This window comes from Acomys minous (assembly GCF_964271855.1).
Source record: "Acomys minous genome assembly, chromosome: 20".
Lineage (NCBI taxonomy): Eukaryota > Metazoa > Chordata > Mammalia > Rodentia > Muridae > Acomys > Acomys minous.
In genome coordinates, this window is record NC_140502.1 from 16,314,300 (window position 1) to 16,386,388 (window position 72,089).

The 72,089-nt window shown below is 41.5% G+C and overlaps 2 protein-coding genes across 2 annotated transcripts; both read left to right on the top strand.

Annotated features, from left to right (window-relative positions):
- Positions 1-602: 602 nt before the first annotated feature.
- On the top strand, positions 603-1,497 carry LOC311591110 (cone-rod homeobox protein-like; the record flags this gene model as incomplete). Its single annotated transcript, XM_084770478.1, has 2 exons — positions 603-689; positions 742-1,497. 2 exons carry the CDS (start codon positions 603-605, stop codon positions 1,390-1,392), a joined length of 738 nt encoding a protein of 245 aa, XP_084626604.1. The 3' UTR covers positions 1,393-1,497.
- Positions 1,498-12,963: 11,466 nt separating this feature from the next.
- On the top strand, positions 12,964-20,255 carry LOC311590717 (oocyte-specific homeobox protein 6-like). Its single transcript, XM_084769979.1, has 3 exons — positions 12,964-13,079; positions 16,725-17,569; positions 18,017-20,255. Exons 1-3 carry the CDS (start codon positions 13,055-13,057, stop codon positions 18,491-18,493), a joined length of 1,347 nt encoding a protein of 448 aa, XP_084626105.1. The 5' UTR covers positions 12,964-13,054; the 3' UTR covers positions 18,494-20,255.
- Positions 20,256-72,089: the final 51,834 nt, after the last annotated feature.

Consider the following 72,089-nt stretch of genomic DNA (forward strand, 5'->3'; position numbering starts at 1 on the left):
GATGTGATTTCATCTACTCTTGTGCATGTACATGGTAGGCAAATGCTCTACCACTGAGGGATATCCCTAGCCCTGGCATTAATTATATCTATACGCATGTACACACATGCATGAAATTAACTGATTAAATATGTGCATGTACAATATATGCACTTATGCATAGATGTATTATTGTATGTATGACATGTGAAGATAACGCATGCATGGACAGGGGCACGTTAATATAATGTGTGCACCTGTGCATGGCTGTATGTATGATGGGTGAGTATAATTCACGTGTTCATAAGCAGGAACATGTAAATATAATATGTTCATATGTTTATGATTGTATGTATGTATGTATGTGACGACAATGCACAATTGCATCTATGTGATCAGGTAGGTGGCTGAACACATGTATGTATGTATGTATGTATGTACATAATTGCAGATATGTGAAAATAACTCATGGTTATATGTATGCACGCGTGGGCATGCATAAAATGCATGCTGATGCATGATGGCTGATATATGCAAGGATGTATGTGTGACTACTTGCATGTGTGATGCATGTGTGATCCGTGCATGTAGGTTCCTGTGTGCATGTGTACATGCATGACTGGATGGGTACACACATCCTGGACAGAGCTGCCCGATCATCAGATGCCGTTTGGCGATGTGTGACTCTTACCATCGTCAGCCTTGGTACGGTGAGGATTCTGAGACAGTTTACTCACCCTCACCTTCCCGGGCTCCCTCTAGGTCTGGTTCAAGAACCGCAGGGCGAAATGCAGACAGCAACGGCAGCAGCAAAAGCAGCAGCAGCAGCAGCCCCCGGGGGCACAGACCAAGGCTCGGCCTGTGAAGAGGAAGGCAGGCGCTTCCCCACGACCTTCGACGGATGTTTGCACTGACCCTTTGGGCATCGCAGATTCCTACAGCCCATCTCTGCCCGGCCCCTCAGGCTCACCTACCACGGCGGTGGCCACCGTGTCCATCTGGAGTCCGGCCTCCGAGTCTCCTCTGCCTGAGGCCCAGCCAGCCGGCCTGGTTGCCTCGGGGCCCTCTCTCACCACGGCCCCTTACGCCATGACCTATGCCCCTGCCTCTACTTTCCGCCCTTCTCCTTCAGCTTATGCGTCTCCAAGCTCCTACTTCAGTGGGCTGGATCCCTACCTTTCTCCCATGGTGCCCCAGTTAGGGGGTCCGGCTCTCAGCCCCCTCTCCGGCCCCTCTGTGGGGCCATCCCTGACCCAGTCTCCCACTTCCTTGTCAGGCCAGGGTTACGGCACCTACAGCCCCGTGGACAGCTTGGAATTCAAGGACCCCACAGGCACCTGGAAATTCACCTACAACCCCATGGACCCTCTGGACTACAAAGATCAGAGTGCCTGGAAGTTTCAGATCTTGTAGAAGAGGGTCCCCAATTCCCCCTTCCAGCTGAATCACCGTCTCCAGGACTCCATCGGCCTTTTCCAGCTTAGATTCCAGGAGATTAGCCCCCCCCCCCAAAAGTAACAGGAAGTTGTAAGCCTGCCAAAGGCTGTGGACATTGCAGCCTCAGGTGCAGGCCACCCTCAGCTCGGTTAGGGAGCTTGGCCCCTTTACCGCCCTATCCCACATCATGAAAGAGGTTCCTTCCTCCCCCGAGATGCCCGCGGCAGTGATCAGTAGATACCATGACTGTGATGCGCATATCTGATGCTTTCCCCGCCCCAGACTTCAGTAAAGGTGCTGAGAGCTTGCTCCAGAAAGAAGAGAAATCTATCTTGCAAGTGACCTGAAGAGTGTTTGGGTCAGAACTCACGGTGCCCCTAAGCCAGGTGTGGGGACTCCATACCTGTCAGTCCCAGCACTGAAGAAGCTGAGGAACTTGAGAGCCAGCCTGGGCTACAAGAGTGAGATTTCGAAACTGATTTGGAAATTTGTGTACAGTTAAAGTTAACAAATGCCAGGTTTACATGGGTAGGTTTAGAGGGTTGTTCATTCATTTTACATGTATATATGATTTATGTATCTGTATGTATATTACCGGCATGAGCCACCAAACTGAGCTGGGAGGCCATGGCTTGTACAGAAAGAAATGCAAAAGAGCCTTGATGTGACTACTGGGAATGACTCGAGAGATGAGTAGAATGTTCTAGAACCCAAGGTGCCCCAGTCACAGGTTCCCATGGTTAGCTTGAGGGGGGCACAAGTGCTGGGGGCTTCCAGGTGTCTGTGGACGTTGAATCTCATCAACAGGATGAAAGTCCTATTGATGGGCCCACCGGGGTAGGGGTCTTTTAGACGTCCCTAGGGTATGTCCAGTATTCTATCCCGTAAGCCAGGAATGGCGGCACATACTTTTGATCTCAACACGAGGGAGGTGGAGGCGGAAGGATTATGAACTCAAGGTCACCCTAGGCTACAATGCAATGTTGAGGCCAGCCTGGGCTACATACATAAAATCCTGTCTCAACAAACTCCCTTCCCCCATACAAATCCCACTTTCCAAGCCCCAAGGCCGATAAGGCAAATGGCCATAGAATGGCAAGTCCAGGGGTTCCCTTTGTTTGATGTTAGCTTCACTGTTCTATCCTTTCCCACTCACTAGCCTCTCAGGTTCCCTCTTCCCTGGCTAAGCAGAGTGAAACTGATTAAAAATGTTGAATTCCACTTAAATCTAGGTGATTTTTTTTTAAAGAGGGGGCAAACTTGGATAGATGGAACGAAATTAAGATTTGCTTTTGTTCTTTCTGTCCGTAGTGTGTTCCTGGATGTTTTCTGTTATGGCGATGATGTTTTTCTTTGTATCTTTTTTTTTTATCATCATCACCATCAGCACCACCATCACCACCACCATCATCTTCATCTTCTCCTTTTCCTCCTTTGCCTTCTTCTTCTTCCTTCTTTGTTTGTTTGTTTTTTTTTTGTTTTTTGTTTTTTGTTTTGTTTTTTGTGAGACAGAGTTTCTTCTCTGTGTGTAGCCTTGGCTGTCCTGGAACTTGATCTGTAGACCAGGCTGGCCTCGAACTCACAGAGATACACCTGCCTCTGCCTCCCTAGTGCTGGGCTTAAAAGGCATGTGCCACCACCATCCAGCCTTTGTATCGTCTGACACTCAACTAAGAAGGAACACAGGACCAGGGATGGTAGAGGAGGCCCGATCCCAGCACCTGGGAGCTGAGGAGGAAGGACCTGAAGTTTAAGACCTGCCTAGGAAACGTAATCACAGATAGGTTGTAAAGGAGGCTGGTAGTGTGTAGGTCAGTGTACAGCCCCCTGTCTGGAATCCCAGTGAGGGGCTGAGGACATGGTTCAGTGACAGGTGCTTGTCTAGACTGTTGGAGGCCCTAGGTTCAGTCCCTAGTACAGCAAAAAGCATACAAGCAATCCTAACTATAGGCATTGTCACAACCACGCACTAGGTAGACACTCATTATTACAGATGAGGAAACTGCAAGGGATGGAGACTCAGGCCACTCGCCATGTCTCACATCTGGGAGAGGGTAGAACTTGTTTTTATTGCTCCCTCCTTGAGGTGTACAGCCCTGTCCATTAAAAAAACATATTTCTAAGCTGGGTGTGGTGGTGCATGCCTTTAATCTCAGCATTTGGGGGGCAGAGGTGAGGCTGTCAGATCTCTGAGTTTGAGGCCAGCCTGGTCTACAAAGTGAGTTCCAGGATAGCCAGAGCTATATAGAGAAACCTTGTCTTGAAAAAAAAAAGGTGTGGGTGTGGGTGTGGGTGTGGATGTGGGTGTGTATTTTACCGGCATGCATTTCCATATACCATGCTCAGGGAGCATCCTTGGGGAACAGAAAAGGGCATCCATTCCCTGGTACTAGAGTTACAGAGGATTGTAAGTGGCCTTGTTGATACTGGGAATCAAACCTGGGTCCTCTGGAACAGCAGGCAGTTCTCTTAACCACTGAGCCACACCCTACATTCCTTTATGAAGGCAGGGTCTCGCTGTATAGGCTTGGCTGGCCTCAAACCCATAGCAATCTGCCTCCCACCTGCCGAGATGACAGATATGTGCTCAGGGTCCTCTGTTTTTTCCCCTGTCCTCTCCCTTCCATTCTTTCCATTTCTGCCCTCACTCCTGTGGCTGTCTGTCCCTCTTCTTGTCTCCCCCTTCCACCTCACGAAGTCTGTTTCCTGTGTCCCTGGACAGGACTAATTTAGCAAATGCTCCAATCCTTTTAGGGCAACAGTCCAGCCTCAGCAGAAAGGCAGGGGACTTATGGAGGATTAGGCTCAGCCTCAGGACATGATGGGGAGGGGACTCTGTGGGGACAACCATTTTTTTTTAAAGACTGGATGACATCTGTTCTTCCAACCAGTCCCACAGGAACACAGCTGTTTTTGTGTGCACCATCACGATACAAACACGGGCTTACTGCTTATTTATTTATTTACTAATTATTTGTGTGCACACGTGTTTGTGTGTGCACGCTCCTGTACTTTTTTAAAAAAAAGATTTGTTTATTTTATTTATTGCATAATAAGTGCTTTATTTGCAGAAGAGGGTACCAGATTACATTATAGATGGATGTGAGCCACCATGTGGTTGCTGGGAATTGAACTCAGGACCTCTGGAAGAGCAGGCGACGCTCTTAACCACTGAGCCATCTCTCCAGCCCTGTGCTCCTGTATTTGTACATGGAGAGATTGGAGGAAGACATGGTGGGGGGAGGGAGGTTTCTTGTTTCATTCTGCCCCTCCCCCCACCTTAATTGTCTCTTAGATTTGTTTATTCTATTTAATGTGCTTGAGTGTTTTGCCTGCATGGAAAACACTCATGCCTGTATGTGCACCATGTATGACTAATGCCCTCAGAGGCCAAACTGGCCCCAGGAATAATTTAAATCAAATTTTGTTTATTTCTCTGTGTGTGGGTGCACGTGGATGTGCACACAGTGAGTGTGAAGGTCAGAGTAACAACGTTAGCTTAGGAGGTTGGTTCTTTCCTTCTGCCATGAAGGGAATGGTTGGCTGTTAGGCTTGGTGGAAGGCATTTTTACCTGCTAAGCTTATCTCCCCAGCCTACGAATCATGAATCACGTCTCAGAAGTTCCAATAATATCTAGACCAGAGAAGCCAGCCAGCGACCTGGAAAATATGGCTCGGACTAAGTTTGCAGAACCTATAGGTCACAACAAAGGTCATACTACCCTGAATGCAACCTATTTTTATACTGATTTTGGAAGCTCAGCAGTAAGTAATTAATAGTTGGGAAGGGGGAACTCGCAGATCTGACCAGCTTGGTTCTACAGAGGGGCATGGATGAGACTTTCATTTCCTGAGAGCGTCTTGCTCAGAGCAAAGCCATTTTAACTAATCTTTAAAAAAAGGATTTATTTATTTTGCCTGACATGGTGGGCACATCTTTAATCCCAGCACTTGGGAGGCAGGTGGATCTCTCTGAGTACATGCGAAGTCTCAGGACAGTCAGAACTTTAGAGTGAGACTTTATAAAAATATAAGACATGAGAGGCAGGCAGAGGCGGTGCACAACTTTAGTCCCAGCACTTGGGAGGCAGAGGCAGGCAGATCTCTGTCAACTAGAAGGTAGCCTGGTCTACAGGAAAGCAAATTCCACTCAAAGAAACATTGTCTCAACAAGCAACTCCCTCCCCAACAAAAAAGACATTAAGACATAATCCCAGCACTGGTGGCACATTCCTTTAATTCCAGAATTTGGGAGGAAGAGGCGGTGAACCTCTATGAATTTGAGGCCAGCCTGGTCTACAGAGTGAGTTCCAGGACAGCCAAGTGAACCCAGGGAAACCCTGTTGAGAATAACCAAAAAGGGAACAACAACAACAACAAAAATTAAGAGATGCTAATATTATTCTATTTTCTTGCATTCGATGTCATTGTTGGGGTTTGAACTCAGCTTGTCCCACAAAGCTGGGCATGTGCTTTCCCACCAAGCCACGTGCCAGGGGAGCTTTCTTTCTTTAAAAAAAATTTAATTTATTCACTTTGTATCCTAATCACAGCCCCTTCCCTCCTCTCCTCCTATTTATTCTCACCCTCTGTCCTTCCCTCTTCCCTGTGCCCGCATCCCCATCCAAGCATGTCAAGGTACGTCAGGACTGTGCACATCCTTTACCGTAGTGGCCTAGCAAGGGAGCCTTGCCAGAAGGAAGCGATTGAAAAGGAAAAGCATGCAAGGAAGTCCTTGTCAGAGACAGGCCCCACTCCCCTTACTTGGGGGTCCTACATGATGACCAGGCTACTCCTCTGGTACATGTATACATATGTGTAGAGAGCCTAGGTCCAGTCCATGCATGGTCCTTGGTTGGTCCTTCAGTCTCCACAAGCACGCCTGGGCCCAGGTTAGTTGGATCTGTTGGTCTTCTTGTGGTGCTCCCATTCCTTTGGGGGTTCTTCTATCCTTCCTCCCACTGTTCAACAAGGCTCTCTGCACTTCCCCCCGGTGTTTGGCTGTGAGTCTCAGCATCTGTTTCAATCCGTTGTTGGGTGGAGCCCCTCAGAGGACAGCTGTGTTAGGTTCCAGGGGAGCTTTGTTAACCTCGGATTAGATTTCGTATTGAATCTTCGTCCTCTGTGATGTCAATGACCTTTCCCTAGGACTTGGTATAAAGAATGTAGTTCTCTATTGCCACAGGTTTCCAGTCACAATCAAGAAGTCAAAGCTTGGCTGGGCCCAGCAATTGGGAGGCAGAGGCAGGTGGATCTCTGTGAGTTCGAGGCCAGCCTGGTCTACAAAGTGAGTCCAGGACAGCCAGGGCTACACAGAGAAACCCTGTTTTGAAAAACAAACAAGCAAGCAAGCAAACAAACAAAAAGAAGTTGAAGCTTCTTTTCTCCTGAATTTCTTCATTTTTCAATCGCTTCCTTCTGGCAAGGTTCCCTTGCTAGGCCACTACAGTAAAGGACGTTCACAGTCCTGACATAACTTGACATGCTTGGATGGGGATGCGGGCACAGGGAAGAGGGAAGGACAGAGGGTGAGAATAAATAGGAGGAGAGGAGGGAAGGGGCTGTGATTGGGATATAAAGTGAATAAATTAATTTTTTTTTAAAGAAAGAAAGCTCCCCTGGCACGTGGCTTGGTGGGAAAGTACATGCCCAGCTTTGTGGGACAAGCTGAGTTCATCTTAGAGTGATTAAACTCCTTAGAAGTGAACTGAAGGGTTTCAGGTATAAATTAAGGTAGTCCAGTCTCTCACAATGCGTCATCAATAGCTGTCAACCAAACACCCATTTATTGCAGGGACAATCTGTGGACATAAACCAGGCCACCATCATGAGAGAGTTTTGAGATCTCTGTGTAGGAGCTTCGGAAAACATCTGGGTAGAGACAGACCATGGGGACTCCAGTGAGCTTGGGGAGCAGAGCGAGACTCTGGATGGCCCAGGTAGAGGGAGATGGAAGTCTGAGATGCTCTCATCTTTCAAGAAGGGTACCTAGCAATGAGAAGGAATCAAGAGTTCCCTGGGCAGCAGGCTGAGTAGAGGTCCATTTACTGAGATGCTCACCAACCATTGGAGAGCGAATTTATTCCAGGCTGGAGCCTCAAGAGGACAGTATCAAGGCTTTACTAGTTTCTCAGATCTCAGGCAAACCAGCACTGAGTCTATCTGCTCAATAAAGAAAGATGTACTCCATAGGGCCAGGATTCCATAGGGTGGGGCTGCAGACTGAGGACTGAGTGGGACGGCAGGGTGGGAGGGTCTGCTTGATATCAGGGTGTCTGTCTTAGTTAGGGTTACTATTGAGTTGAGGAAACACATGACCAAAGCAATTTGGGGAAGGAAGGGTTTATTTGGCTTATGTTTTGATATCACTGTTCATCATCGGAGGAAGTCAGGGCAGGAACCAGAACGCAGGAGCTAATGCAGAGGCCATGGAGGGGTGCTGCTTCCTGGCTTGCTCCTCATGGCTTTCTCAGCCTGCTTTCTTATAGTACCTAGGAGCATTGGCCAAGGATGACACCATTTACAAAGGGCTGGGCCCTCCCCATTAATCTTCCCTCTGCCCCCAGACAGGGTTTCTCTGTGTAGCCTTGGCTGTCCTGGACTCGCTTTGTAGACCAGGCTGGCCTTGAACTCACAGTGATTCACCTGCCTCTGCCTCCCGAGTGCTGGGATTAAAGGTGTGCACCACCACGCCTGGCACTCTCCATTAATATTTAATTAAGAAAATGCCTTTTAGGCTTGTCTGCAGCCCCCCTTATGGAGGCATTTTCTTTTTCTTTTTCTTTTTCTTTTTCTTTCTCTCTCTCTCTCTCTCTCTCTCTCTCTCTCTCTCTCTCTCTCTCTTTGGAGAAAGTGTCTCTCTGTATATCCTGGGCTGTGCTGGACTCGCTTTGCAGACCAAGTTGGCCTCAAACTCATGGTGATCCTCCTGCCTCTGCCTCCTGAGTGCTGGAATTAAAGGCGTGCACCGCCACACCCAGCTGGAGGCATTTTCTTAATTGAAATTCTCTCTTCTCAGATGACTTTAGCTTGTGTCAAGTTGAAATAAAAATTATTCAAGCACAATTGACCCCTTGTTAACTTGACATGCAAACACATCACTGTTAAGCCACAACTTTCCTTTTCCAAGATTTCACACTGAAAACATAAAGTACTTTAAAAAAGACATTTATCTGAGAGTAAAGGGCTGGCAAAAGATTTTCCAAGCAAACAGACACGAGAAGCAATCTGGAGTAGCCATTCTAATATCTAATAAAGTAGATTTTCTTCTTCTTCTACTCCTCCCTCTCCCCCTCCTCCTCCCCCTCCCCTCCCCCTCATCCTTTGGTTTTTTGAGACAGGGTCTCTCTGTGTTAGCCATGGATGACCTGGAGTAGCTCTGTACACCAGGCTGGCCTCAAACTCACAGTGATCTGCCCTCCTCTGTCTCCTAAGAGCTGGGATTAAAGATGTGTGCCACCAGGCATGTCTACAGAATTTCAATAAAAATTAATCAAAAAATATGGGGAAATGACACTTCGTTGCCATCAAAGGAAGAATCCACCAAGCGGACATCACAATCCTGAATATCTATGACCAAAATACAAGGCACATACATTCGTTAAAGAAACACTTTTAGGAGCTGGAGAGATGGTTCAGTGGTTAAGAGTACTGACTGCTCTTCCAAAGGTCATGAGTTCAATTCCCAGCAACCACATGGTGGCTCACAACCATCTATAATGAGATCTGGTGCGCACTGTATACATAATAAATAAATAAACCTTTAAAAAAAAAGAAACACTTTTAATGCTTAAAAAAACACATTGATCCTAAGACATTAATAGTGGGAGACCCCAACACCCCACTCTCAGCATTGAGGCAGAAACTAAATAGAGGAATAATGAAGCTAACAGAGGTCATGAATCAAATGGATCTAACAGACATACACAGAACTTTTAACCCAAACACAAAAGAGTACACCTTCTTCTCAGCACCAAAGGGAACCATCTCTAAAACTGACCGTATAATCGGTCACAAAGCAAGCCTCTAAGGTCTAAAGCTGAACTTCAGCAATAGGATTAACAAAAAGACTACAAACATATGAAAACTGAACAACATTCTATTCAAAGACAACTGGGTCAGGGATGAACTAAAGATATTAAAGACTTCCTAGATTTCAGTGAAAATGAAGGTACATCATATCCAATCATTTGGGACGAAGTGAAAGCAGTGTTAGGAGGAAAGTACAGAGCACAAAGCACCTTCATAAACAAATTGGAGACATCCCATGCAAGCAACTTAAAGGAACACATGAAAACACTAGAAAAAAAAACATGCAGACACACCCAAAAGGAGTAGATGGCTAGAATTCATCAAACTCAGGGCTGAGATCAATAAGTTAGAAGTGAAATAATTCACATAATCGAGGAAACCAAGAACTTTTCTTTGAGAAAGTCAACAAGGTAGACAAACCCTTAGCCAAACTAACTAAAAGACAAAGGGAGAGCATCGAAATCGACAAAATCAGAAATGAGAAGGGAGACATAGCAATGGATATTGAGGAAATAGAAAGAATCATTGGGTCTTACTTCAAAAGCCTATATGCTTCAACATTTAAAAATCTAAATCATATGGACAATTTTATTGATAAATTCCACACACCAAACTTGAATCAAGATCAGGCAAACACAATACATAGTACTATATCCCCCAAGAAATAAAAGCAGTCATCAAAAGTCTCCCAACCAAAAGAGAGCCCAGGGCCAGATGGATTCAGCGCAGAATTCTACCAGACCTTCAAAGAAGAACTAATACCAATATTCCTGAAACTATTCCACAAAATAGGAACAGAAGGAGCACTGCCGAACTCACTCCATGAAGCCACAGTCACCTTAATACCTAAGCCACACAAAGATACAACAAAGAAAAGGAATTTCAGACCAATTTCCCTTATGAACAGAGATGCAAAAATACTCAATAAATTCTGGCAAACCGAATCCAAGATCACATCAAAAATCTCATCCATCATGACCAAGTAGGCTTCATCCCAGACATGCAGGGTGGTTCAATATACGGAAATCCATCTATGTAATCAATAATATGAACAAACTGAGGGGGGCAAAAACCCGCATGATCATCTCCTTAGGTGCTAAAAAATTGGGACAAGACCCTTCTTCAGCTAGCCTCCCGAAGGCTGAGGGAAACTCTCCATCTAGGCTAGAGAAAACACTGGGACCAGATTCTCAGCCCAGCCTTCACAAGAAAAAACAAAACAAAAACAGAACACATTAAGCATGATTTAACTCTTGCCCCGTCAGTCTTGTAGCTGCTTTACAATCAAGGCTTGCATACAACTCCTGATCCGCAGTTTTCAAACTCCCAGGGAATACATGTTTTGTGTGCCAACATGGTATGTAAAGGAAATCAATATGCCTAAGGTCTATAAGGTTTAAAAAAAATGTCAATCTACTGTAAAGACTCCTAAAATAAGGCAGCACATGTAACAGTTAGTACGTGGTGCATGCAGGTAATACATATATTAAGTTGTATTTTGTGAGGTTCTATGTTACAATAAATTTAAAAAGTAAAATTCACCAGGTGTGGTGGGGCATGCCTTTAATCCCAGCACTTGGGAGGCAGAGGCAAGCGGATCTCTGTGAGTTCAAGGCCAGCCTGGTCTACAAATCGAGTCCAGGACAGCCAAGGCTACACAGAGAAACTGTGTCTCACAAAACAAAACAAAAAGTAAAAATCTAGACATGGTGGCTCATATTTTAACCTGGTTTGTAGGGGAATCCCACAAACATCTGCAAATCACAGGACAGTGTGAGCTACACCTTGATACTCTGCCTCAGCAAACAAACCCAAAGGGGAGGTGTTAGTGTATCCATCTGAGGTAATAATTCTCTTGGAGGCTATTTGCCTCCATCTGCTAACCTAGTCCTAGTCCTGTAACCTTCTAGCCCCCCATAGACTATAATCTGGGCCTAGAATGCTTTCAGCCTCTGACTTACTGCTGAATACGATCACACTTTCTAGTTCTTTCTAAACTCAAGACAGACTGCTTCAAATCAGCTGTTCTTGCTTAAAACAACTCTCCTGTCTCCTCAATCTGACTTTCCTCTCATCCTCTGACTGAATTGCTCTTCTCAGCCTCACACTAACCCTAAACAAATGTCTCCAGCACATTCTTTGGTTCATTGTGTCTTCATCTATGTATATCTTGCTGACTTTGGAACCTGTCTCTGTAAAACTGCCTGTAAAACTGAGCTCCCCTGCACGTCCTTTCAACCAGCTGAGTCTCCTTCTGGAAGTCTTGGAGAAATCAGCGACCAAGGAGATACTTAAACATAATAAATTGGCAAGCTAATTGCCAACATGAAACTAAATGGAGAGGAAATTAAGTCAATTCCACTAAAATCAGGGCCAAGCTAAGGCTGTCCACTATGTCTGTCTCTCTTCAATATAATACTTGAAGTCTTAGCCAGAGCAATAAGACAACTAAAGTAGATCAAGGCGGGGAAACAAATTGGAAGGGAAGAAGTCAAATTGCAAACAACTCCTAATCCTCATTTTTCAAACTCCCAGGGAATACAAGTCCGATGTACCAAAGGAATCCAATGTGCCTAAGGTCTACGGTGCTTCCAAAAAAAATCTGTCAATCTCCTGGAAAGATCCCTGAAATGGGGGAAGTTTGCAATCTATGAGGTTTCCTGAACAAGTAAGAGGATAGATGAAGCTGCCCTATTCACTCAGGTGGAAGTAATTAAACTCCCAGGAAAGAAACTTCAGGGAGCTTGGGTTGGAGGAAAAGCAGGGCATTCTTGCAACAAAACAAAACAGAACACCAAAAACCCAAACAAACAAACAAACAAAAAAAAAAACAAAAAAAACAAAACCAAAACAAAAAACCAAAAACCCACCAGCAGCTGTCTGTGGACTCCCATTCAGTATAGGGCCAATGTGTGAACAAACAATCCATGGTCAGGCCTATGTCTATATAAGGGTTTAAGGGCAACTGTGGGACTCTAAGAGCTCCAGTTATCCAGCGAGCAAGATTTAGGATCTAGATGCTCCATGTAGAAATAGCATGATAGTGGTGGTATCATGGCTGAAGAGTAGTTGCCAAAATTATCTAAGGCTGAGGAGATAAATCCCCATCAAGAAGTGAGGAACAAAGTGAATTTCGTGTCCTTTATCTCGGTCTAAAAGAGGCAGAAGCAGGTGGGTCTCTGTGAGGTGATGGCCAGACTGGTCTGGGTAGTGAGACTCTGTCTCAATTTCATAAAGAGATAAAAAAGGAGGAGTATCAGCCATGTCAATATAGAGCAGTGAATCTGGGCAGTGTGCTGCATGAAGGCTCATTTCTTGAGGTGGTCATCAACCAGTGGAGTCCACATTTCTTCTGAGTTGAACCCTTAAGGGTGCAGGAGAATGAAGAGATTTTGGCCAAGAAAGAGTTAATTCTTGTGGTCCCAAGCAAACCAGCCAGCCCCATAAGGTGGGGCTGCACACTGAGTGAGGCCTCAGGGTGGGGTGTCAGGTGGGCAAGAGGGGATTAAGGGTGTGTTGGTGGGAGGGTCCTGGATGGAGAACCTATTTAAGGCCCGATTCCTGGAGTAGAGCATAGAGCTTAGAGCTTCAGGACACATCTGGGAAGATGGAGGAGCCCATTGATATGGAGGGTGAGTTTGCCTGTAAGGATTCATGAGGACCGTGGGGAGGATGGTACTGTTTTCAAGTTCTACCTGCCGTGAATATTATATATTATATAAAATAATATTTTACAGTGTAAATTTGCACCCATGTGATGACCACCTATGTTGAAATTTTGTTGGTTTGTTTGCTTACTTTTTAGAGCTTGGGTCTTTTTCTTTTCTTTCTTTTTTTTTTTTAAGACAAGGTCTCACTGTTTAGCATTGGCTGTCCTTGAACTTATAGCGACTTCCCTGCATCTGTGCTGAGATTAAAGGCATAGGGGATCACCTCTTGGCTTGTTTATTGTTTTGAGGAAAAAAAATCTTTGTGCTATCCAGCTGTACTGGAAAGTTCTAGCTTAGAACTCTCAGAGGTCTTTCTGTCTTAGCAATTTGTTTCCTAGGATTAAAGATAGACTCTGTGCCATGTGATTAAAATATTTTTGTAAAATGGAGGTAATTTTTTTTGGGGGGGGAGCATCTTAAAACATGGCTCACCAGAAAAAGACATTTTGAGAGAAGAGATTTTTGTAAGATATCCACTGCCATCCACATGTAGCTCTCAACTATAATATGAGGTGAAATTTAACATTAAATTTTTTTTGAGACATGGTTTCTCTGTGTAGCCTTGGCTGTCTTGTGCTCACTTTGTAGATCAGGATGTCCTGGAACTCACAGAGGTCTGCCTGCCTTTGCCTCCAGAGTGCTTGGACTAATGACATGTGCCATCATGCTCCATTAAAATAAATCTTCTTGGACTGCGTTTGTAACTGAGATATTGGGTGCTGATATAGGGTAGGCATGAAGCCTGAAGATCCAAACAGAGCAGACATTTGCTCTTATTTCCCTCTAGCCATGCTGTCCTCACAAAATTCAATCATTTCTTGTTTTCTCTCCTCTGCTTTCTTTGATCTTTTATATTCTCCGTTCCAAGGTATTTTTTTTAAAAAAACCTGACAGGGTTTCTTTGTGTAGCCGTGGCTGTCCTGGAACTCTCTTTGTAGACCAAACTGGCCTTGAACTCACAGATTAAACTGCTTCTGCCTCTGTAGCAGTGGGATTAAAGGCGTGTACCACCACACCTAGCCCCTGTTTTTGTCAAATGAAAATATTAAGCAGTTTGTACTGTTACCTCAGAGTGACTCTAGCACAGATGCTCTTAATATTGAAGTTACCTTGCTACATTTAGAAATTATCTTGCATTACAGGTCTGTGCTCTGAGGTCTAGTTTTTATTTGACAAAATTAGGTGTATGTGAATATTCTTTTTTTTTAATCTAAAAAGCTAGAGCCTCATGGAGAGAGATTTTTCTGTTGTAGGTTGATTGCTTTGTTCTTTTTTAGGCAGCGTCTCTTGTAGGCCAGCTATGATTTGAAATGCCTTCATGAAGCTGGTGGGCCTTCAAATCCTCATCTCTGAGGTACTACACAGCTACTGTAGTTAGTTTGATTCATTATTTTTATTGTTTATTTATTTATTTAATTTTTTTTGAGACATGGTTTCTCTGTGTAGCCTTGGTTGTCCTGGACTCGCTTTGTAGACCAAGCTGGCCTTGAACTCACAGTGATCCACCTGCCTCTGCCTCCCGAGTGCTGGGATTAAAGGCGTGCGCCACAGTGCCTGACCAATTTACTTAATGTTTACAATGTTTTGCCTGCATGTGTGCCTGCCTACCAGAAGAGGGCAGCAGATCTCATTACCGATGGTTGTGATCCACCAAGTGTTTTTGAGTTGAACTCAGGACCTCTGAGAAGCAGCCAGGGCTCTTAACCTCTTAGCCATCCCCCCAGCGCTGGGTTGTATCCTCAATAGTAATGAATTTTTCCTTTCATGTACTTCACATGTGTTTGATTTGAAAATTTTATTAACTTATTTAATGATCAATTTATAGCCTGATCACAGCCCCTTCCATTTCCCCGTCTCAGCCCCATCCTCACATCCCTCCCGTCCTTCCTCTATGCCCCCACGGTTATCAACACAGGCTGGCCTATCAAATTGCAGAAGGACTCAGTCCATTTTCTGCCACTGGGCATAGACCAGGCAGTCCAGCTAGGGGGAAGGGATCCAAAGGCAAGCAACGGAGTCAGACATCCTCCGGTCCACACATATGGTACAAGCAAGGTATCTGAAAGTACAGCCAATACATACTTTTTAGTTGTCGTTTTGGTCCTTGTGAGCAACCACGGTGACAGTTCAGTTGTCACTGTAGGTCTTCTTGTGGTGTCCTGACTCTTCTTGCTGCTTCAGTCCTTTCTCCCTCCCTTTCACACGACTCCCTGAGCCCCACCTATTTTTTGCCCGTGGGTCTCTGTATCTGTTTCCCTCAGCTGTCCCAGAGGAAGCCTTGCATGCTAGGCTTCTCTCTGTAAGCATAGCATAGTATCATTAATAGCATTAGACTTTGCCTCTCTGTCATGGGGTGGATCTCAAGTTGAGCTGGTCACTGTTTTTCAGTCCCACAATCTCTGTTCAATCTTGACCTTACAGTTCTTTAGATCAAGGACATTTGGATTGAAAGTTTTGTGGGCATATTTTTTTTAAGATAGGGTTTCTCTGTAGCCTTGGCTGTCCTTGACTCACTTTGTAGACCAGGCTGGCCTTGAACTCAGCTATCGGCCTGCCTCTGCCTCCCGAGTGCTGGGATTAAAGATGTGTGCCACCACACCTGGCTTGTGGGCATTTTTTAGGAGAAAAAAAAAGCTGATGTGGGGTAGGTATAGATATTAGGAAGAGCTGGTGATGGAGAAATAATGTGGTTATATACAATATTCATGTTTCTGAATGAATGGTTTCATTTTGAGGAAGGATTTTTTGTTTGTTTGTTTAATCCAGCTGTTCCGGAACATCTCATGTAAAATGTAATGTGTGGAGGTCCTCCGGCCTTTGCAATGGGACTCCTAGGATTATGGGTAGTTCAAATGCTATGTGATTAAAATAATAAACCTTTTTTTTTGCAGAAAACACAGTAGTTGCTTTGGTGTGTTCCCAAACATGGCTCACCAGATAAAGGCATTTGACGAAAAGAGATTTCTTTAAGATATCCCCTGTCATCAACATCAATCTCTATATGATAGTAACTGTACTTTAAGACATTTAAAGACGTCTCCTTGGTCCCAGTGCCTCACTGAGGCTGAAGGTGCCGGCATAGATAAAAGGATGCGGCCTGAATTTCCATCTCCACATAGCAGACTTTTGCCTCTTGTCGTGCATTCCTCACAAAATCACTTTTCCTGCTTTCTCTCCTTTTCACTCGATCCTCAAGGCTAGTGAGAGAAATAGGTTATATTCCTAGTGAAAATTGAAGGAGTCTTAATAATATGAATTTCTCCTCTCTATCCCCTTGTTTTGGTCTTTTTTTTTTTTTAAGAAAAGTGCTTGTCTCAGTGCCGGTTGTGCTTAATGTCGCTCTGGACTCAAGGCTGACTTTAAACTCAGAATTCTCCTCCTGAATTAATGAAGGATTTGGGATGACAGGCCTTTGCTCCTGTTCTGACTCTTATGTAGATTTTAACACTAAGAATCTATGATTGCTTTTCTTATTTGAAAACCTAGATACTCACATATAGAATATATCTGTTGTTTGAATTTTTTTTTAATCTGTAGAGCTACTCTGATCCTTTTCTTTCCTCACAGGTTCTCCAGTACAAGAAAGTCTTCCAGTAGGACCACATTCCAGCAGGCTTCCATATCCACCAATGGATAGAGGTCTGCCATTAAACCCATCCAACCCAAGAAACTTAGGACCTGAAATGATGCAAGGCTTGCATCAAAATTTCCAAATGTCTTCGTATGCCCTCGGGGATACAGTTTTTTATATGCCCCAAGATCCTGCAAGAAACATGGGTATCCAAAGGCCTCAATATCCCCTAGAGGCCATTGGAATTCCAAAACAGTCAAGCTTCCAAAGACATCCAGTTTTAACAAGCAATTTAGATCACCAAGTGTCTCAAAGTTTCCTCAGTCCTAGAGAATCCCCAAAGCAGTCGACTCTTGAAAGGCATCCAGGCTGTACAAGCAAACAAAATCTCCACATGTCTCAATGGGCCCTAGGGGCTGAAGCAACTTCAAAACCACCAAGTCTCCAATGGAACTCAGAACTTGAAAGGTACCAAGGACCCCAAGAGTCTTTTAGACCATCATGGAAACCACTTCCCCGCATGAACCCAGATCCCCAAGTGCATTCAGGTATGCCAACATCAGGAACTAACTCAGTGGACCCAGTTCCCCAGATGACCTCACCATTCTCAGAATGTCCTGATTGTGTCATTTCTGTAGAGTCTGTGAATCGCTCAGATACATACAATGGCCAGGAAGCTCCCCTCCATACCTCAAAGAAGAGGAGGAAAGAGTGTCGTGCTTCATACTCCCCAGAACAAATCCTAAAGCTGGAAACTTTTTTTAATGGCCAAATGTACCCAAGCAAAGAGCAACGCTTGGATCTGGCTGAAGATCTTGGAGTGACAGACTACCAGATCCAGGTATTACTTTCTTCTCTCTCTCTCTCTCTCTCTCTCTCTCTCTCTCTCTCTCTCTCTCTCTCTCTCTCTCTCTCTCTCCCTGCAGCCAGTATAATTCTCAATTATTATGCTCAATAATTAAAGTCCCACATGTTCAAAATTTCTCACATATTCTGCTTGTACAATTCTTGGGGATCTTAGATGTGGACTGGAGATATCTGTTCATCCAGAGCTGGACTTGGCCTTCAGCTTCTGCATGGGTACTACCCTGGAGCCACATATCCCCATGTAGGGTCTCAGGGACCTAGGCATTAATGTTTCTAGTAATGACCCAGAAGATCTAGGTTAAGTTTCCCTAGTTGTTAGTGTCAGGTCCTAGGCATATTTTGGGGCATCTTGCAACTTGACATTCTGACCCAGGCTGGCACACACAGGTCTTCCTATAACTTCTCTTTTTTGTCTTTCCAGATCTGGTTCAAGAATCACCGAGCAAAGTACAAAAAGAAAAATCTCCAGAATATTTCAGAACCACGAGAGAATATGGAAAGCCATAAGGATGTTGGTGGATCAACCAGTTCTCAAGGTGGCTCATCTGTTCTTGACTCAGCTGCTGAAGAGTCCATGTCTTCAGGCACATCTTATGTGGACTCCATTCCCCAACTTTACCCCAGTCTGGAAGAATCTCTCCACAATGAAGAAGCCTCAGAGGGTGCCAGGTGTGGACTCCAAGAAGACCATTGTGCTGGCCAAGCTTCTGCTGCAGCTGCAGGCCCTGGTCATTTTTTAGTAACCGCAGGTGAGAATGACCCAGCAGTAGCTGAAGGCACCTCAGTTGAATCTCCACTTTTTACTGAAGCTGAATTCCAAGAGTCAAGTCCAGAAGATAAACTGCTCTTGGAACAAATCCTTAATGATCTTGGTGCAGGAGATGGCTGGATGAATTGAGGCACATCACACCCTCAATGAACACTTTGATCCTGGAATGGTTGAGGCCCGGTCATCTTTAAAACAAAGAAGTGGTGTGGTAGTGAAAGTCATCACTCTTAAGACTGAGGGTGTAGATGCAAGCTACTCTGTATTAGTTTCATGTCAGTGTTATCCACACACTGAGGCTGTTTCAAAGGCCATTTGTAGTATTCTCCACCTATTGTTGTATTGTATGTTAAATACCTTAAAAGTATTTCAGAAAACATTTTTTTAAATCTTCTGTTCATTCCAGAATGTCTGATAGATTTACTTTACTGTGTGTGTGTGTGTGGTTTGTGTGTTTGTGTTTGTGTTGTATGTTTGTATCCATAGAAACCTACATCTGGGGCCTGGGAGGGCAGAAAATGGTTAAGGAACTTCTGGGATTGTAACCAATGACATTGTTGAGGCAGCATGTGTGTGCTTGCCACTTAAAGCAAGTCCTCTGCAGTAAGAACTGAGCTCTCTGATTCCAAGAATTATCAAAGGTTTTCTATGAGCTGTAGGAATATCTTAGACGAAGGCTGAGATGTTCGTAGTCCTTTCCAAAAGGAGCATAGATAAAAGCAATATAACGGCTTATTATCAGCTTCAATCCTATGACCTACTCTTGCCATTGAGGTCAGGGTGTATGGACTCTTATATTTATGTGTAAGGAGGATGCTCATATTCATAGAGTAAAAAATAATATATGTACTAAATAAATGCTCTGAAGGAGGCCACATAGAAACCAAAGCAGATTTCTTCTGTCAAATTGTTTAGTGTGTCTCTGAACTCATAGCTCTCCAGTATGTATATGTCATAGGACAAAAATGCAGGAATAATTTTTCTTTTTACACCCTGTGAATCCCATACAAGGAACACCAGGAACCAGGCTAGGTAATAACTCCATTATAAAAAAAACTCAACCTGTAGGCTGTCTGCCCTTGTAACTCTTTATCTTGATACATGGCCTCATTAACCTGCCTAATCAGCCCTGCTTTGCATCCTGGCTACTTCAGATTTGAGTGACTGATATTCTAGACTTGTATCCAAGACCTGTCTTTGTCAGCTTTTTAGGAATGTACACATTGTTTCTCTAATAGTTGTATAGGTTCTGCTACACCAGTAGTAAGCAAGTATTTGTCTTTGTGCATATTTTTACCAGCATGAACTGTCCTTAGTTTAAGTGATCTTGGCAATTTTGACTAGGCAAGATAAACAGTGTTTTAACTGAAAATGCCAGATCATTCTGTTTTACCATTAAAGACCCAGGAGCCCAAGCCGGGGTAAAAACCTGCCAGTTCAGAGAGGCAGAGAAGTCACTCAGCTGGTCTTTACTTTCCAGTTCCTATCCCTGAGGTCTAAGGATGGTGTAGCTTTTGGGCTCATTTGTTTGTTTTAGACAATGTGTCTCTATGAATGGCCCTAGAGACCCTCAAGATATTTGGGTAGATCAGATTGGGTTGACCTTCACAAAGATCCTATTGTCTCTCATGTATGCATGGAATAATGGCATGTGTCACCAAACTGAGGGCGTTTAGCAATTTTTAAAACTGTTGCTCAGCCATTTGTGCTTAAACTTTTTAGGATTTCTCTTTAACCAGTTCTTTTAATGTTTATATTAAGCTAAGTGGCTAACTTTTGTACTGACAGTATTTTAAGTGAAAGTATAAATGTAGTTTTACTCCCATTGCATGTCAGTGTTCATCTTTCCTAAAGAAATGAAAAAGAAAACCAATAAAAATACAAATAAAAATGACCTAGCCTATTTCCATATATTTTCTTTGTTTGTATTGACATTTCTGTAGTGTAACAATGGAAAGATATGGCTTCAGATGGGTTGTTGGAGGGGCTGAGTTTGAGCTTAGATCTTTCTGAGCTCCATGTTTCTACATATCTTCTGATGTGAAAGATCTGGCTTTCATGATCTCTGTTGCAAAGTCAGGAGTAATTCTGATGGGTCTGCATTTATGTTACTTGGCCTTTTTCTATTGCGGCTTTTTTTGTTTTTGTTTTTTTGTTTGTTTGTTTTGTTTTGGAGACAGGGTTTCTCTGTGTAGTCTTGGCTGTCCTGGACTCACTTTGTAGACCAGGCTGGCCTCGAACTCACAGCAATCCATCTGCCTCTGCCTCCTGAGTGCTGGGATGAAAGGCGTGTGCCACCGCCTCTCCTCAGCTCCTGAGAGAGAGTCTCTCCTACATCTCTTTAATTCTGTTGAGAAGTTCCAGGCTTGATAGGAGTCCAAATGCTTTCAACCAAAACTAAGGTGTAATATGGAATCTTAGGGTGTTTGGTTTGCTGCCTGACCAGTCACCTAATATACTTTATAACATTGGAGCCTCATCTTCAGCTTTCTGTGTTGAAATCTCCCACTATTAATGTGTGGGGTCCAGTTTGTGATTTAAGCCTTATTAATGTTTCTTTTATGAATGTAGGTGCTCCTGTATTTGAAACATAGTTGTTCATAATTGATATATCATGTTGGTGTATTTTTCCTTTGTTCATAATTGATATTTTTCCATTGAGGAGTATGAAGTGTCCTTCCCAATCTCTTTTGATTAGTTTTGGTTGAAAGTCTATTTTACTAGATACCAGAATTGCTACTCCAGCTTCTTTCTTGGGTCTGTTTGCCTGGAATACCTTTTTCCAGCCCTTAAAGATAATGTTGCTCTTTATTGCTGAGATGTGTTTCTTGTATGCAGCAGGGTTGATGGGTCTTTTTCTTTGCATCCATCCTGTGGGCCTGTGTTGTCCTCCTTGGGTTGGAGTTTTCCTTTTAGTATCTTCTGTAGAGCTGGATTTTAGTTTAGTTACTGTTTTGTACTTGGTTTTTCATAGAATACCTTAATCTCTCCATCTATGGTTAAACTGTTTGTACTTAGTTTTTCATAGAATACCTTAATCTCTCCATCTATGGTGATTGAAAGATTTGTTGGGTAGAGTAATCTGAGTTGTCATCTATGGCCTCTTAGTGTCTGGATGACACTAGTCTAGGCCCTCTGGCTTTCCTTGTCTCTGTTGAGAAGTCAGGTGTAATTCTGATAGGTTTGCCTTATTACCTGACTTGGAATTTTTATCTTGCTGCTTTTTTCCCCTTTATTAATTTATTCTTGTTACATCTCAATGGTTATCCCATCCCTTGTATCCTCCCATTCTTCCCTCTTTCCCATTTTCCCCTTATTCCCCTCCCCTATGACTGTTCCTCAGGGGGATTACCTCCCCCTCTCTATGCTCATAGGGTATCAAGTCTTTTCTTGGTAAACTGCTGTCCTTCCTCTGAGTGCAACCAGGTCTCCTCCTCCAGGGGACATGGTCAAAGGTGAGGCACCAGAGTATGTGAGAAAGTAATATCCCACTCTCCACTCTACTGTGGAGAATGTTCTGTCCATTGGCTAGATCTGGGTAGGGGTTTAAGGTTTACTGCCTGTATTGTCCTTGGCTGGTGCCTTAGTTTGAGCGGGACCCCTGGGCCCAAATCTGCCTATAATAATGTTCTACTTGTAGGTTTCTAGGACCTTCTGGATCCTTCTACTTTGCCATTCTCCCATGCTTCCCTCATCTAGAGTCCCAATAGAATGTCCTCCCCTCTGTCTCAGTTTCCCGGTAAGTGAAAGCTTTCGTGGGACATGCCCCTTGGGCTAATATGCAGATATAGGTGAGTATATACCATTTGAATCTTTCTGCAATTATCTTGCTGCTTTTAATAGTCTTCCTTTGATCTGTACATTGAGAGTTTTGATTGCTGTTTCTCAGGAGGACTTCCTTTTCTGTTCCAATCTATTTGGAGTTCTCTAGGCTTCTTGTATATTTATGGACATTCATTTCTTTAGTTTAAGGAAGCTTTCTTCAATGATTTTGTTGAAAATATTTTCTGGGCTTTGCTGCTGGGGTTCTTCATTTTCTTCTATCCCTAGGATTCTAAGATTTAGTCTTGATGATGTCCCAGATTTCTTGGATATTCTGGGTCAGGATCATTTTATATTTAACATATTCTTTGACTGCTCTATTCATTTCTTCATTCACATCATCTGTCTCTGATTTTCTTTCTTCTGTCTCCCGAATTCTGTTGGTAATGCTTGTGTCTGTAGATCCTGTCCTCCTCTCCAGGTTTTCAATTTCCAGGATTATCTCAGATTGTGTTTTCTTCATAGCTTCTCTCTCCATTTTTAGGCCTTGAGTTCTTTTTTAATTTCCTTCTCCCGTTTGAGTGTTGTTTCTTTAAGCAATTTGATCAATTTTTCATATCTTCTTTGTGTATTCCTGTTGTAGTTTGAAGGAAATGTTTTCCTCTTTTAAGGTCGCCATCATTTTCATAACCTCAGAATTGAAATCCTTGTCCTGCCTGTTGGGTATGATACTATATCCAGGGCTTGTTATAGTGGTGGGGCTGCTGGTTTCCAGTGGTATCAAATGGTCCTTTGATTGCTGCATGTGTTCTTACACTGACCTGATCCTGCCTGATGTCTCTGGCTACAGCATGTGCCCAGTGCCTTCTTGGACTCTCGAACTTTCTGGAATTTGCTAGATGACTTGAGTTCAGACCAAGTAGTATTCTTGAATGTGATGTCTGCTTGGTGCTAGAACACACAGAGGCTGGTATTTTTTCAGACGTGGGTGGGCTCTGCATTCCTGGGAGCTCACGAGCTGTCCGTCAGCCAGGCTTGTGGCACTAGCATGGGTGCCTGCTGGCTGCTTGTACCACTGTCCGTGTCCTCCCCACAGCATTTTCTGTGGCTTTTATGGGTGACCTGAGATCAGATCAACTTGTGTTCCTGACTGTGGTGCATGCTAGGTGCTAGAACCCATAAACATTCACATTTTTGATAGACAAGGCTCATTCTTTGCTGCCAGATTTCAGAGTTCCCCACCAGCCAGATGTGTGATGTTACACTTTGGAGGCTGCACACCCATTTCTGTGTGTACCTCGGACTTGTTTGTGTCTTTGGCAGGTAGCCAGAGGCTGGACCCCACCATGATCCACACAATTTGGACCCTGCTACTTGTGGTTTACCAGTACTGGTGTTTTGTGGTTCTCAATAAGTCTTTAGGTGGCTGAATAGGCACTAGTGTCCTGTTGATCAAACGAGGTGTGTGTTAGGCACCGCCATCTTGTATCTCCCATGATGGATGCTTTAATAGACAGAAACCACACACACTTGTCTACAGACCCCAGATAAAAGACCATGACAGAAAAATATATGGGAGCCATCAATCTCCAATTTTAGCTAGGAATGGTGGCACACATGACTTCGGTGGCTACACAAGTTAGGCAGAGCATGATGACCTCTGTGATATTGAGGTGAGCCACATCTACAAATTGATTTTTAGGGCAGTGAAGGGTTCACTGAGATAACTAGTTTAAGAAAATAGTAATAAAAAGTTCAATTTGGTGAACTAGAACTTTTGTTTTGTTTAGAAAGTATGAGACATTGGGTATAACAATCATACTCCAGTGAAGGCCAAATGGTCATGTTAGCAGGACTGGACTAAATGTCCTCTATTATTTTTAGTGTGTGAATGTGTCCATTATTTATGAAAGAGAAAGATGCTAAAGTTTGGTGAGTGCAGATGGGGTTGAGAGCTGGAGGAAGGGAAAGAATATGACTGTATACTATTTGCATCTACAAATGCAGTTTTAAACCTTTTGAAGAAGGGTCACTCTGTGTAGCTCCAGCTTTTGTGGAAAGTGTTATGTGGATCAGACTAGACTGCAATTCAAAAGAGATGGATCTATCTTTGCCTCCTAGGTCCTTTAATTAAAGATAGATACCCTGTCAAGCTGATGAGATACATTTAATGATTTTTACTCTTAAAGAGCTAGTAATTATTTATATGAGACAAACAAACAGGCTCAAGAGTTAAATTATTCTTTGTTGTTGCCCTAGTCATTTCTTTGACACAGGTTTTGTCTGTGTAATAGCCTTCCCTGTACTGGGATGGTGTTTTTTTCTTTTTTCTTTTTTTAAAAGATTTATTTATTATTTATACAGTGTTCTCCCCGCATGAGCACCTTCCCACCACAAGAAGGCACTGGATCTCACTCCAGATGGTCATGAGCCACCATGTGGTTGCTGGGAATTGAACTCAGGACCTCTGGAAGAGCAGACAGTGCTCTTAACCTCTGAGTCATCTCTCCAGCCTCCCCCCCCCCACATGTTTTTTTTCAACAAGGCTGGTTTTGATTTAATCTCACTGGGATTAAAGGTGTGCTATAACACATGACCAGCTTGAAGGGTCAATTATTAGGCAGAAATAGATTCTTGAAATGGTCCACTGGTCATAACAAAGTGACTCCAGATTCCTCATACTGGGTTCTTACGGTCCTGATCCACACAGACCAGAGGGACAAACATTTGTGCACCAAATATCTTCCCAGATAGATTATGGGTCATGACCTAGTGAGGGAGGCAAAAAAGCCTCTCTCTAAAAGCAGGAGCCTTAGTGAGACTGATAATCCTCACTTATTTGTATAGTTAAGGCCTAGAAGAAAAGCTAAATGTAAGAAATCAAGTCCTTGGGTAGCAATTTTGAGAGCAAAGAAGATTATTTTCTATGGTGAAAATGGAGGAAGACAAAGTGACACAGTGATTCTGGGTTCCCTTTGAGTTTATTTCTTTCAGAATACAAATTTTTTTCCCCAAAGATAAGTTCAGTTTTGTATATCTTCTTTGGGAAAGATCAGAATAAGATAGACTTGGAAGGAAGAAACTGAGAAAGTAGGTGCTAAAATTAAAAGGCCCCAGAACAGAGGTTGGAGGAACCTTTAGAGAATCCAAGTCTGGGACTCACAGTAACACCAAACGGGATGGTTCCAGATGAGGAAAGTCCACAAAGGCTTGAAGAAATGGAGAAAAGCAGCCCATTGAGATGCCTGGTAGGAAACTTTAGGCCAGCATGGTCAGACTAGATTGTGTTTGTATGCTCTCTAGGTTCAATGACTTTGTGAAGGTCTATATGCTAATGTAAAAATGCAAACCCTCTTTGCTGGTACCTCGGGGCAAGGTAATATAGTGGCCGTGTGCTCCATTACCTAGAGGTTGGAGAGCTGATGTGTATGCACCTTGCCATAGGTTCACATTCAGAAATCTAATGTTTCTTTTTAAATTCTGGAGAGCATGAGTCTAACGTCTCCTTTGTTGGAGATGGTGACAGTCTTGGAGATGCCTTTTCAAACTGGGGCGGATGAAGCTCTAGCATGTTTATCTATTGGAGTAGAATAAGTTTGTAGATATTAAGGCATAAAACCTGTAACAGATAAACATAATTTCGTTGCTCAAACAGTTATAAAAAAATCCAACTATAATTTTTAAAAGGCGGTCCTAAATAGGAGGGGAAGTGACCATCTGCAGAAAATACATTAAATAATGATTTATTGGTTTAAGAATTCTTAACAAGGCAAAGAAGACACCTGCGAAGATACACTGTATTTTAGGAAGGACTGCACAATTAAGTCAGTAATTAAAGGTCCTGATTCCAGAATGGAAGACAGCACATGTGTCGCATTGGGGAGAGATAATATGACGTTGTTTCCACAGGAAACTAAAAGCTATGTAATCCATCCAATCTGATGGAAATCAGATTGGACATGGAGAGACCACCTGGATATCTTGGCTGCAGAAAGAAGGAAAGGAATCAAGAAGAACAAACAGGGAAGGTAATGTGATCACCCCTCCACCGGGACAGCTCAGAGAGTAAAATCTGTTGAGGCAACAATATTTTAGATAATACCAAAGTGTGGCGCGTCACCATGGTACCGAGTCAAGGGCGAGGGACTGTGGATTTAACTCTCTCTCTCTCTCTCTCTCTCTCTCTCTCTCTCTCTCTCTCTCTCCTCTCTCTCTCTCTCTCTCTCTCTCTCTCACACACACACACACACACACACACACACGGGCAATAACACAGCAGGTCCTTCATGCTAATATCAAACATCTCATTTAAGCCCTGACCTTACTACTGAAGATTATATAGTTTCTGTTTTTATGGGTCACACCCATCCTTTCTTCATCTTTCATGTTGGATTCCATATCACTTGAGTTTCCCGTAATAGTGGGGTGGGGTAGGTTGGGGTGTGGTGTACAACCATCATTCCATTAATCATATTGATCTTGTGCCCCAGGCTGTGGCCAGAGTGTCTTTATCTGACCTTTTCTTTCTGTTTTTCCCTAGAGATGTTTAAAGAATCAGTGTGAAAAATACATCTATGTTCAGAAGGCAGCTTATAAATTATATCATTATTCACATGGAAGCTGCATTCCAAACCAAAGCTGGTGCTGAAGACTCAATTGCAGATATTCAGGAACTCTGGAAAGAGATCCTTAAAGATCATGGTATAACAGAGGATGTGATGGATCTTATTACATCACAGTCTGAATGAACACATTGACCCTGGACTGGTTGAGGACCAGAAATCTGTAAAACAAAGAAGAGGGGTGGTAGTGAAAGCCATAATTCTCATTTTGGTTGTATAGATGCATTATCATCTGTATTAGTTTCGTGGCAGTGTGATTCACAGAGTGATAGGCTTTCCAAGGCTAGTTAGAGTATTCATCACTTATTGTTGGATTATACATTAAATAAAAGTATAAAACGTCTTTTTATGGTCTTTTCTTTCCAGAATCTGTTAGAGTTGCCTTTCTCTCTCTCTCTCTCTCTCTCTCTCTCTCTCTCTCTCTCTCTCTCTCTCTCTCTCTCTCTCTCTCTCTCTCTCTCTCTCTCTCTGTGTGTGTGTGTGTGTCATGTCTTGTGTTCCTATATGCATAGAAACTTACATCTGGTGCCTGGGAGGTCAGACAATGTTTTAGGAGCCTCTGGGATTATAACTACTGACAGTTGTGAGGCAGAATACATGTGCTTGCAACTTAAGTCTTGTGCTGAATGAATTTAGCTTGATGATTCCAAAGATGACTAATTGCTTTACATCTTCAGTAGAAATATCTAAATAAAAAAGGCTGTGGTGTTCTTAATACTTTGCAAACATGTAACCATTTTGAAAATTATCTTTCACGTTCCAGTAGATATAAGCAATATAATGGCTCACTATCTGCTTCAATTCTATTTCTAGTGGCTACTATGTCCTATTCTTGCCATTGAGGACAGGGTGTACACCTTCTGTATTTATATGAATGTAAAATGTTCATATACATAAAATAAAAGTACTACATGTACTAACTAAATGATCTAAAGCTGGCCCTTTATAAACTACAACAGATTTATTTTGTAAAAGTTTAGTGTGTCCATGAAACTCATAGCTCCCTAGTGTGTACAAGTTATAGTTCAACATACAAGAATATTTTTTCTTTTTACACCCTGTGATTGTAACATGGGTAATAGTGTCATTTCACTGTACTCAGATAAATATGCTTTGGTGACTTGGGGCCTAAATCTGCATTGTGAAATCCATTCAACTTTTATTTAGCTTTTATTTTATTATCTCAAGCAATATATATATTCACGGTATATACAGATTATACTCTGCTTGGTCTTCTTTTTTTGTTCTGACCCTCTCTCCCTCTTTAACTCTATTTTTGTCTCATAGATCTCTTAACAGCTGAGGTCGTCCTGTTGACTACAACCAATTAGGTCTACTCTGGATAGCCTACTTCCTCTCCCTCTCAGTTCCCCTAGTGCCCCCTCTGTATAGGGGAAGTGTTCAAATGGCAGGAAATAGAAGTCATGTCAGGAACAGTCAACCCTGCTTCCCTACATGGAGAATAAGTTGTCCATCTGCTACATCTGTTTTGTTTTGTTTTGTTTTGTTTGTTTCGTTTGTTTTGAGACAGGGATTTGCTGTTATCCCTGGGTGTCTTGGCCTCGCTCTGTAGACCAAGCAAGCCTTGAACTCACAGTGACCCTCCTGCCTCTGCCTCACGAGTGGTGGGATTAAATGCATGTGCAACCACAACTGGCCTCATCTTCTGGATCTGAACAGGAGGTCAAGGTCACTGCTTGCAAACTCCATGGTTGGTGAAACAGTTTGCACAGGTTTTCCAGCAATGATAGTCTCCTGGGGGAAGTCTTGACATCACTATCCTCAACATTCATTTCTCAACAGAGCTCTTCACTCAGAGTATGGCTGTGAATCCCAGGATATGTCCTGCTTCCCCCTGGATAGAGTCTCTCAGAGGACATATGTGTTGGGCTACTATCCATTTATATGTGAGTATATAGCATATGTGTCTTTCTAGGTCTAGGTTACCTCATTCAGGAAGATCTTTTCCAGTTCCATCCATTTAGCAGCCAATTTCAAGATTTGCTTGTTTTTGGTAGCTGAATAATATTCTTTTCTATAAATGCACCACAATTTCTTTATCCATTCTTTGAGGAAGGGACATCTACCTTGTGTGCCAATTCTGCGTATTACAAATAAAGCTGACAGGAACATAGTTGAGGCATGCCCATGAACATGCATGGGGCTTGGGAGGTCAAATAAGAGTAGCAATCAACAGGATTGGGGTTATAGGTGTTTTGAAGGTGACTTTTAATTGCCTTGACGTGAATGCAGGTCCCGTACACAGGTTCCTTGAGTATTCAAATAGAGCTGTAATACTATTAAATCATCTGTGGGAATCATTCACACCCCTCCATAATGCACGGAGGCAATAGAAAAAAAGTGTAACCTTCTTTAGTTAACATTTTATGTGACTGTGCATTCAAGCCACATGGAGTCTCATTTACCAGCTACAACTCTGTTTATAAATGTTCCTGTGACCACCCTACTGTCTTGGCTTACACTGTGTACCTTTGGGGTACTTGTGTGCAGTATGTTTATTTCATTTAATCTCCTATATATAGCAAAGTACTTCACAGCACACTGAGTCTCTTTTTTATCTATCTCAGCCTGTCTGTGTATCTATCTATCATCTTCCCATTAACACACACACACACACACACACACACACACACACACACACACACACACACACATATGTGTTATGGACCTTAGTGATATATCTGCAGCTGGGATGAGTGCAGTGATTGAAGGAACGCTACAGCAGGGAACTTCTGGCAATCTGCCCCTGGCCTTCATTGTAATGGTAGATAACCTTAAGAGTGTAATATTATTCTTTTCAACGGAATGCCTGCATAGAGTGTCATGGAAATTTTCCCTTTTGTTTCATGGTTTACTGCCTTTTCACCACAGTTTAACTGGTACCCAGTTTTGTCTTTGCAGCTGCTGTGCAATCAACTTTTGCCTATAATGCTTCAAAAGAACCTGTAAATCCACTGTACAGACCACTGAAATGGGCCAGCATATGGTACTGTTCATAGGTGGTACATGCATATAATACGTATATTAAGTTTGCATTCGGTGAGGTTTAATATGAATAAATGAAATATAACCAAATCAGCCAATAAATTATCTTAAAAAGTAAAAATCTAGACATGGCGGATTATATTTTAACCTGGATTTTAGTAGGATCCCCAACACCTCTGCAAGTCACAGGACAGTGTGAGCTATACATTGATTCTTTGCCTCAGCAAACAACAAACCCCAGAGGGAAAGTGTTAACGTGTCTTATTGGTCTGAGGTTATTAGACTCCTTCTGCTGACTTAGTCTTAGTCCTAGAGGCTTCTAGTCTCCATACAGTATCACCTAGGCCTAGAATGCTTTCAGCCTCTGAGACTTATTGCTTACTATGATCACATTGTCTCTTTTTTTCTAAACTCTGTCTGGCTGCCTTCAATGAGCTGTTCTTGCTGAAATTCCTCTCCTAGTCTCTCAGCCGGAAATTTCCCTCTTCCTCTTTCTAAATTGCTCTTCTTTGCCTCATAGTAACTTTGGAAATGTATTGTGAATTATGGATCCTTCTCAATCTCTGTTTTGCTTTGTGTTCAGCTATGTATAGCTTCCTCTCACTGAAATCGGTCTCTACAAAACTCTCCTAGTTAAACCTCTTGTGAATTCCATAAACTTACATTTGATGAATTGCCTCTCACCTAGCTGAGACTCCTGAACTGACTGAAAAGAATGGAGTAGAACTCAGACCTCCATGATGCCTGAGAGCTGGGATTAGTGGAGTGTTTCACCATAGCCTGGAGCTAAGCTTTCCTTTACCTGAAACTTGCTTTATTCTGGCTTGGCCTTGAACTCAGACATCTATTTGTCTGTCTCTTGGGGTTAATGTAATTTCTGAATTCTAGCTGACTTAAGAAGAGTTAGACGAAATTTGGATGTGATCTCTTTCCAGTGTAGCCATGTTCTGATTTGAAATTTCTGTATACAGGTGGGGTCACTATCAAAGTGCAGGGTGGGCTCTGTTTTCAGTACTAAATCTACTATGCAGTGGGCCACTCTTATTATTCTCTATTCACCACTGCTGTATGTCATCTTAAGCTACACAGAGGTTTGAAGTCCACATTAGCTCTGTTACTGAGCCTCACAAAGGCATTTTTGATAAATTTTGTACTCATTTGATAATGCAGTTAACTTTAATCCTTTTGTAGGTATCAAGAAGTTTGGCCATGATTTAGCAAAGTAAACTTGGGCCTTCCATGGCACAGGTTTCCTGCACAAGTAAGTAAAGGGATGAAGTTTCCATATTCACCCAGGTGGAAGTAATTTAACTTCCAGGAAACACACTTAATGGATCCTGTGTTTAGGTAAATGCAGTGCATCCGTTCAAAAAAAACCAACAAAACAAAAGAAATCCAACAGCAGTTCTCTGTGGACTCTTACTCATTATATAGGAAATCTGTGCCCGAACAACCCATGATCAGGCCTGTTCTTATAGAAGTGCATTGGAGCAACTATGGGACGGTAAGGCATCTCATTTTATGGGGAACAAGACTTAGGGTCTAGATGCTCCATGTATAAATAGCAAGATAGTGGTGGTATCATGGTGGAAGAATAGTTGCCAAAATTATCTAAGGCTGAAGAGACAAAACCCCATCAAGAAGTGAGGAACAACATGAATGTTGTGGACTATCCTTTATCCCAGTCTAAAGGAGGCAGAAGCAGTTTGATCTCTGGGAAGTTATCACTGCTCTAGGTAGAGAGACTCTGTCTCAATTTCATAAAGAGATAAAAAAGGAGGAGTATCAGCCATGTCAATATAGAGCAGTAAAGGTGGGCAGTGTGCTGCATGAAGGCTCATTTCTTGAGTTGGTCATCAACCCGTAGAGTCCACATTTCTTCTGAGTTTAACCCTTCACAGTGCAGGAGAACCAAGAGTGTTTGGCTAAGAAAGAGTTAACTCTTGTGGTTCCAAGCAAATCAGTCAGCCCCATAAGATGGGGCTCCACACAGATTGAGGATCAGGGTGGTATGTTACATAGGCAAGAGAAGATTAAGTGTGTGTTGGTGGAAGGGTCCTCGATGAAGAACCTATTTAAGGCCTGATTCCTAGAGTAGAGCTTAGAACTTGAGGTTGGATATTCGAAGTCTGGAGAGCCTTCTGATATCCAAGGTGAGTTTGCTTGTAAGAATTCTGTGTAGATGAGAATGTGACTGCCTGGAGAATATATTCTTTTCAACATCTAGCTGAATAAGACTTATTCTTTCTCCACATGGTCTTCATCACAAGCTCTTGTTTGTTTTAATTAGCTTGGCCTTCTTGATGATGTAAAATAATATTTTAAAGTGTTAAATTCATCCTTGTGATGGCTACCCATGTTGGGTATTTGTTTGTTTGCTTTCTTATTTTTTACTAATGTGGTACATCTATATAATCCAGACTGTCTTTGATTGCTCTGTGGAATCCATAGTTGGAAGGACTTCAGAGATCAACTAATATTTCATCCTTGAAGTGTGGTATTGAATGCCGAAAAACAACAGTGAAAGGGTGTTAAAACAAAATGTTTATTATCTATCATCATCTCCACCTCCCCCACCCCCCACAACCACCGCCTTCATTTGCACCACACTTCTTATTATTTTATGAAGCTTGGATTCTCTCAGAAGACCTGGTTAGTCAGAAAAATTCTCCGTAGACCCATCAGGCCTAAAATTCAGATATGCACATTCCTCTGCCCCCTTACTGGTGGGATTAAAGTTCTAATTCAGCATATCTTCCTCCAACTGCTTGCTCTTTAAGTTCAATGTTAAAATTTTTAGTATTTTGTAAATATTCATCATTTGATTTTGTTGTTTGAGGAAACATTTCTTTGAGGATGACACACACAAAGTCTAAGCTCCATAAAAATGGAACCAATGGCAGAACAAAGATGAGATGCCCTCAAAGTGCAATGTAAGAACACATAATTTTGGAATGTTACTTTTATGTTCAAAAACACTGGGTAGGTTGGGCATGGTGGTGAACACCTTTAATCCCAGCACTAGGGAGGCAGAGGCAGGCGGTTCGCTGTGAGTTTGATGATAGCCTGGTCTGCAGAGTGAGTCAAGAATAGCCAAAGAAACAGAGAAACCCAGTATCCAAAAACCGAACAAAAATGAAGAAAGAAAGACAAACACTGGGTATCTGAAGGATACTTTAATTTAGGGACAATGATCAGTTGAGAAGTTGCTGGATTTGCTTAACTCTCTCTCTTTCTGTTTCTCTCCCTCCCTCTCTCTCTCTCTCTCTCTCTCTCTCTCTCTCTCTCTCTCTCTCTCTTACTATTTTACTAATTTTTGATAAAAATGAAGGATGCAGGTGTTCTCAGGCTATAGATGTAAGGAAGAATCAGTAGTGGGTTTCCTTGGAGACAAAGAATCTTTGTGTAGAGTTGCCTGAATGGGACTTCGTTTGTAGAAAGGCTGTAGTAGAACTCACATCTGACTCCAGAGTGCTCTGATTAATGGTGTGTGCAATTGTGCTTAGCTAAAACAAATCTTTTTGAACTGTGTGTACCTGAGACTTTGGGTGATGGCATAGGTATAGGGATGAAGTCTGAAGGAACAGATGAAGAGACATTTGCTCTCATTTGCCTCTAGCCATGCCTCCCTCACTAACATTAATCACTTCTGGTTTTCTGTTCTCTCTTTGCTTTGGTCTTTAGGGATGGAGATTGAATTAGGGTCATTATCATGGTTGCCATGGGAAGAGATGAATGAAGAACATAAATTTGTTACCTCCATCCCCTGATTTTGCCCCTCTAGACAGGGTTTGTCTGTGTAGTCTTGGCTGTTCTGGAACTCTCTTTGTCGACCAAGCTGGACTCAAACACAATGAGATCTACTGCCTCTGGAGTATTGGGATTAAAGGCATTTGCCACCACATTAGCTCCTGTTTTTGTCCAATGAAAAGATTTAAGTCCTTTGCATTGCTTTTCTCAAAATCAGTCTATCACAGATTGCTATTTATTTAGTCTCAGTCCAGATTAGGAGATAAGTGCCCAACTTCGTGCTGGGGTGAGAGGACTTGCTACTTCCACAAACACTGGTGTCCAGAAGGAGAAATACCTGACCACACCTAGAAACTGATAAACCTGTGCCTTAGTCTTTGGGTTGGGATTTAAAGGGTGGCAGTAATATACTCTGAGGCAGATACTTTTTGACCTCTTTTAGCTGGCATCCAAGATAGGTATCCTACAAAATTGGGCTTCCCTAGCCAACATTCTATAGCCTTGTAACTCTTGCAGATGTCCCTCCACAGCCCTTTTTAAACTGTTATCCCATGAAACCTCTAATGGTAAGGCACAAAGTCTGCATTTGTTGTCTTTAAAACTTGGAGGAAAACGGACCACTAATGTTGTCTGCTGTAACCTCGCACTGGGCTTGTATATTAACAGTAAAGATGGGTTCACTCAGCTTTGCCAATTGGAAGCAAAAGAAAACACCGTTCAGATTCAAGAGAATATATACTTGTTTCACTGGAAGCATCAGATTCAGGAGAATCAGAGTTTGCAGGTTTCTTAATAGGCTGGGGAGCCGTTTTCCAGGGTGACTGGCTGGGAATCAGGGCATATATATATATATATATATATATATATATATATATATATATATATATATATATATATATATATATATATACACACATATGTGTGTGTGTGTGTGTGTGTGTGTGTGTGTGTGTGTGTGTTTAGGAGTTAGTGCAGGAAGGAGCTGCGGTGACCTTTTTATGATTAAAGTCACACTTTCTATTTCTTTCTAAACTCTGGGTGGCTGCTTTAAATCAGCTGTTCTTGCTGAAACTCCTCTCCTAGTCTCTCAGTCTGAATTTTCTCTCATCCTCTTTCTCAATTGTTCTTCTTTGCCTCATAGTATCTTTGGAAATAGGTTATGAACTTATGGATCCTTCTCATTCTCTTTTTTGTGTTCATCTATGTATATCTTCCTCTCTCTGAATGCTATCTCTACAAAACTCACCTAGTTAAACTGCCTGTGAATTCCACAAACTGTACTGCCAGGAACTGAACTACACTTCACTGCCTCTCACTTAGCTGAGTCACCTGAACTAACTGAAAAGAACTAACTATAATTCAGACCTCCATGATTGCATGAGATCTTGGATTAACAGCATGTGTCACCACATCCTGACATGAGATTACTTTATCAAAAACTTGCTTTATTCTGGGCTGGCCTTTAATCGGAGATCTATTTGTTTGTCTCTTGGGATTAAAGTTATTTCTGCATTACACCTGGATTAAGAAGAGCTAGAAGATTTTTGGATGTGATCTCTTGCCCGTTCAGCCATGTTGTGAATTGAATTTTCTCTGTACAGATGGGGTCAATATCAGAGTGTAGAGTGGGCTCTGTTTTCAGTACTAAATCTACTGTGCAGTGGAACATTCTTATTATTCTCTAATGAAAACTGCTGTATGTTACCATAAACTACATGGAGGCTTAAAGTCCAGATTAGCTCTGTCACTGAGCCTCACCAAGATATTTGTGATAAATTTTGTACTAATTTGATAATCTAGTTAGCTTTAATCCTTTTCTAAATATCAAGAAATCTTGCCATGACGTAGTTAAGTAAGATAGATTTTCCACGACACATGTGTCCTGAAGGAGTAATAAGATAGATGAAGCTTCCATATTCACCCAGGTGGAAGTAATTAAACTTCCAGAAAACACACTTCAGGGAGGCTGTGTTGGAGTAAAAGCAGTGCATCCTCTCAAAAAAATACAACAGCAGCTCTCTGTGGCCACATTTTCATTATAGGGCCAATCTGTGACCAAACAATCCATGATCAGGCCTAAGCTTATAGAAGATCTTAGGGGCAACTGTAGGACTGTAAGGGATTTAATTATCCAGGGAACAAGATTTAGGATCTAGATGCTCCATGTAGAAATAGCATGATACTGGTGGTATCATGGAAGAAGAGTAGTTGCCAAAATTATCTAAGGCTGAGGAGACAAATCCCCATCAAGAAGGGAGGAACAAAGTGAATTTCGTGTCCTTTATCTCGGTCTAAAAGAGGCAGAAGCAGGTGGATCTCTGTGAGGTGATGGCCAGACTGGTCTAGGTAGTAAGGCTCTGTCTCAATTTCATAAAGAGATAAAAAAGGAGGAGTATCAGCCATGTCAATATACAGCAGTGAATCTGGGCAGTGTGCTGCATGAAGGCTCATTTCTTGAGGTGGTCATCAACCAGTGGAGTCCACATTTCTTCTGAGTTGACCCTTAATGGTGCAGGAGAATGAACAGATTTTGGCCAAGACAGAGTTAATTTTTGTGGTCCCAAGCAAAGCAGCCAGCCCTTTAAGGTATGGCTGCAGACAGAGTGAGGCCTCAAGGTGGGGTGTCATTTGTGCAAGAGGGAATTAAGGGTGTGTTGGTGGGAGGGTCCTGGATGAAGAACCTATTTAAGGCCTCATTCCTGGAGTAAAGCTTCGAGCTTCGAGCTTCAGGAGGGATCTGGGAAGATGGCAGAGCCTACAGAAATCCAGGGTGAGTTTTCTGTGTAGATGAGAATGTGACTGGCTGGAGGCTGTACTCTTTTCAACTTCTAGCTGCAATGAATAGGAGTCTCTCTTTCTCCACAGGGTCTTCATCACATGATTTTAAAAAAATTATCTTGACCTTGCTGATTATATAAAATTATATTTTAAAATGTTAGTTTGTATCCATGTGATGGCTACCTATGTTTAATATTTGTTTGTTTGTTTCCTTTGTACTCATCCGAGAAGGCTATATATTCCAGCCTGTCTTTGATCTCTGTGGAATCCATAGTTGGAAGGACCTCATAGATATCCTACTACCTCATGCTTCAAAGTGTGGTATTAAATGACTGAAAGCAGCAGTGAAGGTGTGTTAAAAGCATGTGTTTAATATTTCTAATCTTCCCCACCACCACTGCTAGCAGCAGCAGCAGCAGCAACAGCAGCAGTGTGGGTTCCCTGAGAAGACCTGGATATTCTTAAACTTTCTATGTAGATCCATCTGGCCTCAAATTCAGATATCCACATTCCTCTGCCTCTTTAGTGGTGGATGAAAGTTGTAATTCACCATGTCCTCTGTCAACTGCTTTTTCTTGAAATTCAATGTTAGAATTTTAGTATGTTGAAAATACTAATCATCTATCTGATTTTGTTGTTTGAGAAAACATTTCTTTGAAGATGACACACAGATGTCTAAGCTCTACAAACATGGAACCAATTTCAGAACAAAGTAGAGATACCACCAAAGTACAAAGTAAAAAACCATAATTTTGTACATGTTACTTATATGTTGAAAAACACAGGGCTAGCCTGGCATGGTGGTGCATGTCTTCAATCCCAGCACTTGGGAGGCAGAGGCAGGGAGATTGCTGCAAGTTTGAGGCCAGCCTGGTCTACAAAGTGAGTTTAGGACAGCCGAGGATACACAGAGAAACCCAGTCTTGAAAAAGAGTCTCACTGTGTATAAGAAGGATACTTTAATTTAGGCACAATGATCATGTGAGGAATAGTTGGGTTTCATTACCCCTCTCTCTCTCTCTCTCTCTCTCTCTTTCTCTCTCTATTGTACTTAGTAATTTGCTATTTTTTTCAAAAGAAGGGAGTAGATATTCACAGGCTACATATTAAGGAAGAATTTAAAGTGTGGAAGAATGATTGGTCTGTTTGAAGAAAAGCCTTTCTGTGTTACCAGCTGTCCTGGAAAGTGACAACCTGGACCTCTCAGTGGTCATCCTGTTTTAGCAACTTGTCTCCTAGTATTAAAGCAAGGCTCTATACCATGTGATTAAAATATTTTGTACAACATTCTTTTAATAATGGGTCAACTCTCATTGTGCTGTGATTTACATATGTTGTTTTATTATTCTCCAGTAAAAATGACTATTTTCCCATCATTACATCATATGAGGGACAAAATAAATGTATCTATAACACAATCAATATATAAATATTAACAAACATGGCATGCTTAATATCTTGTTTCATTCGTATAGAGTATACTGTATGAATTCATATACCCATATTGTGGTTAGAATTGTTACTTTTAAAGATTTATTTACTTAATATGTTTAAAATGTTCTGCCTGCATGTGTGCTATCCTAGCAGAAGAGGGCACCAGATCTCATTATAGATGGTTGTGATCCACCATATGTTTGTTGTGAATTGAATTCAGGACCTGTGGAAAAGCACCCAATGCTCTTAAACTTTTAGCTTTCTCTTCAGCCCTGATTGTAATCATTAACTGTAATGAATTTTTTCTTTGGTGTGCTTCATATCTATTTGATTTTTACATTTTTCTTATTTAATCAATTTACAGCCTGATCACAGCCTCTTCCATTTATCCTTTTTAGCCCAGTTCTCATGAGCCCTCCCCTCATTCTCTTGTCCCCATCCCCTTAGAGAAGTAGAGTCCCCCGTGGTTATCAACACAGGTGGACATATCAAATTGCAGAAGGACTGAGGTCATCTTCTGCCAATGGGCTCAGAACAGCAGTCCAGCTATGGGTAAGGGATCTAAAGGCAAGCAACAGATTAAGAGACAATCTTTACTCCACTTGATAGTGGACACACATATAGAACAAGCAGCAGATCTGCCTCAAATGGGAAGTAAGCAGCCTTAGTAGAGCCCATTTGTTCTTTGTAGTTGGTGTTGTGGTCCATGTGAGCCACCATGGACCCAGTTAATTTGCTACTGCAGGTGTTCTTCTAGTGCCCTGACTTTTCTGTCTGCCTCAATCCTTTCTTCTTCTCTTCACAGGACTCCCAGTGCCCCACTTGTTTATAGGCTGTGGGTCTCTAAATCAGTTTCCCTCATCTGATGGAGGAGCCTTTCATAAGACAGTCATGCTAGGCTCTTCTATGTAAGTTTAGCAGAGTATTATTAGAAGTGTTAGAGGTAGGCTGTCTGTCGTGGGGTGGATCTCCATTTGGGCCAGTCCTTGTTTTTCAGTCCCACAATCTCTGTTCCATCTTGATCCTACAATTCTTTAGGTGAAGCAATTGTGGGTTGAAGGAATGTGGGAATTTTTCTGAAAATAATAGAAGCTTATGTAGGGTGGCTATAGAGATTAGGAAGAGCTGGGGATGGTGAAAAATGAGGTTATATACATATTCACATTAATAAGTGACAGGTTTTATTTTGAGGAAGAGTTTTCTCTTATTTCCGTCTGTATTGCAAAGTCTTATGTAGAACAGCATATCCTGTAACTCAGAGAGGTCCTCCTGTCATTGCAAGGTAACTCCTAGGATTATATGCTGTCCATATATCATGTGATTAAAATAATTTCACAGACAGCTTTCCAAAAAGACAGTCATTGTTTTTCTGGGTTCCAAAGTTGTCTCACCCGGTGAAGGCCCTTGAAGAGAAAAGATTTGAAAGATGTCCACTGTCATAAACATGTGGCTTCTCAACCCCAATATGATATAATAGTGAAGTTAAAACATTGAAAGACATCTCCATGAACCTTCTGTGTAATTAAGGCTTAAGGTGCTGGTATGGAAACAAGGATGAAGCCTGAATGTCCTTCTCTACAAAGACAACATTGGCTCTGTCTTGCTTCTAGCCATGCCTTCCTCACAAAACTCAATCATTTTCTGATTTCTCCTTTTTTATTCAATCCCCAACACTAGTGAGAGAAACATATCATAAGGATAGTAAAAATGGAAAAAGATGTCTTAATAATATGAATTTATACTCTCCATCCTTGGATTTTTTTTTTCAACGAAAAGCTCTTGTCTCAGTCCTGGGTGTACTTGAAGTCACTCTGTAGTGTAGGCTGATCTTAAGCTGAGAATTCTCCTCCTACAATTATGAAGGACTTGGGATTACAGGCTGTCATTACTCTTCTGACCCTTATGTAGTTTTGATAACACTAAGAGCCTATGATTGTTTTTCTCATTTGAAAACCTAGAGACTCACATAGAGAATTTCTCTGTTGTTTGAATATTTTATCTTTTGAGCTGATGTGATGATTTTCTCTCCTCACAGGTTCTTCGGTTCAAGAATGTATTCCAGTAGGACCACATTGTAGTAGGCTTCCATATCCACCAGTATCTCCAGTTCTGCCATTTAATTTGTCCTACCCAAGCAACTTAGGACCCAAAAGGTTCCAAGGCTTTCATCCAAATTTGCAAATGTCTTCATATGCACTCATGGACACAGGTTTTCAAATGCCACAAGAGCATGCAAGGAATGTATGTCTCCAAAGGACTCAATATCCTCTAGTGCCCACAGGATTTCCTACACAATCAAGCCTCCAAAGACATCCAGTTTTGACAAGCAACTTAGATCACCAAATGTCTCAACGTTTTCTACTTCCTGGAGGATCCCGGAATCAGACGAATCTCAAAAGGCATCTAGGATTTCAAGGCAATCAAAATCTCTACATGTCCCAAAGGGCCCTAGAGGCTCAAGCAACCACCGAACCATCAAGTCTCCAATGGGACTCAGAATATCAAAGGTACCAAGTTCCCCAAGTATCCTTTGGATCTTCAAGTAAACCATGTATCCGTATGGACCCAGATCTTGGAGGGAGCTCAAGTCTGCCAACATCAGGAACTAAACCAGTTCACTCAATACCCCAGATGCCCTCATCTTCCTCAGAAAGGTCTGAGAATTACGGTACTCCAAAGCAGAAAAAGAGGCGTCGCATTAAGTACTCGGAAGAACAAAATCGCCGGCTGCAAGAATATTTTGATGAGTGCATGCACCCAAGGAAAAAGCAACGCGTGGAGCTGGCCGAAAATCTTGGAGTGACAGAGTCCCAGATCCAGGTAGGACTTTTTCTTGACTCTCTCCCCCTGCCACCAATATATTTCTCCAGTCAGCACCTTCACTGTTTTGGAAATCCCTGTCAGTTTGTGCTTGTACAATCCTGGGAGATCATGACAAAGATGTTGACTGTAGATGTTTGTTCATCCAGGGCTGGACATGGCATGCAGCTTGTGCATGGGTAGTGCGCTGGAGACATATTATTACCCTGTAGAGTCTCAGGACCTGGACATTTATGTTTCTAGTAAAGACACAGAAAATCTAGGTGCTTACCCTAGTTTTTGAGAGTTAGGTGGTATCTATCCTTACATCATACTTCTTACAGGCATCTCCTGCAACTTCCTATTTTGAGCCAGGATGACACACGCAGGTCTTTCTATAACTTCTCTTTTTGTGTTTCCAGATCTGGTTCAAGAACCGCCGAGCTAAGTACAAACAGAAAAATCTCCAGAATATTTCAGATCCACCAGAGAATATGGAAAGTCCTAAGGGTGTTGAAGGATCAACCAGTTCCCATAGTTGCTCATCTGTTCTTGACTCTGCTACTTATGAGTCCACGTCTTCAGGGACATCATGTGTGGGCTCCATTCTCCAACTTTACCGCAGTCTGGAAGAATCTCACTCTGCTACTGAAGAGTCCGTGTCTTCAGGAACATCTTGTGTGGACTCCATTCCCCAACTTTACCCCAGTCTGGATGAATCTCACTCTGCTACTGAAGAGTCCGTGTCTTCAGGGACATCTTGTGTGGACTCCATTCCCCAACTTTACCCCATTCTGGATGAATCTCACTATGCTATTGAAGAGTCCGTGTCTTCAGGGACATCTTGTGTGGACTCCATTCCCCAAATTTACCACAGTCTGGAAGAATTTCACTCTGCTATTGAAGAGTCCGTGTCTTCAGGAACATCTTGTGTGGACTCCATTCCCCAACTTTACTCCAGTCTGGAAGAATCACTCCACAATGAAGAAGCCTCATGAGCTGCCAGGTGTGGACGCCAGGAAGACCATTGTGATGGCCAAGCTCCTGCTGCTGCTGCAGGCTCTGATCATTTCCTAATAACCACAGCTCAGAATGACCCAGCAGTAGCTGAGTGTGCCTCAGCTGAAGCTCCACCTCCTATTGAAGCTGCACTCCATGAGGAAGATTATACTGAAGCCTCAAATCCAGTTATCAAGGAGCTCTGGGAACAAATCCTTAATGATCCTGGGGTATCAGAGGACTGGTTGGATTTTGATACATCACTCCTATAATGAACACTTTGACTCTGGAGTGGTTGAGGCCCAGAAATCTTTCCTACAAAGAAGAGGTGTGGTAGTGAAAGCCGCCAGTCTTAAGACTGAGGTGACAACTGTCACCTGTATTAGTTTCATTCCTGTGCTATCCACAGAGTGATAGTGTTTCAAAGGCTACTTGTAGTATTCATCTCTTATTTTTGGATTTTACATTAAATATAAGAAGAGAACATGTTTTTATGATCTGTTCTTTCCAGAATGTGTGTGTATGTGTGCCAGTGTGTGTGTGTGTGTGTGTGTGTGTGTGTGTGTGTGTGTGTGTGTGTGTGTGTGTTGTGTGATGTGTGCCTGTATCCTTAGAAACTTACACCTGGTGTCTGGGAGGTCAGAAAATGTTTTCGGATCATCTGGGATTATAACTACTGACAGCTGAGAGGCTCTATCACTGAGGCATGCATTCTGCCTAATAGTGTGAGATCTAGTCAAGTCCTCTGCTCCTGATCCATGATCCCAATACCCAGCTGATATTCCTGCAAGGAGTTGGTTTTTGAGTGTCTTCTCATTGACAGCTGCTAGCAGAGGTGTCACACACAAATCATCCCAGTTCAAAAAGGGGAATTAGGTCCATGTGAGTCTCCATAGAGCATGCAAGAAGAGACATCTATATGGATAAACAGGCACTAGCAGCTTGTGCTGAGAAGTGGCTAATACCCGTAGATTTCTGTTTTCCTCAGGAGGGATGGCATTACTCTTTCATTTGACCTTGGCGGTTTCGTTTCTAACTCCCCTGCATCAGGGAGTTATCTGGAATGGAAATGCAGTTCTGAAAGCCAGGGACTGGGAGTCTTTCCAGGTAATGACTTCTCTGGATGGAAACAGGTTAAATCATCCCATGCAAACGCATGAAAATACTGATGGAAAGAAAACATGATGAGCAGGAAGCTCTGCAGAAAACCTGACATCATCTCTTAGGACACACAGATCAGAGAGAAAGTGTGCAGAAAACTATTGCTACTTAGTTGAAGAACACCTGTATAAAATGCGGGGGATTCATAACCTAGGCTATCCCACTATAGCACCAAAGGCAAATCTCACTGTCAGCTTTCCTGCTGTCTGGTTCTAGCCCTCCAAAGAACACCTGCAAATCTCCAGTCATTGTCCTAAGCCTGAAGTCACTTGGACTTTGAGGAACAGCAGAGCCTTGAAGGCTGATCCTGAACTAGTGTAGCACTAAAGCAAGAAATGCCATCTCCTGAGAAATGGCTTTTCACCTCAAGGAAATATACCTTATTACATAGATGGCTTATATACACACTTGTGTACACACACAGACGCACACAAATACATACATCTATAATAGGGTCTTAAGATCTCTTCTGGTATGCAGATATTCATAAAATTACACCATTCATAAACATAAAATAAATATATAAATATTCTCTTGTAAAGAGTTTTGGGGAACAGAACATTTCTGGGAGTCCTAGCACAACATACTATGCTCTGCCACTGTCTCTAGACATTATAGAGATGTGAGGCATGTTGAGATTTAATACAGACACATTGGGCAGGCTGAGCCCAAGGATGGAAACCCATTCTCTGGGTATCAGTATCCTAGTTTTAAATTTTCGGTGTGTGTGTGTGCGTATACACTTAAGTGTTAATATCATTCATCAATTTAGCAAGGTGCGTTTGCTTCAGGAGAAAAGAAGTTTTTTAGGTGAAAGCCTTTCTTTCTTTAGTGCTGGACTTGTCTGAGATCTACTTTCAAGGCTTTGCTGTTCCTCAAATTCATAGTGACTTCAGGCTCAGAACAATGAATGGCGATTTGCAGTTGCCATTTGAAAGGCAGTGTAGTGAGACCCTGTTTCAGGAAGCCTAAAACTTGTCAAGTGATGGTGGTGGAAGCCTTTAATCCCAGCACTCAGGAGGAAGAGTCAGAGAGATCTCTGTGAGTTTGATGCCAGCCTGGTGTACAGAGCCAATTCTAGGACATCTCAAATTACACAGATAGACCCTCTGCTTTAAAAATAAAAAGCCCCAACAAACAAACAAATAAAAATGTTGTTTTGGGTGACAGCTCCAGAGCATACAGCTCTATAAGAAGACCCTGATTTGGATCCCAGCATCCACATGGTAGCTCACAGTTTCTTGTACCTTCAATCCCAGGAGAACCTATGCCCTCTGTGGGCACCAGAACACAGGGCACACAGAAAGACTCAGATACACATAGAAAATAGCAGGTGGTGTAGCTATCAGAGACTGAGGTGAAGCATCACGGGCTTCAGTTTTCCCAAGTAAAAGATCTCTTGGGGCCCCTGTGGCTGTGCCCAACCACCTCAGTAACAGCTTCTCTGTATCCACAGGCTGTGGGTGAAGCATTCTGAAATCCACCATCAATACTGTCTTTGGGATATTAGTTGCCATTCCCAGAATCTGTACCAAAGGGTCCTCCCATGGCTGTGTTCAAGGCTGCAGAGGCAGTCCCCTGCATCTTCCTGCTGCCTGTGGCTGAGTTCATGGGAGACAGGACTGTGTGAAACCAGATTCCAGATTCTGGAAACATTTATTATCTGGGCACCTGTCCATCTACTTGATATGTGGAGAAATACTTGTTTGTCTCTCTGAGTGTGTGTACAGATGTATGTATGTATGTATCCATGTGGTTTTTTAAAACACAATCTCATGTATGGCTGTCTGTCCTCGAACTCTGTATGTAGACCAGTTCTGCTTTGAAATACACAGAGATTCCTCGGCATCTGCCTCTCAAGTGCTCGGATTAGAAGTGAATTCGAGTCCAGCCTGGTGTACAAAGTGAATCCAGGACAACCAGTGCTACACAGAGCAACCCTTTCTCAAAAAAACAAAATCAATCAAACAAACAAAACAAGAAGTGAGCCCAACAGTGCCTGGCTGTCAGGGTTACTTTAGAAACAGGGTAGCATGTAGCAGCCTGGCTTCAAACATTCAGTATTGGTGAAGCTGGCCTCAAAGTAGTTCTTCTACCTCCACCTGCAGGATATTGGGATTACAGGCCGACACTACTATGCCTCGTTTTGTAATTTTGTTTTAACTCTTCCTCGGGCTCATTGAGTTGTATTTTAGTGGCTTCCACTTTCACGGTATGGAGTAACATCTGGAGTCCTAGGTATTGATTTCACGTTGAAAAACAGATTTATTTTTGCTAAGAGTGGGTTATTTGGTTCACCATGTCATGAGCCATATAAATTTATTTTTTCTTCTCTTTCCTTTTTTTCCTTACCTATCCCTGCCTGAGGCATGGTCTCTGTATGTAGTCATGGCTGTCCTTGAATTCAATATGTAGACCAGGTGGCATCCAACCCACAATGACCCAGGTGCCTCTGCCTCCTTGATTGCTGGGCTTAAAGGCATGTGCCACCATGCCTCCCCCTTGCTGGTTAGGATTTTCCTTCCTACCTCAGGGTCCTAGGTAAAGACAAAGTGTTTTTTGTGCAGTGTGCATTGAAAAGGATTATTCCTCCTGGATTGGGGAGGATTGGGGCAAGGGCCTGAAGATCGAGATAAAATTTTATTTTTTAATTACAGGTCCTGCATCACTGATGGCATGGAGTTGGGGTTCCAAGGCAGTACTGATCCAGGGTGAGTTTGTGTGTAAGGATTCTGTGTAGATGGTATGAGGATTCTGGGAAGGATGTACTGTTTTCAAATTCTACCTGCCATGAATATGAGTTCTTCTTTTTCCACATGTTCCCCATCACAAATTTTTGTTTGTTTGATTTATCTTCGCTTTTCTGATTATACAAAATTATATTTACAGTGTAAATTTGCATCCATGTGATGGCCACCTATGTTAAAACATTGTTGGTCTGTTTGCTTACTTTTTAAATATCCTGTAATTCTGTATATTGCAGACTGACTTTGATCTCTCTGTAGAGACCATAGGGGGTACAACATCACAGATATCCTACTACCTCCTGCTTCTAAGTGTGCTATTGAAGTCTAGAGAGCAGGACTGAAGGGGTGTTAAACCCGCTATTATCATCAGCAACATCAGTATTTTATTAGGAGTGGATTCTCTGAGAAGCCCTGGATATTCAGAACCTTCCTCTGTAGATCTATCTGGCCTCAAATTCAGAGAGCCACATTCCTCTACCATCTTAGTGGTGGGATTAAAGGTGTAGGTCACCAAACCCTCCTAGAACTGCATGTTCTAAAATTCAATTTTAAAGTTTTGGTATATTGTAAATTTTTGTTTGTTTGTTTGTTTGTTTGTTTTCTGACAGGGTTTGTCTGTGTAGCCTTGGCTGTCCTGGACTCGCTTTGTAGACCAGGCTGGCCTCGAACTCACAGAGATTCACTTTCCTCTGCCTCCCAACTGCTGGAATTAAAGCCATGGACCACCACTCCAGGCTTCCTGTAAATATTAATAATCTAACTGATCTTGTTGTATGACAAACCTTTTCTAAATGTAAGCTCCAAAAATATGGATCTGAAGGCACAACAACTTAGAGATAGCACCAAAGCACAACATTTTTTAAAAACATGAATTCATACAGATTACTGATAGGTTGATAAATACTAGGTATACAGATTACATTGAAGTTTAGTCATAATGATCATGTCAGGGCTACTTCTATTTAATTAACTACCCCCCGTCCCTCATTTTCTCTTTGTCTCTCTCTCTTTTTCTCTGTGTATTGCTATTGTATTTATTTATTTATTTTTTACTAATTCCTTAGACTCTCTGAAGCTCTCAGATGCATAAAATGACCAGGAAGTTCACCTCAGAGCAATAAAGAAGAAGAGAAGGCATCGCATTAAATACTCTGAAAAACAAAACCTAGAGCTGGAAACTTATTTTAATGATCACATGTACCCAAGCAAAGAGCAACGCTTGGAGCTGGCCCAAAATCTTGGAGTGACAGATCCGAGTATGACTTTCTTTTGTCTCTCTCTCCCTGCAGCGACAATAGTTCTCCAATTTTCACCTTCACATTTTCAAAATTTCTCACCTTTTGTGCTTGTACAATTCATGGAGTTGTTACATGTGGACTGGAGATATTTGTTCACCCAGAGCTGGACTTGGCCTTCAGCTTCTGCATGGGTACTACCCTGGAGACACATATCCCCATGTAGGGTCTCAGGGACCTAGGCATTAATGTTTCTGGTAACGACCCGAAGATCTAGGTGAAGTTTCCCTAGTTGTTAGTGTCAGGTGCTGGGCATCCTAAATTCCTACCTCTTTTTATGCATCTCCTGCAACTTTGTCTTGCTATAACTTCTCTTTTTCTCTTTCCAGGTCTGGTTGAAGAACCACCGAGCTAAGTACAAACAGAAAAATCTCCAGAATATTTCAGAACCTTCAGAGAAAGTGGGAAACTCTACGGATGTTGGTGGATCAACAAGTTCCCATGGTTGTTCATGTCTTCTTGATTCTGCCACTGGAGAGTCCATGTCTTCAGGCACATCTTGTATTGGCTCCATTCCCCAAATCTATTCCGGCGTGGAAAAAACTGTCCACATTGAACAATGCTCAGAGGGTACCAAGTATGGAATCCAAGAAGACCATTGTGATGGCCAAGCTCCTGCTGCAGCTGCAGGCCCTGGTCATTTTTTAGTAACTGCAGGTGAGAATGACCCAGCAGTAGCTGAAGGCGCCTCAGTTGGATCTACACATTTTACTTAAGGTGCATTTCAAGTTGCAGAGGCTGCTAAAGACTCCACTCAGAAGTTAAAGTGCTCTTGGATCAAATCCTTAATGATCTTGGTCTATTAGTTGGCTAGATGAATCGAGGTACATCACACCCCCAATGAACACTTTGATCCTGGACTGGTAAAACAAAGAAGTGCTGTGGTAGTGAAAGTCATCACTCTTCAGACTGATGGTGTAGATGCAATCTACTCTGTATTGGTTTCAGGTCACTTTAATCCAGACACTGAGACTGTTTCAAGCGCTATATGTAGTATTCTTCACTTGTTGTTGTATTATATGTTGAATACCTTAAAAACATTTCAGAAAACATTTTTCTTCTGTTTATTCCAGAATGGCTGATAGATTTACTTTACTGTGTGTGTGGTTGTATGTGTGTGTTTGTGTTGTATATTTTGTATCCATTGAAACCTATATCTGGGGCCTGGGAGGGCAGTAAATGGCTTAGGAACTTCTGGGATTGTAACCAATGACATTGTTGAGGCAGCATGTGTATCCTTGCCACTTAAAGCACGTCCTCTGCAGGAAGAACTGAGCTCTCTGATTCCAAAGATTACTAATGGCCTTACATGAATTGTAAGAATTTGTTGTCCTTTGGAAAAGGAGCATAGATAAAAGCAATATAACTTCTCACTATCAGCTTCAATCCTATGACCTATTCTTGCAATTGAGGTCACGGTGTACACTTGCTATGTTTATATGTAATTCAAATTCTCATATACATAAAATAAAAATAATGTACTAAATAAATGCTCTGAAGGAGACCACATATAACCTAAAACAGATTTCTTCTGTCAAATTGTTTAGTGTGTCCATGAAAACTCATAGCTCTCAGGTATGTTTATGTCATAGGACAAAATACAGGAATATTTTTTCTTTTTACACCCTGTGAATCCCAGGCAAGAAACAGAAGGAACCAAGCTAGGTAATAATTCCATGATAAAAGACTCACCTGTAGGCTGCCTGCCCTTGTAATTATTTATCTTGACACATGGCCTCATTAACCTGCCCAATCAGCCCTGCTTTACATCCTGGCTACTTCAGATTTGAGTGACTGATATGCTAGACTTGTATCCAAGACTTGTCTTTGTCAGCTTTTTGGGAACATACACGTTGTTTCTATAGGGCCTGTATAGGTTCCAGCTACACCAGCAGTAACTAAGTGTTTGTCTTTGCCAACATTTTCCAGCATGAAATGTCCTTAGTTTAATTGGTCTTGACAATTCTGACCAAACAAAATAAACAGTGTTTTAATTGAAAATGCCAGATCATTCTATTTTACCAATAAAGACTTAGGATCCTAATGCTGTGCTGAAAACCTGCCAACTCAAAGAGGCAGAGAAGCCACCCAGCTGTATTGCTTGAGCATCTCGAGCATCTAGCTATTGTTTTACAAAGGTAGTGAGGCATCTAAAACCCAGGGACCAAGAGAGATAAGGAGTAGAAATTCTACCAGGGGGCCCAGAATGGAGGGCAACAAGGTAGTAAGCCAAGGGGAGGTGGAGAACCAATTATGGAACTAACTCTGTTCCTGTTCTTCTCGTCTTTCTTTTTTCTAAGCCTTCTCTAAACTTCGGCACGCTATCTTCGACTACCCCAGAGTGATCCATATAAAAGCAACATTCTTCTTTGAGGGAAGCACAAAGTCCCCCTTGCTGAAGATGAAGCAAGCCTAGACCTCTCCTATTTTGTAGAAAGACCTCAATGAGGGATGACAAGGACTTTTTGAGGTGGGATATGGCCATTTTCATCCGCTCCAAGCCTTTATCAATTGACAGGCAAAGATCTAAATAATATTTGTTGGAGAGAACAAGAGAGGTTATGTCCACCCCAGTGCCTGTAGCGCCCAATTCGAGGAGGAAAGCCAGGGTAATTGCAGTTATAGCCTCATGTTTGTTTCTTAGTAGGGTTTGTTCAGTAACAGGACCCCAGTAGTGGGAAAATTGTTCTTCAGTATAATATATTAAGTGGGGACCAATTGAATAAGGATACAAAAGGTAGTCTTACAGTTTTTTTAAATGCGGGGAGTATATACAGGGAGTGAGGCCATCATTACAGGCCCAACAAGTGTTATTACTGGGAAGGATATAATCAGAAAGGGAAGATATCTCTGTGATGGTTATATTACAAAGATGTTGATAAGTGGAGGGAATAACTTTACCTAAACATAACCCGGAGCCTGATAGGGAACTCAAGGGTAGGTTGGAGTTATCTACTTGGGCCCTTCGGCATTTAGAATGGTCAGAGGAATTGGAGATGTTCTCAATTACTGCAATTCCTTTATAAAAAGGAGGGTTAGCGTCCTAGCATAACCAATATGAACCAGTTAGCTCAGGGCGAGAATGATTTGAGGCCAAGCATGTGAAGTTAATGATATTCAGTACCAAATCATGAGTGTTTATCAATCCCAACCTCTGTAGGAGAGTTTCCATGTAGAAGATAATGCAGGAAGGAGCTGCGGTGACTTTTTTATGATTAGAGTCACACTTTTTTTTTCTAAACTCTGGCTGGCTGCTTTAAATCAGCTGTTCTGGCTGAAACACCTCTCCTAGTCTCTCAGTCTGAATTTTCTCTCATCCTTTCTCAATTGTTCTTTTTTGCCTCATAGTATCTTTGGGAATAGGTTATTAACTTATGGATCCTTCTCATTCTCTGTTTTTTGTTCAGCTATGTATAGCTTCCTCTCTCTGAATCCTGTCTCTACAAAGCTCTCCTAGTTAAACTGCCTGTGAATTCTAGAAACTGAACTGCCAGGACATGAACTACACTTGACTGCCTCAGACCTAGCAGAGTCACCTGAACTGACTGAAAAGAACTAACTAGAATTCAGACCTTCATGATTGCCTGAGATCTTGGACTAACGGCGCATGTCACCACACCCTGGACATGAGATTTACTTTATCTAAAACTTGCTTTATTCTGGGCTGGCCTTTATTCGGAGATCTATTTGTTTGTCTCTTGGGATTAAAGTTATTTCTGCATTCCAACTGGATTAAAAAAAGCTAGAAGATTTTTGGATGTTATCTCTTGCCAATGCAGCCATGTTGTGAATTGAATTTTCACTGTACAGATGGGGTCAATATCAGAGTGTAGAGTGGGCTCTGTTTTCAGTACTAAATCTACTGTGCAGTGGGACATTCTTATTATTCTCTAACGAAAACTGTTGTATATCATCGTAAACTACACAGAGTCTTAAAGTCCAGTTTAGCTCTGTCTCTGAGCCTCACCAAGATATTTTTGATAAATTTCGTACTAATTTGATAATGTAGTTAACTTTATTCCTTTTGTAGGTATCAAAAAATCTTGCCATGACTTACAAAAGTAAGGTAGGTCTTTCATGACATAGGTTTCCTGAACAAGTAAGAAAATAGATGAAGCTTCCATATTCACCCAGGTGGAAGTAATTGAGCTTCCAGGAAACACATTTCAGGGAGGCTGGGTTGTAGTAAAAGCAGTGCATCTTCTCCAAAAATACAACTGCAGCTCTCTGTGGCCATCTATTCATTATAGGGCCAACCTGTGTCCAAACAATCCATGAGAAGGCCTATGCTTATAGAAGATATAAGCAACGGTGGGACTGTAAATGATCTAATAATCCATGGAACAAGACTTAGGGTCTAGATGCTCCATGTAGAAAGAGCATGATAGTGGTGATATCATGGCTGAAGAGTAGTTGGCAAAATTATCTAAGGCTTAAGAGACAAAACCCCACAGGAAGTGAGGAACTACATGAGTGTTGTGGACTATCCTTGATCCCAGTCTAAAGGAGGCAGAAGGAGGTGGATCTCTGGGAAGTGATGGCCAGACTTCTCTAGGTAGGGAAAATCTGTCTCAGTTTTATGAAGAGAGAAAAAAGGAGGAGCATCAGGCATGTCAATATAGAGCAGTAAAGGTTGGCAGTGTGCTGCATGAAGGCTCATTTCTTGAGGTGGTCATCAACCAATGGAGTCCACATTTCTTCTGAGTTGAACTCTTCACAGTGCAGGAGAACCAAGAGTTTTTGGCTAAGAAAGAGTTAACTCTTGTGGTTCCAAGCAAACCAGGCAACCCCATAAGGTGGGGCTGCACACAGATTGAGGATCAGGGTGGGTGTCAGGTGTGCAAGAGGGGATTAAGGGTGTGGTGGAGGGAGTGTCCTTGATAAAGAACCTATTTAAGGCCTGATTCCTAGAGTAGAGCTTAGAACTTGAGGTTGGGTCTTCGAAGTCTGGAGAGCCTCCTGATATCCAAGGTGAGTTTGCTTGTAAGAATTCTGTGTAGATGAGACTGTGACTGCCTGGAGGATGTATTCTTTTCAACATCTAGCTGCAATGAATAAGAGTTATTCTTTCTCCATATGGTTTTCATCACAAGCTCTTGTTTTTTTTATTAGCTTGGCCTTCTTGATGATGTAAAATAATATTTTAAAGTGTTAATTTCATCCATGTGATGGCTACCCATGTTGAATATTTGTTTGTTTGCTTTCTTACTTTTTACTAATTGGGTACATCTATGTAATCCAGACTGTCTTTGATCTCTCTGTGGAATCCATAGTTGGAAGGACCTCAGAGATAAATTAATATTTCAGTCTTTCAAGTGTGGTATTGAATGCCAGAAAACAACAGTGAAAGGGTGTTAAAATCACAAGTTTATTATCTATCATCATCTCCACCTCCCTCCACCCCCCAGAACCACCACTTTCATTAGCAGCATCTTTCTTAATATTTTATGAAGCATGGATTCGCTGAGAAGTCCTGGATAGTCTGAAATTTTCTCTGAAGACCCATCAGGCCTCAAATTCTGATAGCCACATTCCTCTGCCCCCTTACTGGTGGATTAAAGTTGCAATTCAGCATATCTTCCTCCAACTGCTTGTTCTTCAAATTCAATGTTAAAATTTTTAGTATTTTGTAAATATTAATCATTTGATTTTGTTGTTTGAGAAAACTTTTCTTTGAGGATGACACACACAAAGTCTAAGCTCCATAAAATGGAACCAATGACAGAACAAAGGTGAGATGCCACCAAAGTGCAATGTAAGAAAACATAATTTTGGACTTGTTACTTTTATGTTGAAAAACACTGGGTAGGCTGGACATGGGGGTGAATGCCTTTAATCCCAGCTCTAGGGAGGCAGAGGCAGGCAGCTTGCTGTGAGTTTGATGAAATTCTGGTCTGCAAAGTGAGTCTAGGACTGCCAAAGAAACAGAGGAACACAGTGTCAAAAAACAAAGAAAGATGAAGAAAGAAAGACAAACACTGGGTATCTGAAGGATACTTTAGTTTAGGCACAATGATCAGTTGAGAAGTTGCTGAATTTCATTACCTCTTTCTGTTTCTCTCTCTGTCTCTGTCTCTCTCTGTCTTTCTCTGTCTCTCTCTGTCTCTCTGTCTCTGTCTCTGTCTCTGTCTCTCTCTGTCTCTCGCTCTCTCTCTTGTATTTACTAATTTACTAACATTTGATAAAAATTAATGAAGCAGATGTTCACAGGCTCTTGATGTAAGGAAGAATCAGGATTAATTTTTTTATTGAAACAGGGAATCTCTGTGTACCTTGCCTGGTTGGGCCTTAATTTGTAGACCAGGCTGTCGTGGAATTCAGAATGCCTCCAGAGTGCTTTGATTAATGGTGTGTGCAATTGTGCTCAGCTGAAAGAAATCGTTTCGAACTGTGTGTGTACCTGAGACTTTGGGTGATGCCATAGGGGTAGGATGAAGTCTGAAGGCACACATGTAGCAGACGTTTGCTGTCATTTACCTCTAGCCAAGCTTTCCTCTCGAAATTTTATCATTTCTTGTTTTCTGTTCTCTCTTTGCTTTGGTCTTTAGGGATGGAGATTGAATTAGGGTCATTTTCATGGTAGACATGGGAAGAGATGAATTAAGAACATAAATTTGTTACCTCCATCCCCTGTTTCTCCCCCATCAAGAAAGGGTTTGTTTGTGTAGTCTTGGCTCTTCTGGAACTGTCTTTGTAGACCAAGCTGGCCTCAAACTCAGTGAGATCTACTGACTCTGGAATATTGGGATTAAAAGCATTTGCCACCACATTAGCTCCTGCTTTTTTCCAATGAAAAGATTTAAGTCCTTTGCATTGCTTATCTCAAAATCAGTCTATCACAGATTCCTTTTTATTTAGTATCTGTCCAGATGAGGAGATAAGTGCCCACCTTTGTGCTGAGGTTAGAGGACTTGCTACTTCCACAAACACTGCAGTCCAGAAGGAGAAATACTTGACCCCACCTAGAAACTGATAAACCTGTGTCTTAGTCTTTGGAGTTGGGATTTAAAGGGTGGTAGTAATATACTCTGAGGCAGATACCTTTTGACCCCTTTTAGCTGGCATCCAAGATAGGTATCCTACATAATTGGGCTTCCCTAGCCAACATTCTCCAGTCTTGTAACTCTTGCATATGTTCCTCCACAGTCCTTTTTAAACTGTTATCCCATGAAACCTCTAATGATAAGGCCCAAAGTCTGCATTTGTTGTCTTTAAAACTTGTAGGAAAACGGACCACTAATGTTGTCTGCTATAACCTCTGACTGGGTATGTACATTTAAAACAAAGATAGGTTCACTCAGCTTTTCCTATTGGAAGCTAAATAACTCATCTTTCAGATTCAGGAGAATATATACTTGTTTCACTGGAAGCATCAGTTTCATGAGAATCAGAGTTTCCAGGTTTCGTAATTTGCTGGGGAGTCATTTTCCAAGGTGACTGGCTGGGAATTAGGAGATACGTGTGTGTGTGTGTGTGTGTGTGTGTGTGTGTGTGTGTGTGTGTGTGTATATATATATATATATATATATATATATATATATATATATATATATGTTTGTGTGTGTGTGTGTGTGTGTATGTCCAATCTAGGAAATTTGGAGGAATGAAATTCACTTTTTTGTTTTCAGGTCCATTCAAGTCCATTTCTCATTTGAATAGCACTGTAGTAGCTGAATTGGTTAGTTGAACAATGATAGGATCTTAGTGTTGGGTCAGTCCTGGGGGTGTGGGTTTTGCCCATACCTCCACTGAATATTTGATGTAACTCTGAGAAATATTAAATCTGTACTTATTTTTGAAGCAGAACTTTTATTTACCAGTTTATTTTGTTATAGTAGTTTGTTGTGTTGTTTTCTTTTTGTGTGTGTTTTGACAGCTGGTAAAATGTCAGAATTGTTCTGGCTATATGTAAGTCCAATTGCATCCATATTTCTTTTGTGACATGGTGTTTTATTTTATGCAAAAGATCTTTCCCCATTTAGTTATCTGTTGTTAAACACTCTTTGCTCTACCATCATGATACTACATTGGATTTTCAGGATCACAGTGTAGATTGAGACTTTTCAGTATGACATCTTAGACAAAAAAAAAACCTTGTTTTGGGATTACCTATATCAGATAAGATTAACAGTTACTCAGAAGGAGAATTACAGGCACTAAAAGACGAGGTTATAATTGTACACTTTCCCTTAACTATGGACTTCAATGGATCAGGTCTTTGTTTTAAGGTAGAAAGGGGACACTGGATACAGCCTGTATTTTACAGTGGGATAGGCACTTCCATCATGGACACAGATTGCTGAAGTCAGAGCTTCAAAAAACAGAATGCTGTTACAAAGCAGTTTACTTAGGACAAACTTTCTGATCAAATGCTTGATATTTTAAACAGCAAAGGCTACTCAAATACAGAAACAATAGATTTGCTTTCTTAAGGATATATTTGTCCTATTCTCTAATTGAATATTTGTGTTCCCTCACTTTTTTTCCTTTGGGTTTTTCAAGAGAGGTCTTCTCTATCTTACTGTTCTTGACTTTCTTGTGTGCTTTCACTTTTAATATTTTTCTTAAGGATGTATAGTTCTGTGACACTTTAGAATGGGAGAAATACAATTCTTGAGGAACAGCAACAATAACATCTGTTTTAATCAGGAGGGGAAGAGAGAGCCATGAGCTATTGCATAATTTGCTATGTTCGCATGGCATATAGAAGCTTATGTGGGGGGGGGTGTAGAGATTAGGAAGAGCTGGGGATGGAAAAAATGAGGTTATATACATATTCACATTAATAACTGACTGGTTTTATTTTGAGCAAGGGTTTTCTCTTATTTCCTGCTGTATTGCAAAGTCTTATGTAGAACAGCATATCCTGTAACTCAGAGAGGTACTGCCTTTGCAAGGTGACTCCTAGGACTACATGTCATCCATATAACATGTGATTAAAACAATTTCATAAACAGTCTTTTCCAAAAAAGGCAGTAATTGTTTTTGTGGGTTCCAAGTTGGCTCATCCGATAAAGGACCTGAAGAGAAGAAATTTGAAAGATGTCCACTGTCATAAACATGTGGCTTCTCAACCCCACTATGATATAAAAGCGAAGTTAAAACATTGAAAGACATCTCCATGAACCTTCTGTGTAATTAAGGCTTAAGGTGCTGGTATGGAAACAAGGATGAGGCCTGAATGTCCTTCTCTACAAAGTAGACATTGGCTCTGACTTGCTTCTAGCCATGCCTTCCTCACAAAACTCAATCATTTTCTGATTTACTCTTTTTTATTCCATCCCCCAACACTAGTGAGAGAAATAGATCTTATTCATAGTAAAAATGGAAAGAGATGTCTTAACAATAAGAATTTATAGTCTCCATCCTCTGTTTTTTTTTTTTTTTCAAAGAAAAGCTCTTCTCTCAGTCCTGGGTGTACTTGATGCCACTCTGTATTCTAGGCTGATATTAGGCTGAGAATTCTCCTCCTGCATTTTTGAAGGAGATGGGGTTACAGGCTGTCATTCCTCTTCTGAGCCTTATGTAGTTTTTTAAAACACTAAGAGCCTATGATTGTTTTTCTCATTTGAAAACCTAGAGACTCACAGAGAATTTATCTGTTGTTTGAATATTTTATCTGTAGAGCTGATGTGATGATTTTCTCTCCTCACAGGTTCCCCAGTTGAAGAATGTATTCCAGTAGGACCACATTGTAGTAGGCTTCCATATGCACAAGGATCTCGAGTTCTGCCATTTATTTCATCCTACCCAAGAAACGTAGGACCCAAAAGACACCAAGGCTTTCATCCGAATTTCCAAATGTCTTCATATGCACTCATGGACACAGGTTTTCAAATGCCACAAGAACATGCAAGAAATGTACGTCTCAAAAGGACTCAATATCCTCTAGTCCCCACAGGATTTCCTACACAATCAAGCCTCCAAAGACATTCAGTTTTGACAAGCAACCTAGATCCGCAAATGTCTCAAAGTTTTCTACTTCCTGGAGGATCCTGGAATCAGACGCATCTCGAAAGGCATCTAGGATTTCAAGGCAATCAAAATCTCTACATGTCCCAAAGGGCCCTAGAGGCTCAAGCAACCACCAAACCACCAAGTCTCCAAAGAGACTCAAAATATCAAAGGTACCAAGTTCCCCAAGTATCCATTGGATCTTCAAGTAAACCATGTATCCGTATGGACCCAGATCTCGGAGGGAACTGATGTCTGCCAACATCAGGAACTAAGCCATTTCACTCAATACCCCATATGCTCTCATCTTCCTCAGAAAGGTCTGACAATTACAGTGAAGTTCACCTCAGTACTCCAAAGCAGAAAAAGAGGCGTCGAATTAAGTATTCCGAAGAACAAAGTCGCCAGCTGCAAGAGTATTTTGATGAGTGCATGTACCCAAGCAAAGAGCAACGCAGAGAGCTAGCCCAGAATCTTGGAGTGACAGACTGTCAGATCCAGGTATGACTTTTTCTTCAATCTTTCCCCTTGCACACAGAGTATTTTTCCAGTCAGCACCTTCACTGTTTTGGAAATCCCTCTCAGTTTGTGCTTGTACAATCCTGGGAGATCATGCCATAGACGTTGACTTTATAAGTTTGCTCATCCAGGACTAGACATGGCATTCTGCTTGTGCATGGGTACTTCCCTGGAGACACATTTCAGTATGTAGAGTCTCTGGGACCCAGACATTTATGTTTCTAGTAAAGACATAGAAAATCCAGGTGGTTACCTTAGGTTTTGAGTGTTAGATGGTATCTCTACTGACATCCTACCTCTCTTTAGGCATCTCCTGCTACTTCCTATTTTGACCCAGGCTGACACACACATGTCTTCCTATAACTTCTCTTTTTGTGTTTCCAGATCTGGTTCAAGAACCGCCGAGCTAAGTACAAACATAAAAATCTCCAGATTGTATCAGAACCACCAGAGAACATGGAAAGCCCTAAGGATGTTGATGGATCAACCAGTTCCCATGGTAGCTCATCTGTTCTTGACTCTGTCACTGGAGAGTCCATGTTTTCAGGGACATTTTGTGTGGACTCAGTTCCCCACCTGGAAGAGTCTCTCCACATTGAACAAGGATCAGAGGGTGCCAGGCATGATCTCCAAGAAGACCTTTGTGATGGCCAAGCTACTGTTGCTGCTCCTGCAGGCTCTGGGAATTTTCTAGGAAGAGCGACCCAGAATGACCCAGCAGTAGCTGAGTGTGCCTCCACTGAAGCTAAACGTCACATGGAAGCTGAATTCCAACAAAAAGATGGTGCTGAAGACTCAATTGCAGATATTCAGGAACTCTGGAAAGAGATCCTTAAAGATCATGGTATAACAGAGGACGTGATGGATCTTATTACATCACACTCCGAATGAACACATTGACCTTGGACTGGTTGAGGACCAGAAATCTGTAAAACAAAGAAGAGGGGTGGTAGTGAAAGCCATTAGTCTTCTTTTGTTTGTATAGATGAAATATCGTCTGTATTTGTTTGGAGAAACTGTTATCAACAGAATGAGAGGGTTTCCAAGGCTACTTAGAATATTCATCACTTACTGTTGGATTATACATTAAATAAAAGTACAAAACATCTTTTTATGGTCCGTTCTTTCCAGATTCTGTTAGAATTTCCTTTCCGTGTGTGTGTGTGTGTGTGTGTGTGTGTGTGTGTGTGTGTGTGTGTTGTGTCTTGTGTGCCTATATCCATAGAAACTTACATCTGGTGCCTGGGAGTTCAGACAATGTTTTATGAGCTTCTGGGATTACAACTACTGACAGTTGTGAGGCAGAATACATGTGCTTGCAACTTAACTCAAGTCATGTGCAGAAAAAACTTAGTTTGATGATTCCAAAGATTTTGCTTTATATTTAGAAAGAATTTACAAAGAATTGCTTTACATCTTCAGTAGAAATATCTAAATAAAAAAGGCTGTTGTGTTCTTAATCCTTGGCAAAACATGTTACCATTTACAATTTGTTTTTCACGTTCCAGTAGAGAAAAGAAATATAATGGCTTACTATCATCTTCAATTCGATTTCTAGTGGCTGCCATGTCCTCTTGTTGCCATCGAGGACAGGGTGTACACTTTCTATATTTATATGAACGTAAAATGTTCATATACATAAAATAAAAGTACTATATGTACTAACTAAATGGCCTAATGCTGGCCCTTTATAAACTACAACAGATTTATTTTGTAAAAGTTTAGTGTGTCCCTGAAACTCATAACTCCCTGGTGTGTACAAGTTATAGTTCAACATACAAGAATATTTTTTCCTTTTACACCCTGTAATTGTAACATGGGCAACAGTGTCATGTCACTGAACTCAAATAAATATACTTTGGTGACTTGGGACCTAAATCTGCATTGTGAAATCCATCCATAAATTTTTTATTTAGTTTTTATTTTATTAACTTAAGCAAGTTTGTTATAATTTATTCACAGTATGTACAAATTATAATCTGTTTGATCTTCTTTTTTGTTCTGACCCTCTCTCCCTCTTTAACTCTATTTTTGTCTCATAGATCTCTTAACAGCTGAGGTTGTCCTGTTTGACTACAACCAAGTAGGTGTAATCTGGATAGCCTGCTTCCTCTTCCTCTCAGTTCCGCTAGTGCCCCTCCATACATTGGAAGTGATCAAATGCAGGAAATAGATTTCATGTCAGGAGCAGTCAACCCTGCCCCCCTACATGGAGAATAAGTTGTCCCTCTGCTACATCTGTTTTGTTTTGTTTTGTTTGTTTGTCTGTTTTGTACAGGGATATTCTGTTATCCCTGGGTTACTTGGCCTCGCTTTGTAGACCAGTCTAGCCTTGAACTCACAGTGACCCTCCTGCTTCTGCCTCTGGAATGCTAGGTTTAAAGGCCTGTGCCACCACAACTCGTCTCATCTGCTGCATCTGAACAGGAGGTTAAGGTTCTCTGCTTGCAAACTCCATGGTTGGTGAAACCATTTGCACAGGTTTTCCAGCCCTAATAGTCTCCTGGGGGAAGTCTTGACATCACTATCCTCAACATTCATTTCTCAACACAGCTCTTCACTCAGAGTATGGCTGTGAGTCCCAGGATATGTCCTGTTTCCCCTCTGGATATAATCTCTCAGAGCACATATGTGTTGGGCTACTATCTACTTGTATTTGAGTGTATAGCATATGTGTCTTTCTTTGTCTAGGTTACCTCATTCAGGATGATCTTTTCCAGTTCCATCCATTTCGCAGCCAATTTCAAGATTTCCTTGTTTTTGGTAGCTGAATAATATCCCTTTCTATAAATGTCCCACAATTTCATTATCCATTCTTTGAGGGAGGGACATGTACCTAGTGTGTCAATTCTGGGTATTACAAATAAAGCTGACAGGAACATAGTTGAGGCATGCCCATGAACATGGATGGGGCTTGGGAGGCCAAATGAGAGTAGCATTCAACAGGATTGGGATTATAGGTGTTTTGAAGGTGACTTTTAATTGTCTTGAAGTGAACGCAGGTCCCTTACACAGGTTCCTTGAGTATTCCAATAGAGTTGTAATACTATTAAATGACCTGTGTGAATCATTCATGCTCCTCCATAATGCACAGAGACCATAGAAAAAGTTTTACCTTCTTTAGTTAACATTTGATGTGACTGTGCATTCAAGCCACATGAAGACTCATTTACCAGCTGCAACTCTGTTTATACATGTTCCTATGACCACCCTACTGTCTTGGCTTACACTGTGTACCTTTGCTGTACTTGTGTGCAGTATGCTTATTTCATTTAATCTCCTATATATAGCAAAGTATTTGTCAGCACACTTAGACTCTTTTGTATATATCTCAGCATGTCTGTGTATCCTTCTATCAACCTCCCATCTATATATAAATTAAATATAACCAAAGCAGCCAATAAATTATCTTAAAAAGTAAAAATCTAGACATGGTGGCTTATATTTTAACCCGGATTTTAGAAGAATCACCAACACCTCTGCAAGTCACAGGACAGTGTGAGCTACACATTGATACTTTGCCTCAGCAAACAACAAACCCCATAGGGAAAGTGTTAACGTGTCTTATTGGACTGAGGTTATTTGACTCCATCTGCTAACTTACCTTAATCCTGGAGGCTTCTAGTCTCCATACAGTATAACCTAGGCCTAGAATGCCTTCAGCCTCTGAGACTTATTCGTTACTATGATCACACTATCTCTTTTTTTCTAAACTATGGCTGGCTGCTTTCAATCAGCTGTTCTTGTGGAAACTCTTTATTTTATATTATATTTTATATTTTATTTATAGTTTGCTTTATTCTAGCTTGGCCTTGAACTCAGACATCTATTTGTCTGTCTCTTGGGATTAATGTAATTTCTGATTTCCAGCTGGCTTAAAAAGAGTTAGAAGAATTTTGGATGTGATCTCTTTCCAGTGTAGCCATGTTCTGATTTGAAATTTCTGTATTCAGGTGGGGTCACTATCAGAGTGCAGGGTGGGCTCTGTTTTCAGTACTAAATCTACTTTGCAGTGGGACACTCTCATTATTCTCTGTTCACAACTACTATATGTCATCATTAGCTACACAGAGGTTTGAAGTCCACATTAACTCTGTTACTGAGCCTCACCAAGGCATTTTTGATAAATTCTGTACTCATTTGATAATGCAGTTAACTTTAATCCTTTTGTAGGTATCAAATGTCTGGCCATGATTTAGCAAAGTAAACTTGGGCCTTCCATGACACAGGTTTCCTGCACAAGTAAGAAGAGGGATGAAGTTTCCATATTCACCCAGGTGGAAGTAATTAAACTTCCAGGAAACACACTTAATGGATCCTGGGTTTGGGTAAATGCAGTGCATCCGTTCAAAAAAAAAACCAACTAAACAAAAGAAATCCAACAGCAGTTCTGTGTGGACTCTTATTCATTATATGGGAAACCTGTGCACAAACAACCCATGATCAGGCCTGTGCTTATAGAAGTGCTTTGGAGTAACTGTGAGACTGTAAGGCATCTCATTTTACCCAGAACAAGACTTAGGGTCTAGATGCTCCATGTATAAATAGCATGACAGTGGTGGTATCATGGTGGAAGAACAGTTGCCAAAATTATCTAAGGCTGAAGAGACAAATCCACATCAAGAAGTGAGGAACAACATGAGTGTTGTGGACTATCCTTTATCCCAGTCTGAAGGAGGCAGAAGCAGATGGATCTCTGGGAAGTGATAGCCAGACTGCTCTAGGTAGGGAGACTCTGTCTCAGTATTATAAAGAGAAAAAAGGAGGAGTATCAGCCATGTCAATATAGAGCAGTAAAGGTGGGCAGTGTGCTGCATTTCTTAGGTGGTCATCAACCAGTAGAGTCCACATTTCTTCTGAGTTGAACCCTTCACAGTGCAGGAGAACCAAGAGACTTTGTCTAAGAAAGAGTTAACTCTTGTGATTCCAAGCAAATCAGGCAGCCCTATAAGGTGGGGCTGCACACAGATTGAGGATCAGGGTGGTATGTTACGAAGGCAAGAGAAGATTAAGGGTGTGTTGGCAGAAGGATCCTGGATGAAGAACCTATTTAAGACCTGATTCCTAGAGTAGAGCTTAGAACTTGAGGTTGAATCTTCGAAGTCTGGAGAGCCTTCTGATATCCAAGGTGAGTTTGCTTGTAAGAATTCTGTGTAGATGAGAATGTGACTGACTGGAGGATATATTCTTTTCAACATCTAGCTGAATAAGGGTTATTCTTTCTCCACATGGTCTTCATCACAAGCTCTTGTTTGTTTTGAATAGCTTGTCCTTCTTGAGGATGTAAAATAATATTTTAAAGTGTTAAATCACATCCATGTGATGGCTTCCCATATTGGGTATTTGTTTGTTTGCTTTCTCATTTTTTACTAATTTGGTACGTCTATATAATCCAGACTGTCTTTGATTGCTCTGTGGAATCCATAGTTGAAGGACCTCAGTAATAAACTAATATTTTATTCTTGAAGTGTGGTATTGAATGCTGAAAAACCACAGTGAAAGGGTGTTAAAACCAAATGTTTATTATCTATCATCATCTCCACCTCCCCCACCCCCCACAACAACCGCACACTTCGTATTATTGTATGAAGCATGGATTCTCTCAGAAGACCTGGATAGTTAGAAATTTTCTCTGTAGACCCATCAGGCCTCAAATTCCGATATCCACATTCCTCTGTCCTTTTACTGGTGGGATTAAAGTTGTAATTCAGCATATCTTCCTCCAAGTGCTTGTTCTTCAAATTCAATGTTAAAATTTTTAGTATTTTGTAAATATTCATCATTTGATTTTGTTGTTTGAGAAAACTTTTCTTTGAGGATGACACACACAAAGTCTAAGCTCCATAAAAATGGAACCAATGGCAGAACAAAGATGAGATGCCACCAAAGTGCAATGTAAAAAACCATAATTTTGGAATGTTACTTTTATGTTGAAAAACACTGGGTAGGTTGGGCATGGTGGTAAATGACTTTAATCCCAGCACTAGGGAAGCAGAGGCAGGCGGTTCACTGTGAGTTTGATGATAGCCTGGTCTGCAGAATGAGTCTAGAACAGCCAAAGAAACAGAGAAACCCAGGACCTAAAAACCAAACAAAGATGAAGAAAAATAGAAAAACACTGGGTATCTGAAGGATACTTCAGTTTAGGGACAATGATCACTTGAGAAGTTGCTGGATTTCATTAACTCTCTCTCTCTTTCTCTCTCTCTCTCTCTTGCACGTATGTGCGCGCATTTACTATTTTGGTAATTTTTGATAAAAATTAAAGATGCAGGTGTTTGCAGGCTATAGATGTAAGGAAGAATCAGTAGTGGGTTTCTTTGGAGACAAGGAATCTTTGTGTAGCCTTGCCTGAATGGGCCTTAGTTTGTAGACTAGGCTGTAGTGGAACTCACATCTGACTCCAGAGTGCTCTGATTAATGGTTTGTGCAATTGTGCTCAGCTAAAACAAATATTTTTGAACTGTGTGTGTACCTGAGATTTTGGGTGATGGCAAAAGAGTAGTGTTGAAATCTGAAGGCACAGATGAAGAGATGTTTGCTCTCATTTGCCTCTAGCCATGCCTCGCTACCAAAATTTAATTATTTCTCCTTTGGTCTTTAGGGATGGAGATTGAATTAGAGTCATTTTCATGGTAGACGTGTGAGGAGATGAATTAAGAACATAAATTTGTTTCCTCCACCCCATGTTTTTCCCCCTCAAGGCAGGGTTTGTCTGTGTAGTCTTGGCTGTTCTGGAACTCTCTTTGTAGACCAAGCTGGCCTCAAACTCAGTGAGATCCAAGTGCCTCTGGAATATTGGGCTTAAAGGCATTTGCCACCACATTAGCTCCTGTTTTTGTCCAATGAAAAGATTTAAGTCCTTTGCATTGCTTATCTCAAAATCAGTCTATCACAGATTGCTTTTTATTTAGTATCAGTCCAGATTAGGAGATAAGTGGCCACCTTTGTGCTGGGGTGAGAGGCCTTGCTACTTCCACAAACACTGGTGTCCAGACGGATAAATACCTGACCACACCTAGAAACTGATAAACCTGTGTCTTAGTCTTTGGAGTTGGGATTTAAAGGATGGCAGTAATATACTCTGAGGCAGATACCTTTTGACCCCTTTTAGCCTGCATCCAAGATAGGAATCCTACAAAATTGGTCTTCCCTAGCCAACACTCTATAGCTTTTTAACTTTAGCAGATGTCCCTCCAAAGCTTGTTTATAATCTGTTATCCCAAGAAATCTCTAATGGTAAGGCACAAAGTCTGCATTTGTTGTCTTTAAAATTTGGAGGAAAACGGACCACTAATGTTGTCTGCTGTAACCTTCCACTGGGTATGTACATTAAAAGCAAAGATGGATTCACTCAACTTTGCCAATTGCATGCTAAAGAACACCTCTTTCAGATTAAAGAGAATATATACTTCTTTCACTGGAGGCATCAGATCTAGGCGAATAAGAGTTTACAGGTTTCTTAATAGGCTGGGGAGCCGTTTTCCAGAGTGACTGGCTGGGAGTCAGGATATGTGTGTGTGTGAGTGTGTGTGTGTGTGTGTGTGTGTGTGTGTGTGTGTGTGTGTGTGTGTGTGTGTGTAGGAGATAGTGCAGGGAGGAGCTGCGATGACCTTTTTATGATTAGAGTCACACTTTCTATTTCTTTCTAAACTCTGACCAGCTGCTTTAAATCAGCTGTTCTTGCTGAAACTCCTCTCCTAGTCTCTCAGTCTGAATTTTCTCTCATCCTCTTTCTCAATTGTTCTTCTTTGCCTCATAGTATCTTTTAAAGTAGGTTATGAATTATGGATCCTTCTCATTCTCTGTTTTGTGTTCAGCTATGCATAGCTTCCTCTCTCTGAATCCTGTCTCAAAAAAACTCTCCTAGTTAAACTACCTGTGAATTCTAGAAACTAAACTGCCAGGAACTGAACTACACTTCACTGCCTCTCACCTAGCTGAGTCACCTGAACTGACTGCAAAGAACTAACCAGAATCAGACCTCCATGATTGCCTGAGATCTTGGAATAATGTCTTGTGACACCACATCCTGAACATGGGATTTACTTTATCTAAAACTTGCTTTATTCTGGGCTGGCCTTTATTTGGAGATCTATTTCTCTGTCTCTTGGGATTTAAGTTATTTCTGCATTCCAACTGCATTAAGAAGAGCTAGAAGATTTTTGGATATCATCTCTTGCCAGTTCAGCCATGTTGTGAGTTGAAATTTCTCTGTACAGATGGGGACAATATCAGAGTGTAGAGTGGGCTCTGTTTTCAATACTAAATCTACTGTGCAGTGGGACATTCTTATTATTCTCTAACAAAAACTGTTGTATGTCATCATAAATTACACAGAGGCTTAAAGTCCAGTTTAGTTCTGTCTCTGAACCTCACTAAGACATTTTTGATAAATTTCATAGTACTTTGATAATGTAGTTAACTTTAATCCTTTTGTAGGTATCAAGAAATCTTCACATAACTTAGTAATGTAAGGTAGATCTTCCATGACACAGGTTTCCTGAACAAGTAGGAAGATAGATGAAGCTTCCATATTCACCCAGGTGGAAGTAATTGAGCTTCCAGGAAACACATTTCAGGGAGGCTGGGTTGTAGTAAAAGCAGTGCATCCTCTCCAAAAATAAAACAGCAGCTCTCTGTGGCCATCTATTCATTATAGGGCCAAACAATCCATGATCAGGCCTATGCTTATAGAAAATATAAGCAACTGTGGGACTGTAAAGGATCTAATTTCCCAGGGAATATGATTTAGGGTCTAGATGCTCCATGTAGAAATAGCATGATAGTGGTGATATTATGCCTGAAGTACAGCTGCCAAAATTGTCTAAGGCTGAAGAGACAAATCCCTATCAAGAAGTGAGGAACTACATGAGTGTTTTGGACTGTCCTTTATCCCAGTCTAAAGGAGGCAGAAGCAGATGGATCTCTGTGAGCTGATGGCCAGACTACTCTAGGTAGGTAGACTCTGTCTCAGTTTTATAAAGAGAGAAAAAAGGAGGAGTATCAGCCATGTCACTACAGAGCAGTGAAGGTGGGGAATGTGCTGCATACGGCTCATTTCTTGAGGTGGTCACCAACCAGTGGAGTCCACATTTCTTCTGAGTTGAACCCTTCACAGTGCAGGAGAACCAAGAGTGTTTGACTAAGAAAGAGTTGACTCTTGTAGGTCCAAGCAAACCAGGCAGCCCTATAAGGAGGGGCTGCAAACAGATTGAGGATCAGGGTGGGGTGTCTGGTGTGCAACAGGCATTAAGGGTGTGTTGGTGGGAGGGTCCTGGATGAAGAACCTATTTAAGGCCTGATTCCTGGAGTAGAGCTTAGAGCTTGAGGTTGGATCTTCGAAGTCTGGAGAGCCTTCTGATATCCAAGGTGAGTTCCCTTGTAAGAATTCTGCGTAGATGAGAATGTGACTGCCTGGAGGTTGTATTCTTTTCAATATCTAGCTGCAATAAATAGGAGTCTCTCTTTCTCCACATGGTCTTCATCACAAGCTCTTGTTTGTTTTATTTAACTTGGCCTCTTGATGATGTAAAATAATATTTTAAAGTGTTAAATTCATCCATGTGATGGCTACCCAGATTGAATATTTGTTTGTTTGCTTTCTTACATTTTACTATTTAGATATGTCTATATAATCCAGGCTGTCTATGATCTCTCTGTGGAATCCATAGTTGGAAGGACCAAAGAGATAAACTAATTTTTCACTCTTCCAAGTGTGGTATTGAATGCCGGAAAAGGACAGTGAAAGGGTGTTAAAACCACATGTTTATTATCTATCATCATTTCCACCTCGTCCCCACCCCCATAAGCACTGCTTTCATTAGTAGCACCCTTCTTATTGTTTTATGAAGCATGGATTCTCTCAGAAGACCTGGATCATCTGAAATTTTCTCTGTACACTCACCTGGCCTCAAATTCAGATATCTATATTCCTCTGTCTCCTTAGTGGTGGGATTAAAGTTGTAAATCAGCATATCTTCCTCCAACTGCTTGTTCTTCAAATTCAATGTTAAAATTTTTGGTATTTTGTAAATATTAATCATTCGATTTTGCTGTTTGAGAAACCTTTTCTTTGAGGATGACACACACAAAGTCTAAGCACCATAAAATGGAACCCATTGCAGAACAAAGGTGAGATGTCACCAAAGTGCAATGTAAGAACACATAATTTTGGACATGTTACTTTTATGTTGAAAAACAGTGGGTAAGCCGGGAATGGTCGGGAATGCCTTTAATCCCAGCCCTAGGGAGGCAGAGGCAGGTGGTCGCTTTGAGTTTGATGATAGCCTGCTCTGCAAAGTGAGTCTAGGACTGCCAAAGAAACAGTGAAACCCAGTATCAGATAAACAAACAAAGATGAAGAAAGAAAGACAAACACTGGGTATCTGAAGGATACTTTAGTTTAGGCACAATGATCATTTGAGAAGTTGCTGGATTTCGTTACCCCCCCTCTCTCTCCCTCCCTCCCTCCCTCTCACTATTGTTTTTACTAATTTACTAATTTTTGATAAAAATGAAGGAAGCAGATATTTCCAGGCTTTTAATGTAAGGAAGAATCAGGAGTAATTTTGAGATAGGGAATCTCTGTATAGTCTTGGCTGAATGGGCCTCAATTTGTAGACTAGGCTGTAGTGGAACTCAAATCTGACTCCAGAGTCCTCTGTGTAATGGTGTGTGCAATTATGTTCAACTAAAACAAATCTTTTCGAACTGTGTGTGTATATCAGTCTTCCGGTGCTGGCATAGGGGTGGGGATGAAGTCTGAAGGCACACATGTAGCAGATGTTTGCTCTCATTTGCATCTAGCCATGCCTCCCTCACGAAATTTTATCATTTCTTGTTTTCTGTTCTCTCTTTGTTTTGGTCTTTAGAGATGGAGATTGAATTAGGGTCATTTTCATGGTAGACATGGGAAGAGATGAATTAAGAACATAAATTTGTTACTACCATCCCCTGTTTTTCCCCCTCAAGACAGGGTTTGTCTGTGTAGTCTTGGCTTTTCTGGAACTCTCTTTGTAGACCAAGCTGGCCTCAAACTCAGTGAGATCCAAGTGCCTCTGGAGTATTGGGATTAAAGGCATTGGCCACCACATTAGCTCCTGTTTTTGTCCAATGAAAAGACTTAAGTCCTTTGCATTGCTTATCTCAAAATCAGTCTATCACAGATTGCTTTATATTTAGTATCAGTCCAGATTAAGAGATAAGTGGCCACCTTTGTGCTGGGGTGAGAGGCCTTGCTACTTCCACAAACACTGGTGTCCAGAAGGAGAAATACCTGACCCCACCTAGAAACTGATAAACCTGTGTCTTAGTCTTTGGAGTTGGGATTTAAAGGATGGCAGTATTATACTCTGAGGCAGATACCTTTTTACTCCTAATAGCTGACATCCAAGATAGGTATCCTACAAATTTGGTCTTCCCTAGCCAACAATCTATAGCCTTGTAATTCTTGCAGATCTTCCTCCAAAGCCTGTTTATAATCTGTTATCCCATTAAACCTTTAATGGTAAGGCACAAAGTCTGCATTTGTTGTCTTTAAAACTTGGAGGAAAAAGGACCACTGATGTCTGTTGTAACCTCCCACTCGGTATGTACATTAAAACCAAAGATGGGTTCACTCAGCTTTGACAACTGGAAGCTAAAGAACACATCTTTTAGAATCAAGAAAATATATACTTGTTTCATTGGAAGCATCAGACTCAGGAGAATCAGAGTTTGCAGATTTCTTAATAGGCTGGGGAGCAGTTTTCCAGGGTGACTGGCTGGGAATCAGTATATGTGTGTGTGTGTGTGTGTGTGTGTGTGTGTGTGTGTGTGTGTGTGTCCGATCCTGGAAATATGGATGAATGAAATTCACTTTTTTGTTTTCAGGTCCATTCAAGTGCATTTCGTATTACTTGATCAGCATTGAGGTAGCTGAATTGTTTAGGTGAAAAATTATAGGATCTTAGTGTTGAGTCATTCCTGGATGTGTGGGTTTTGCCAACACCTCTTTTGAGTATTTGATGTAACTATGAGAGATATTAAATCTGTATATATTTTTGTAGCAGAACATTTATCTACCACGTTTTTTGTTATAGTAGTTTGTGTGCATTGTTTTCTTTTTTGTGTGTGTTTTGATGTCTGGTAAAATGTCGGAATTGTTCTGGGTATCTGTAAGTCTAATTGCATCCTTATTACTTTTGTGACTAGGTGTTTTATCTTATGCAAAAGATCTTGCCTCATTTGGTTATCTGTTGTTAAACACTCTTTGTTCTACCATCCTGATACTACATTGGATTTTCAGGATCATAGTGTAGATTGAGACTTTCAGTATGAGATCTTAGACAAAAAAAACTTGTTTTGGGATTACGTATATCAGATAAGGATAACAGTTACCCAGAAGGAGAATTACAGGCAGCAAAAGACAAGGTTATAGTTGTTGACTTTCCCTTAAATATGGACTTCAATGGATCAGGTCTTTGTTTTAGGGTAGAAAGGGGGCGCTGGATACAGCCTTTATTTTACAGTGGGATTGGCCCTTCCATCATGGACAATGATTGCTGAAGTCAGAGCTTCAAAGAACAGAATGCTGTTACAGAGCATGTTGCTTTGACAAACTTTATGATCAAATGCTTGATATTTTAAACAGCAAAGGCTACTCAAATACAGAAACAATAGATATGTTTTCTTAAGGATATATCTGTACTGTTCTGTAATTTAATATTTGTGTTCTTTCACTTTTTTCCCTTTGGGTTTTTCAAGACAGGTCTTCTCTATGTAACTGTTCCTGACTTCCTTGTGTTCTTTCACTTTTAATATTTTTCTTGAGGATGTATAGTCCTGTGACACTTTAGAATGGGAGAAATACAATTCTTGAGGAACAGCAACAATAACATCTGCTTTTTCAAGAGGGGATGAGAGAACCCTGAGCTATTGTGTAATTTGCTATGTTCTTATGACAGATATTCCTACCCTTGACAGAGCATTTTTCTTCCTATTAAGTCAAATATTGTTGCACTTTCCATAGTTTCTTGTTTTTTTTTCTTTTGAAACATATTTTTAACATTACTGTCATATAATCATGAAACCATTTCTAACATAAACCTGAGTAGATTTTGGCCTTTTATTATATTTCTTTTCTCTTTCTAACTTGTAGCTTTTGTACATCACCAACTATTGAAACACATTTAGAAGTCACAAGACAGATACTAAATTGGCAGAACTGAATCTTCCTGATGAAGCTAACCAAAATGGCTTCACAGCTCAGAAAAACCTTTAAGCCTGAGTCACCACCAAATGACTTTGAAACAGACAATCTAGAGTCCATTCCAAGCTGGGATTCTGTTGTGAATTCTGGAGAAGACAACTCTAACTCGCCAAGTCCTCAGCTGAACTTTTCCCCAAATGACAATGGCTCTTTGGCAAAGCAAGAGCTAGAAAGACTCTGGGAGATATTCACCTCATGGTTGCAGCCAGAAAAACGGAGCAAGGAGCAGATGATTTCTCAACTGGTCTTTGAGCAGTTTCTCAACAGTGGGCACTACAAGGACAAGGATGCCTTAAAAGAGAAGTGGGAATCAAGTGGGGAAAACATGGAGAGATTCATGGAGGGTCTGACTGATGAGTGCTTGAAACCTCCTGTCATGGTGAGTACCTGGGGTGAGGGATGACTAAATTGGGAGGAAAGACAGTCATTGGGATTTGGGGAAAACAGGAAGGCTAGGCTGTTTGTGTTATTAGTGAAACCATCCTTTTCCAAAGCTCCATGGACGTCTCACTTTGTCTTTTCTCTGGAGACTGACTCAACAACATGAGCAAACAAAGTGTCAATAGTGACTTGAGAGTACAGACTTGTGAGTGCCAGGATAATATCCTTAGAGATAGGATTAAGAGAGATGAGCTAACCCACAGTCTGATGATTCTGCACAAACAGGTTAAGGGGAGGTATTACATCATCTACTGGTTTTTTGACAATGGTCTCTTGGTTTTTGAGTACAGGTCCATGTCTCCATGTAGGGGCAGGGAGCCCTCTTTTCTGATCATCTTTCCTTAAAACAAGTCATCAGTGAATTTAAAGAGCAGCAATCAGCAACATCTGCAACAAGAGACGACGGAATCACACCCCTTCAGACGCCACATGGCAGGATCATCGCAACAGGTGAGTGTGGATACTTGAAAGATAGGGATGTTGTGTGAGATCACTTCTGGGGTACAGTTTCATAGACTGTCTTAATTCCACAGGATATGAAGACACTCAAGATGGCTACAAGCACTCCCAGCACACCAGTGAAGTAAATAGTGGTGTTTATAGTCTAGAAAATGAAAGGGATCCCCTTCTTATTATCCAAGGATATCAAAATCCTGAGCCTGAAGAGGGAGATATTTTTCGTGGAATCCCCCACGGAGCCAAAGGGACAAAGCAAGGCTCCTCCAGGCACCAGGATCAGTCCCTCTGGCAAAGATTTCCTGAAGCTGTACCCATGGAGTTACAAGCAGGATTGTCCTCCAGGCTAGACCACACTGAAGACAGTGAAGATGGCTGCAATGCTTTCTGGAACGCTACCGAAGTTAATGCTGGTGCTAGCAATACTGGAAATGAGATATACCCCCTTCACACTATTCAGGGAGAAGATCCTGAGCCTGAAGAGAGATGCTTTTCTCATGGAGACCTTGTCAAAGCTACAAGAGGAAGTCAGGGCCCCTTCAGGTCCCCAGGGGAGTCACAAAGTGCACCTTCTTCTGAAGATTTCCCAGTGGAGGTATTAATGCTCCTCTCTAAGCCACAGTGGCCTCCCTCTCAGTCTGTCTCTCTGTACCAGAATCTTGAGGCCAACTCCACAGGTACAGGTCAGCAGGAGAGACTCCACAGAGACCTGAAAACACACAGTTGTGATCAATGTCCCCAAACCTTCAAGTA

Excerpts from the sequence above, each read along its gene's own strand:
- LOC311590717 (XM_084769979.1), top strand. The coding sequence starts at position 13,055 with ATGGAGGAGCCCATTGATATGGAGG. Across the intron at positions 13,080-16,724 it reads GGAGCCCATTGATATGGAGG|GTTCTCCAGTACAAGAAAGT; the intron begins GTGAGTTTGCCT and ends CTTTCCTCACAG. Across the intron at positions 17,570-18,016 it reads TGACAGACTACCAGATCCAG|ATCTGGTTCAAGAATCACCG; the intron begins GTATTACTTTCT and ends TTGTCTTTCCAG.